At 35.8% G+C, this 72,089-nt stretch overlaps 2 protein-coding genes across 5 annotated transcripts; one reads left to right on the top strand and one right to left on the bottom strand.

The window, feature by feature from the left end:
• Positions 1-13,906: 13,906 nt before the first annotated feature.
• Positions 13,907-29,664, top strand: LOC18432727 (BTB/POZ domain-containing protein POB1). 2 transcript variants are annotated; one of them, XM_006842831.4, is made up of 6 exons: positions 13,907-14,185; positions 21,282-21,431; positions 22,327-22,448; positions 22,527-22,590; positions 23,138-23,417; positions 28,624-29,664. In XM_006842831.4, the coding sequence occupies exons 1-6, from the start codon at positions 13,915-13,917 to the stop codon at positions 29,444-29,446; spliced, it is 1,710 nt and encodes a 569-aa protein (XP_006842894.2). In that variant the 5' UTR covers positions 13,907-13,914; the 3' UTR covers positions 29,447-29,664. The 2 variants fall into 2 exon arrangements, with proteins under 2 accessions (XP_006842894.2, XP_020522005.1); XM_020666346.2 differs by having other exon boundaries at positions 22,330-22,448.
• A 15,037-nt stretch (positions 29,665-44,701) lies between these two features.
• LOC18432729 (LIM domain protein) lies at positions 44,702-52,891 on the bottom strand. 3 transcript variants are annotated; one of them, XM_088853668.1, is made up of 5 exons: positions 52,568-52,891; positions 50,719-51,483; positions 48,918-49,656; positions 48,550-48,741; positions 44,702-45,377 (listed from the first exon to the last, which is right to left on the bottom strand). In XM_088853668.1, the coding sequence occupies exons 2-5, from the start codon at positions 51,131-51,133 to the stop codon at positions 44,912-44,914; spliced, it is 1,812 nt and encodes a 603-aa protein (XP_088709794.1). In that variant the 5' UTR covers positions 51,134-51,483; positions 52,568-52,891; the 3' UTR covers positions 44,702-44,911. The 3 variants fall into 3 exon arrangements, with proteins under 3 accessions (XP_088709794.1, XP_088709788.1, XP_011622834.2); XM_088853662.1 differs by having other exon boundaries at positions 48,918-50,548; positions 52,568-52,889; XM_011624532.3 differs by having other exon boundaries at positions 48,918-51,483; positions 52,568-52,889.
• Between the last annotated feature and the right edge of the window lie 19,198 nt (positions 52,892-72,089).

Raw genomic sequence — 72,089 nt, forward strand, 5'->3', positions numbered from 1 at the left:
GGAGAAATAGGAGGATGTGATAGGGAGAGGAAATAGAAAGTAAAGATATTGTGATAGAGATTAGAGATTTTAAAATGATAGGATAGTAAGTAGAGATATTCTCTCTCTTTCTTAAAGTATATGCGTACTCTCCCTTAGCACACACCTACGTCTCTCTCTCTTCTCTTAAAGTTTGAAATATAGGAAGATAAGATAGGGAGAGGAAATAGTAAGTAGAGATATTGTGATATAGATTAGAGATTTTAAAATATTAGAATAGTAAGGAGATATTCTTTCTCTTCCTAAAGTATAAGCGTACTCGTTCTCTTAACACGCACCTCTCTCTCTCTTCTCTTAAAGTGAGAAAATATTAAATAGAGATATTATGATATAGATTAGAGATTTCAAAATATTAGGATAGTAAAGAGATATTCTCTCTCTTCCCTATAGTATATGCGTACTCTCTCTCTTAGCATGTACCTATCAATCTCTCTCTTCCCTTAAAGTGAAAAAATGGTAAATAGAAATATTGTGATATAAATTAGAGATTTCAAAATAGTAGGATAGTAAGGATATATTCTCTCTCTTCCCTAAAGTATATGCACCTATCTAAGTCTCTATCTTCTTTTAAAATTAGGATTAACTATTTTATTTAACAAAAAGGCTAGTTGTACTCTACGTGTTTCAAAAGACCTCTTCCCAAATATATCTAAAAAGACAAAACAAATGGCCCTTAAGGACCAAAATATTTATATGGATCATCACACTATAAAGAGTTAATTAAACTTTTTTTTTTTTTTCTTTTTTTTTTTCAAAAGGTTAGGATTGTTACATTGGTCCCCCCTTAAAGAAATTTAGTCCTCTAAATTTATGTACCTAATTACTGAAAAAAATGGGGATATTTTTCTTTGATTTCGTCTTCTTGTTCTCAAGTTGACTCTTCTTTCGAATGGTACTGCCACAATATATGGACTAAAAGAATCTCCTTGCTACGTAACACTTGCACCCTCCTATCCAGTATCAAAATTAGCTGCTCAATGAGGGATAGGTCCTTCTAGGTTTATATTTCAGGACATGGGATGGGTCGAGCTGATATTTTTATAATGAGGATACATGAAAGACATTATGGATGTTTGCCAATTCATGTGGTAAGGCAAATCTATAAACGACGCCTCCGATTCTCTCCAAGATTTCAAACGGTCCGATATAACAGGGGTTCAGTTTTCCTTTCTTGCCAAATCTCATGATGCCCTTTATTTATGAGACCTTTAGGAAAACCCGATCACCTTCTTCAAATTCAAGGTCTCTCCGTCGTTTATCGGCATAACTCTTTTGCTGATGTTGAGCTGTCCTGAGCCTTTCTTGAATTAATGCTATCTTATCTAAGGTTACTTGGACGATTTCTGGCCCCAAAAGCTTTCTTTCACCAACCTCGTCCCAACAGACGGGTGGCTTGTATTTCCTTCTATACATGGCTTCATATGGTGCCATCTGAATACTGGCTAGAAAGCTAATATTATAAGCAAGCTCAATCAGGGGTAAATGGTCATCCCATGTCTCTTCCCACATTTTTTACAAGGATCTAGTGGGCTTTGAAATGGCGTGGGCATTGGCCTTTTGTTCACTCCTTCAGATTGTTGTCGATTAGGTGGTGTGGGCCTATGCTGATTTCTCTGACTATTCCTCTTTTGGTAATCTTCGCAGTCTTTTTCAACAATTTGGGCTCTATCCACTATTCGGCATAAGTCTTTAGTTTTAAGACTGATATTCTGTTTCTGATGGTTGCTCTGAGACCCCCTTCAAATTTTTTTACCTCTGTTGCTTCGTTGTTGACCATATGTGGAGCGAACCTGGCCAATTCAGTATACTTGGCCTCATATTGTGCTATTGTCTTGCTTCCTTGAACTAATTCCAGAAATTCCATTTCTTTTTTGTCTCGAATAAAATCTAGAAAGTACTTTTTATTAAATGTCTCTAGAAATACCTCCCAAGTCAATGGTTTATTTTTCGTGGACCAATACTCCTTTTGTCATTCCCCACCAATGTTGTGTTTCACCTTCTAACATCAGGACATTCCATTACCTTGAATATTTTTTCCAATTGTATAATCTATCCCTCAGCTTCTAGTGGGTCTGCAACACCCTTAAAAGAAGGTCGGTTCAATTTATTAAATTGTTCGATATTATACCCATCATTTCTCGTAGCTGACTGTTTGGGTAGATTGTTGTTCTCCATCTGATGTTGCATTAGGGCAACCATATTTTCTAAGACTTTATGAATTCATTCCATATTAGCTTCAGCCATTCGAGATCTTGACCTCGTACCGATCTGTACATACAATAAATATAACTTAAAGTACATTCTTTTCAAATTTCCTAGGAATCTTAAACCCATTGCTCTGATACCATAATTGTCACACCACAAGTTTTAAAATACTAGAATCCTTGAGATGTGACAGTCGATTCTTAACAAAACAAATTCTTAAACTTCACCGTTTATTGCGCTAAAACAATTTTCCATTTCTACGAGTCTACAAAGTCTACTGATAACTACTATTAACATGAAGGTTTAGATATACATCTGTTGATAGAACAAAAATTTACAATGGTGAAGTTAAACAAAAGTTACAAAGGAGAATTTAGTTATGACATGACTGCATATTCTTCACAGGCTGGTCCTGCTGTGCATTTAACTATGAGACTACAATTACCCTGAAAAATATTTACCATAGTTTAGTGAGTTTGGCTACTCAGTAAGTGATCATCATGGTCCTAAAAATAATCATAGTTGGAAGATATCAATACTTTCGAAAAATGAGATCTATTAAAACAATGATGCGAGCAAAAGCATTTATGGATAACAATATCTCTTTCACAAATATACATTTAAACATAATCCAAATGATTGAAATGCATGTAAATATCTTAACAGAAATGCATAACTCAAAGGATTTCACAAAATACCCTACTGGCGTCCCAAGTAGGTGACATATCGACCCCATCAGCGTCCTGATGGATCCAAACAATCCCTGTAGGTCCAAACATACCTCACCGGCATACCAGATGAGTCCAAATAGTTTGTACTGAATAGGTCTAAACAATCCCTGCAAGTCCAAACATACCTCACCCGCGTCCCGGATGAGTCCAAATAGTCCCTACCGGCGTAACCGAATAGGTCCTAACAATCCTTGCAGGTCCGATCATACGTCATCGGTGTCCCAGATGAGTCCAAATAGTCCTTATCAGCATAACCGGATAGGTCTTAACGATTCCTGCAGGTTCACTTATGCTCGAATTATCTCTGAAATTCTTTAAACAACACAAAACAACGACATCATATATGCAAAGTATCATTGAAATCATTAATAGGACTTCACTTAAAGCAATTTAAACAATCACTTTCATTAAAATATTTGTAAGTAATCAGTCAAATATTTTGAAAATAATTTCTGAAAAATAGCAGTTCTGAAGGACATTCTTGAAATCTAACATGATAACAGTCTAATTATCAATAGTAGAACAATTTATGGGAATCCAAAATTAAATACGGAATTATCACAATTTATGGAATTATCAATTCGCAAATAATCATTTCATAGGCAATACTACAAGTGCAGAAATATCAGTTTTCAAATAACGAGAAAGTCATTTAGACCTGAATTTTACAATGTCTAAATATTCAAAACAGTACAAGGAAATCTCAAAATTTTACTAAAAGAGAAATTGTCACATTTATTTCTAATAAATTACAGTATTTAAAATTCTCAATAATAGACAGAAAAAATAAATTTATTTCTAAAAATTTACAGCATTTAGAACTCCTAACATTAGATAAAATATTACAATTTTAATAAAATGATTATTCATCGAGATAATGAAGTCGCTTACATGATAAGACACTTGCGTTACTTACGCATCAACCCGGAATTCCTGCTATAAAACCTTGAATACGGAGATAAGAAACATAAAGATCGAGATCGACCCAGTAGCTTCTCATACTGAACCTAAATAGAGTAGTTCTACTAAAAATATTTGGAGGACCCACTTTCCATTGAGATTACTATTTGCGTACATGCTGCAGTTTCTTCATGGAGGACCAATTTTATTTGCCATGAGGCAATGAAGAAGATGGCCAACCTTATTTATAAAAAAAAAATACAGCCATGGCATAAGAAGGTGAGGAGAGTACGATGAGGGACTTAATGGAACGATCAAGAGAGAGACTCTTATAAAATTTTAACACCTTTCATAAAGGTGTCTTAATTACATATACTGAAGTTTATTGGGTTGCCGGTGAGGAAGCATCTCCTTAAAACAACACTTTTGTAGAAGTTGGTGGAGCAAAGGTCTATATTGGCAAAATGGGTCCTACGTAAGGGTGTTGGAGATGCTACCCTCTTGTAAGATAAAACATAGTGCAAATGCAGTGTAGACCATAAGGTCTACACTATAAAAATAGACTTGTACCATATTCAAAAATATTAAAATATAAATAAATTGTTTTGAACTATTTTATTTAACAAAAAGGCTAATTGTCCTGCACGTGTTTCAAAAGACCTCTTCCCAAATATATCAGAAAAGATAAAACTAATGGTCTCTAAAGACCAAAATGTTCATATGGATCACCACACTATAAAGAGTTATTTAAACACTTTTTTTTTTTTTTTCAAAATTTTAGGATTGTTACATTCTTCCCCCTTTAAAGAAATTTAGTCCTCTAAATTTGTGTACTTGATTACTGAAAAAAATAGGGATATTTTTTCTCCGATTTTGTCTTCTCGTTCCCAAGTCGACTCCTTTCTCGAATGGTACTGCCACAATATACGGACTAAAGGAATCTCCTTGTTGCGCAACACTTACACCCTCCTATCCAATATCAAAATTAGCTGTTCAATGAGGGATGGATCATTCCTGATCGGTAAAGGTTTATATTTCAGGACATGGGATGGGTCCGGCTGATATTTTCGTAATGAGGACACATGGAAGACATTATTGATGTTTGCCAATTCGAGAGTGGTAAGGCAAGTCTATAAGCGACGCCTCCGACTCTCTCAAGGATTTCAAAAGGTCCGATGTAGCGGGGGTTCAACTTTTCTTTAACTTTAGCTTAATAATGTAGTATAGATAAACCATAAATTGGGTAAAAGAACTAGGGGATAAATTTACAAATAAATTGGGAACCTTGTTTGAACTTGGCGTCTCTAGATGGATCTCCTCTTTGTTGTCAGATAATGGCCTCCCTTGATGGGTCTCCTGTTTCTAGTACAAAATTAAGAATTATTATATCCGATGTTGCTTTCACATATAGAGAGAGAGAGAGAAAGTAGGATTTTGGGTTGGTGCAATGAAAAAAGAAGGAAAAAAATGGCCCTTTTCATGTGGACCTCAACCCAATTGTAAGGGTGGAGACAGGTGAGGTCGGGGCGGGTCCGAACCGACCGGACCTAATCAGACCCAAAGATTTAAATATCTCATAGTTAAATATATCGTAAATTGGGACCTAAAAATATAATGTGGGACCCAGACCCAGACTCGAACTCGAACCCGATTGCACCCATACCCTGGACTAGGATACTATTTGGGTCCAAGATTTGGACCCTAGCCCAACCCAACGGGACAAGTTTTGTGGACTTACACCCAGACTCAGGTCGAGTCCCACGTCAAGTCTATGTATAAGGCCGAAGCTTTAAACAATCAAAATAAGGTGCACCTTCACACAGTGACAAGAAATGTGGCTTCAATACTAGAAATCTTTGTGATAGCCTTAAAAAAAAAATTCATCTCTAATTATAAAATTCAAAGCTTCAAAAATAGTGTAGATCGAGCAAATATATGAAAACTTGAAAATCTTGAAAATTGATAGTACAAAAATGCATTATAAGATGACCTATTTCCAAAACATCAAATCCATTTTTTCTCATGTTCATGTATCTTGAGGTCGAGATGATCAATTTGAGGATTTTTGGGCATCAAAACAACCTCCTCTAGTGAAAAATTTGAGGTGCGCCTTAATTTGATTGTTTAGAGCTTCGCACTTGTTTAAACTTTTTCTTTAACTTAATATTATTGAAATTTTAATTTAAAGATAAGCACATTAATAATGAGCGTAAATTAAGAATCTTGACTTATAGCAAAATTTCAATAAAAATTTCACTAATAAGTTCCCTTAAATAAAGTGTATGCAAAAAACATAAGCAATGTGTTTCCTAAAAAGTAATATATCAAAACAATCTTATATCTCAAAATAATAAGCAGAGTTAAAAATCTTCTTCTTTTTTTTCATGTTAACCTAGAACTAGGAATTCAATTGTGACATTCAAATTTGCTTGAGCATTTTGTTGCTTTCTTTATGCATAGAGAAGTTTGACTCATTACATATTGTTAGTTTTTATTTTTTATAATTTAGTGGTATATATATAGCATTTTGCATGGACAATTATTTTACATATTTATGTTTTTGTGTTTTGTTTTAGTTAACTGCAATCCTATACTAATGGTCATTTTAATCTTGTTATCTTTGAACAACAGTCATAAACATTGGTTTACAATTTTTGTTATTTACTAACATAGTTCTTTCCTTAAGTATTGTTGTTGTTTTTTCATTATATGCTCCAAATAATCTACGATATATTTTGTATTGTGACAACAAAGTAAATATTATTGATGGATTTATTGAAAGTTTAGACAATAAATTGTCAAGTATTCCTATGTGACACTAGATAAGGCCATAAAATAATTGTTCAATGGCTTTAATGTATCTATACATGTCACACCCCAAGAATTTACAATACTATTATTCCTGAGATGTGACGGACAAAACATATATACATCTATTGATAGGACAAATTTACAGTGGCGAGGTCTTACATAGTAAGTAAAGAAAGCTAGCACAACAACAGTATCTTCCAAGGTTGATCTTGACTAGCACTCAAAATGAATCCGTAGTTATCCTGAAAAAATGTTTACCATAGTTTGATGAGTTTGGCTACTCAGTAAGTGATCATCATAATCCTAAAAATAATCATGATTGAAAGATATCAATATTTTCCAAAATGAGATCTATTAATAGAAATGCATCAACAATTTCACTTTCAATAATTGCATAATTAAGTATAATCCGAGTAATTGAAATGCTTATAATACTTTTAACGACAGTACATAATTCAAAGGATTTCACAAAATACCCTACTGGCGTCCCAAGTAGGTCACCTATATACCCCATCAGCGTCCTGATGGGTCCACTTAATCCCTATCGGCGTCCCAGATAGGTCCACTTAATCCCTGCAAGTCCACTTATACCTCACCGGCGTACCGGATGAGTCCACTTAATCCCTACCGGCGTCCCAGATAGGTCCACTTATACCTCACCGGCGAACCGGATGAGTCCACTTGCATACTTAAATTATTTCTAAATCTCTTTAAACATTCGAAAGCAGCAATATCATGTACTCAACATATCACTAAAATCATTAATATGAATTTCACTTAAACCATTAATAACAATCACTCTATATAACATTTCAAAAATAACCAATCAAATATCTTGGGCTCAAATTTAGAAAGGTAGCAGTTTGTAAAGGCATTCTAGCACAATTGCCAATTTAATATGTATAGAAAAACTCTTATAAAAATTCAAGAATACAGAATTATCACAATTTATGGAATATCAATTCACAAATAAACATTTCACAACAATACTATAATCAATTGCAAAAATGTCAATTTTTAAATAATACGGCAGTTATTTGCACATGAATTTTACAATGTCTAAATATTCAAAACAGTAGAAAGAAATATCACAATTTTACTAAAAGCAGAAATACCACATTTATTTCTAACAATAAACAAGAAAAATAAATAAATTTATTTTTCTAATCTACAGCATTCAAAATTTCTAACATAGATAAAATATCACAATTTTTATTAAAAAGATTATTTTTCATGATAATGAGGTCACGTGCGCATAAAATTTATCGCACCTAAAATTCATGATAATAAGCAGAAATAATTATTTCATTTTATTTTTAAAAAGAATGGATTATTTTTCGAGACAATGAGGTCACTTACACATAAAACTGATAAAATAAAGATCCTAGACGGAAATATCACTATTTATTAAAAATAGACTATTTTTCAGAAAGACGATGTCACTTACACACAAAACTTATAAAATAAAGATCTTGGACGGAAATATCACTATTTATTAAAAACAGACTATTTTTCAGGAAGACGATGTCACTTACCCACAATTATTTGAGAGGGAGCTTCCGATAAAAAAATTCGATTCGAGAGAGAAGTTCACTGTGTTTCGACCAGAGAGAGAGATCTCAAAATTTTGTTTTAGGGTGGGAGTGCTCACATCCCCTATGTAAATTCTTATAACGTATTATTATATTATTTTATTACGCTCTACCTCATACATGAGGTGTCGCGTTAAAAGTCTGCTTTTAACGTACGAAAACCACGTTCGCTAAAGGACGTTGCCAGCGGCAAGCAGGAAGCAAAAGCAAGCAAGCAAAACAGGCAAGCAAAAGTTAAACGAAGTAACAGTTTTTGAAAATAGTGATGGTCCCTAAGGACCATCATATTCAAACAAACCATCACCTATTTAAAAGCATCTTTTCTCCTTTTTCTTTTTTTTTATTTAATTTTTGGATTGTTACATTACAATAACTGCAAATCTTAATCCTGTATTATATCATCTTTATATATCTTATCTTCTCACTTTGTTTTTTTAGGCAAATTCGAAATATTCACGAATTTATAACTTATCTTATTTTTTGGCGATCCTCATTTTTTTACCTGATTTTTTCCTCCAACTTTTGACACAAAACCGATTTATTACTAATGTGTTGGTTTGTCGATATATAAATATTCCCCAACTTGCTAACTATGGTCCCAATATGGATTGTACCCAGGTTGATAAATTATTCTAGGTGTGTTTTACATAAGGATGTAGTTTGGCTGAGGCCCTAAACAATCAAATTAAGGACACCTTCAAATAGTGCCGAAATAAAATATTTCAGCATCATCAATCTTTCTATTGCCCTGACACAATTAAAAATTTCAAAATAATGTAGATCAAGCATATTTATAAACACTTGAAAATTGACAGTTTAGATAAATACATTACAAGATGCACCATTCCTAAGACTTGAAATCTTTTTTGTCTAATGTGCATAATCTTGAGGTCGAGATGACTGAATTTGGGGATTTTATAGCAATGAAACGGCCTCTTCTAGTAAATTTTTGATGCGTGCCTTAATTTGATAGCCTTACTCTTACATAAACTTTTTCCTTTAGATAAAGGAAAAGTGTTAAGTGAGTTGGCCGACTCGCACCACTTTTGTGCAGTCTCGTTGCAAAATATATCGCAAGGATGTATTTTCAGTCCACAATTTTAGAGTTCAATAATCTCAATCATGACAAGGATCTAAATTTGAATTTTTTTTTTAAAAAAAAAAATATAAATGTTATTTTTTGAAATTATTTTCTTCACCTTCTATTTTAACTTTTAGTGGATGTAATATTTTTTGACTTCTATCTTAGAGATGGATATTGAATAGACAACATACTACACGATAAATAGGTGAGTCAGGTGACTCACCAAAACTGTTTCCTTAGATCAATGTTCGCAAAATCGAACCGAAACGGTTAACCGGACATGAGCCCGGAAGTGGTTTAATTGGCCTAATCGGTAAATCGGCCGATTAAACCGTTTTAACTGGGCAAGTCCCGGACATTCAAAAAATTGTTGAAAAAATAAAAAAGATACAAAAAATATATATACTAAATTATGGTAAGCATATAAAGAATTATTAAAACAAAACACGTTCAAATGAAGTTGAAAATTAATGAAAAAAAATAGATTTTAACGAATTGATTTTTGAATTAAAGTGAGTATTAATGACAAAATCAATTTTTAATCTTTACCATAATACAACTAATATTAAAAAATACATTACAAACCAAATTCTTTATTTTTAGAAATTTATATACATTTTTTTGAAAAACATATTTAAATACCAGTCGATCACCAAAACGGCCTAAAATTGGAACCGTTTGGTTCCGATCTAACCGGGAGGTTAGCGGTTAGATTGCCCGATTTTTCTAACAATGCCTTAGATGCGGCGAAGCCCGCATATGTAGAAATGCGGTCTATTAATAAATTTATTTTTGAGATGGATTTTTGGACTTAATTTTTAAGGACATGCAATCTCTAACATGGAGATCATGAAAATGAAAAAAAATAAAAATAAATAAATTTTAAAAACTAAAAATAATAATTCTAGTAAAAAAACATTTAGACCGTTAATTTCCATTGTTTTTAGATAAAATATCTACTTGCATCCATCTTAAAAGATGGATGCTTTACACTTTCTGGATGGCATATGTAGAAATGAGGTTCAGCTTGTATGAAACAATTTTCCTTAGATAAATTCCCTATTGTAATGAAAAGGGACCGTACGGTAATAGGTGAGTCTGAGTCCACCAAAACGGTTTCATACAATGGTTTAAAAACCGGATCGATGACCCGGATCGGGCTTTTAAAAAACTGATCCGGATTGGAGAATCGGTTATCCGGATCGGAGAATCGACGATCCGGATCGGAATCGGGTGAATCGGTCAGAATAAAGCTTCAAAAAAATCCGAAAAAATTATTAAAATTCATTATAAATATTGTTTTTTAGGAATTCAATAAAAAATGAGGGTACTCCATTAAGAATTTTCATGTTTTTGAATGAATATGCGAATATTGATATGTTCTTCCCCTGCATGAACCGCCATTCAACATTTAATTTACATCACACAAAAGGATAAACATAGAATTATAATGGAATAAGTATATCAACATACATGGACTACAATAAAGCATAAAATTAGTAACATACGATCTAAATTAAGATGTAAAAAGTTTAAATTAACCTGACAGTTCAAAAAGAAAAATAATCACCATATGTAATGATAATATGTTGCGGTAGTTCATGTAGTCATATTCGTTGTTATTTGTTATTGCAAAAGGACAATAATATTTTCGTACATATCAATTACAAACATTTAGAATAATACAAAATGCAAGCTCCAAACATGGCTACAACTCAATTATCAAGAACATACATTTTTTGCATTAAAAAATTAATAATAAAAACAATTCTTCAAAGAGCCGGCTAACATCAGTCATTCCAACTAAAAAATCCATGAACAACAGATAAAAAAAATACAGTTTTGTATTGAAAATATAATAACATGCATTTTTTTGCATAAATAATCCATCAACATACAATTTTTTCAACAAAAACTTTAACAATAAAAATTTAAAATATGGTTTAATACCTCATGATAATTAAAACCTTGTCACGATTTTCACATCTTTTCGGAAAATCATCATTTTTCAAAAAATTCGATCATGGAAAAAAAAAAAAAAAATTTACAGCAAACTCAAACAATAAAATTTTAAAATTGGGTTTAAATGTTTAATACATCATGATAATCAAAACTTTATCACGATTTTCACATTTTTTCGAAAAATCATCATTTTTCAAAAAATTCGATCATGGATAAAAAGAAATAAAAAAAAAAAGTACAGCAAATTTTAAAAAAATTCGATCATAGATTAAAAAAAAAAATTAACAAATTTTCAAAAAGTTCGATCATGGATTAAAAAAAAAAAATCATAAATTTTCTAAAAATTCGATCATGGATTACAAAAAATTCGATCATGGATTACAAAAAATTCGCTCATGGATTACATAAAATTCGATCATGGATTACATAAAATTGGATCATGGATTACAAAAAAAAAAAAAAACATAAAAAAACAAAAAATTCGATCGTGGATTACAAGAACAGAAAAAAACAATTCGATCATGGATTACAAAAAATTCAATCATGGGTTACAAAAAAAAAAAAAACACAAAAAATTCGATCATGGATTACAAGTAAAAAAAACAAACATTTCGATCATGGATTACAAAAAAGTCGATCATGGATTACAGAAAATTCTATCATGGATTACAAAAAATCCGATCATGGATTACATAAAATTCGATCATGGATTACAAAAAAGTCGATCATGGATTACAGAAAATTCTATCATGGATTACAAAAAATTCGTTCATGGATTACATAAAATTCGATCATGCATTACAAAAAAAAAAAACAAAAAATTCGATCGTGGATTACAAAAAAAGAAAAAAACAATTACATCATGGATAACAAAAAATTCAATCATTGATTACAAAAAACTCTATCATGGGTTACATAAAAAACAAAAAACAAAAAATTCGATCATGGATTACAAAAAAAAACAAACATTTCGATCATGGATTACAAAACATTCGATCATGGATTACAAAAAATTCTATCATGGGTTACAAAAATAAAAAATAAAAAATAAAATTCGATCATGGATTACAAGAAAAAAAAACAAACATTTTGATCATGGATTACAAAAATTTCGATCATAGATTACAAAAAATTCTATCATAGGCTACACAAAAAAAAAAAAAAAAAAAAAAAAAAAAAGAAAAAATTTGTTCTTCACAGAGTCGTTTTACATAAGCGATTTTAACTCAAAAATTCACCTCCAAGTGAATAAATTACATCCAATTGACTATATTTTCTGATAAACAACAATATAAGGAATCAAAAACCTAAATTTTTAACACATTATTTCAAATATATCATGAAAACAAAATCAAAAGGCGGAAAAAAAAAAAAAAAAACAGCGGAATTTGGTTCCGCAGGCATCTCACTGTTCATATCAAATTTCTTGCTGTAATTGATCAGATTACGTAAAATTGAAAATTTTAAATCATACTAGACACAATAAAGATTAAAAACCCTAATTATTGAACTCATTTTGTTCAAAATATGCCGTGAAATAAATCAAATGGCGGAAAAAAAAAAAAACCCAAAGTTCTTACCTGTTTTTGTGAACCGAAGCCTTCAATCTCAAAAAACTCTGTTTTTCTCAACGATTATCACAAATTAGTAACAAAAGCTTTTGATTCACAGCTTTAAGATCAATATGCCTACAAATTTTGAAAGATTCATGCCCTATTTGGCATGAAATTTCAGAAATGGCGGAAACCCTAAACCCCGAATTTTTTTTGATCCAAAAACAACCAATTTTTCCACCATTTAATCCTTGAAAAATCTGAATAAAGCTGTTTACAGCCTGCAAAACAGATCACATGCCGAAAAAAACAAAAAAAATGATAAAAAAATGACAAATTTGAAAAAATCCGTGAAGAACACTGTGCAACCCGTATTCTTTACGGACTCGCCGATTCCGCACAGTGAATCGGCGAGTCACTGTGCGGAATCGTCCGGTTCTCTCTAGAACCGGACGATTCCCGGTTTTTGAACCGATCCGGTACCTTTTTAGTGAATTCCGAGTCGAACCGGGCGAGTCCGGTTCGACTTGGCGATTTTTTAAACGCTGGTTTCATAAGATAAATACCTTATGTTTGTAGTGACAAGGGAAAAATAATTGAGAATAATTTTTGTACACCCCGTATTTTGGTAGTCACACCAGGGAAGTAGGAATTTGATTGTTACATGGGGTGAAATCTGAAATAGTGGAGAGGTGCCAACAAAGCATTACCGAATAATGATGCACAACACAACGGATGCATGAACCCTTATAGCCAGTGCACCGCACTGACGTATCCATGCGTCCTTAAGAAACGGGTGCGGATTGGATAGTTACCTCATTTTGGTTCAGTGTTACAAATTTTAGAGAAGGCGATTTCAGACAGTTGTACAAATCGAGAGAGAGAAGGCGTGAAAGTAAGGGTTCGTTTCTTGCCCTTTTTCTATTTGGAGCTCTGCTTTGCCATCAACTTTTTAGGGTTCCCCTCTCCTCCTGTACTAAAATCTCCCCTTTTTCCTCCTCCTCTTGTTCAGTTTCATAGAGAAAGAGAGGGGGTGGATGAAGAAGGAAACAGGGGTAGATCTGTTCGAGCCTCCTCGAGGTGTAATGGATTCTGAGTATTCGGGAGGTGGGAGTGGGGCTGGGGGTTCGACGGCCAATTTTGCGTTTGCGTTCAATGATAGCAATTTCTCGGACCGCATTCTCAGGATAGAGATCATATCAGGGTTGATGGAGAGCAAATCTGAGGGCGAGGGTTGCAATAGCATCGCTGATTGGGCCAGGAATCGCAAGCGCCGCAGGGAAGAGATCAAGAGAGAGAACAACAATGGTAGGCGTTTTTGTCCCTCTCTCTCTCTGTCTCCAATTGATCGTTTCATTTTTTGTATTTCTTCATTTCCTTTAAATTATCTATAGCTATCCTGGAAAGTTTGATGGGTATACGATTCAGGAGAGGTACATGATGAACTGTTTTTCTTTCTTTCTCTTTTCTCCAGTTTCTTTTTCTCTTGGTTTATTCTTGTTGGTATGATGGATGGAAGGGAATTAAATATATTATCTGATATTTGTAAAGTTGGAAAAAGGCATGATGATCATCTCATATTTGTAAAGTTTTGTGGTTTTGGATTTGTATGCTATAAAGTAAGTTGGTTCTCATTTTTGCTTCTGTAAGGTGGAATATTTTATCAGTTTGAGGTGTTGGTCGCTTCCTTGTATTGGGTTTCTTCATACTACTGTTGAGAACAATGAGAATTATTGGGTTTAAATTTTTGGTACTCTGCATATGAACCTTTTGGCACACAACAATCACCAAATCTCTTGGGGGCCATCAGGCTTAGGAGTAATGCGCAACATACAAAAGGATAAGAATCCCAAAAAGTTTACTGTCCTTCCAAAAACTGCAGGTCAGCTGCGACCAATGGATCTCTGTACACACTGGACCAGAGTACAGAGAGAGATGTAACATGTATTCTCGAAAAATAGAAAGACATAACATTTATTCCAAGTCTCAGCTCCTATTTTGGGGCTGGCAAGTTACCTGTCCATTTTGAAACAACAAAATTATCGAGTTGTTATGGCTCCATAAATATATATCAAAAATATCGAACCTTTAAAAGAGACCCCAATTTCCTCATTTCTTATGTTTGTAGTATGTAGTACCTGCTATCAGAGAGGAATATCTGTTTCTCTTGATTGCTCTTGATTTCTCTTCAAGAAGGGGAGGCAATTGGGATTTATCTGTGGAACCACCTTGAAAAAGGTGATTATATTGTATTAAAAGTACGGAAAAAGATTACATAAGGTGTGAACCTCGTAAAGATTACATAAGGTGTGAACCTCGTACTACTGAAGTAAGGTGCACCTCAAAAATCCTCTAGAAGAGAGTGTTCCGATGTCGCATAACTCTCCAATTGGTCATCCCGACTTACTATGTATGAATATGAAAGAAAATGAATGTCAAGTCCTAAAAATAGTGCATCTTGTAACAAGTTTTGTGGACTGACTGTTTTCAAGATTGTCAAGTATGTATAGATTTGCTTGATTTGTACCATTTTTGGAATTTTAAATTTCATAACTACGGATGAAAATAGATTTTCAAGCTATCATGATATTTTCGACACTGAAACTACATCTCCAAGCAAAGTTTAGAGGTGTGCCTTACTTCTACAATATAAAGAAGGCACCATATATAAACCTCACCCTGAAGGTAAAAAGCATTATATGTGTATATTATCCAAGAATTCACCTTTCTGAGCTTTTTCCGAGTTTATGGAATATAGGTTTCTAAATGAGCTTATTTTTTATTTTTTTGAATGGTGCATCATTATCAAATTTGTTATTCAGTTATAAATTATGAAATGAGATTTCTATCCGTCCACCATTTTAAGATGGGAAGGATACTATAGTACTTGTTCAACGTCAAGAATGGATAGTTGGGGAGGTTCAGCTCTCTATTCGTTTTCCATCAAAACTTATAATAGACTTTGAGCTGTGAAAAGACACTCTTCAGCCATCTGTTGTTGATGTCAGATGGTCTCAGGAGCTGTTTGTATCCATGCAAGATATAATCAGGTACCATCATATACTTCCCTTTTAGGAATATTGGATAGAGTATAATTCAATCTACCTATAGTTCAAAAGTTTCTATCTCTAGATTTGAGTATAGTTCGTCATTGCAAAAGTTATCAATGGTTCAATTTTCTTTGTGAATCGTTTTATAGGAATGGATTCTTTGGAATTATGATGCTATGGGTGAGACAAGTACATCATTTCCTGATTGGAATTTTTGAAAAAGAATGTTGTATGATTAATATAAATTATTATAGAGGCCAGTTATGCAAGTAAATATGGTGTTAAGCATTGATACCATATTCAGAAGAATTGTTTAAGCTCTTCTAGTTCAATTATAAGTGATTTAATTTTCATACAAGAATCCTTGTTTTTTGAACTTTACAAGGAAATTAAATAGTTTATGGCATTGTTTTAAAATTCGGTTGAGTTGAAATCCGACTCGCCTGAGTAACTCTGCCTCAGCACCCTGCCGAGGAGAGTTCTGTGTACAAAATCGGGTATACAAGAAAAATATAAAAACTATAAATATATTTTACTGAATTGCTAAGAAATTATGTATCAATATTTTTATATATAATTTTGATGTTTTTGATGACGATTTACGAATTTTTCTTGTTATATTCTCTAATTTTTAAATTTTCCTTCGTATGGATTTGTATGAATTGTTTCAAGCTATATATCAATTTTTTTCATTCTCCATTTTCTATGAACATTTTTCCATCATGCAAAAGATAAATGATGCACATATACAATCAATTATTACTGATTTTTAAATATTTTTAAATTTTAAATGCACACATATTTTTGCAACTTTTTCCTCGGCTCGGGCAGGGGCCGAGTCCCAAATCCGAACCAAGTTTTTGCATAGTGATTTGTCAGAACTGTCGAGGAATTTCAATGAATAGTTGAATAAAAGCTGATGAAGAATAAATATTTGAGTGTGGAATTTTCTAGTATTGACCAAGTATATGCAGATTAATCTATGATTTGGTGAGGTCATATCCCTAAGAACTATCGAGGACATTGGTTCTGTTTCAAAGTTTCTTGTGATTGAGTATTGACCGAGTATATTTTTTGGTATATTTTGGAAGTCAGTTATTGGTGTGGTGCTACACTTCATGTGGATGCAATGATTGGTTCCCACAATATGAGGGTCGGATTTGTTCAATCTTTTGTACATCAAAACTACTTCAATGGGCAATCCTTTCTTCCTCCCTAAGGCTTTAACTCATCAAGGTTTAGGTCGTGGTATTACTATAGAACGTCCTTATTTAAAGCAGGTCCCACATGCTCATATGCACTTTGGGGCCTGACCTGGACCCTAAGGATTTGACAGTGGGCTTATTATAATGGACGTTATTGGCCCATAAGATGATACCATATCATCGCAAAACCATTTTGCTTTAGCTTTATTATTTATTGTTAGTGTGTGACTATATGATGTGATCTCTGTGGAGGTTTTAGCACCTTAGCATTGGTTCAGTGTTGCACACTCCTGTTTCTTTTGCTTGGTGAATATTTTGGGGTGGCAATCAGTGTCAGCTGGTGCTTGGAGAAAGATACACTGTTGCCTTGGGGATTGATTTTATTAAGATCTTTGATAAATTTTGTAAAATTAGGGCAGTCTAGATGGGACATAAGAATAGGAGGCCCAATCTGTTGGCTGGCAAATTGGTATACATGGCTATATACAAATGGCAATTTGGAACTCTTATAAGTCAATGTTGTGGGAACTTAGACATGCATTGCTAAAAAGATTTCAAAGACTTGGACTTATCCGTATTGAATCATTTTTAAATGAGCTTGTAATTTTTCTGTGGATGTATGCGCTCCACAAACTTTGCCATTGCCGGTCCCAAGCCGGTCATGTCAGTCCCAAGCTCAGATAAAGGAGGGTTATGTTAGGTAAGCAGCCCGTAAAACTTTGCCACATCTTTTCATGAATTTTGAACCAATTGGCAAAACAAGATTTGTGTAGCAGACTCCCAATAGTTTGGAGAAAGCTTGGATGATGATGATAATGATGATCATTTATGTACTCCACAAGCGGCTGATGAGGTTTTAGAGTGTATAAGTTATCTTGATGTTGTCTTATATGCACATCCAAATGGTCCCAAATTATGTAAGTAGAAATATGGGCACTTTAGAAGATTGGTATGGATATGTTGGGTATTTGAAAGGGGATTCTTTCTTCTATTCAATCATTATAAATTTTTAGTAACTTGATTTCTTTATTGGACTTTAGAAGTAGAAATGTGAAAGGAAGGAAAAAGGTAAAGGTGATCATTTGCATCCAGTTGTTCCCTTGGGGGCTCTCTTCATCATTGTCTATCATAGAGGAAAGTTGCTTTGCTTATCCCTGTATTTGCTAGGCTCAATTTTTTAAGTGGCCTTGCTCTTTGTGAGAAGCACCTACAAACTTTCTAGCGGTATAAATGAAATTCAAATCATCCAGCTACTGAATTGAGTCCGTTCAATGTCCTAGCTTTGAATTTATGGAGTGGACTAAAGTGTGGCTTGCATCACAAAAGACAACGCAAGTAAATTACAAAGAATATGTGGAAACTGTTGGAATTGTTATTGTTATTATTTTTTTTGGGGTGGGGGGGGCGTTGGGGGAGATTCAGGAAACTACAAACCACATAAGAAAGAGAAATATGGTGCATGTTGCATGTATTAAGGAGATGTTTCCTTGTCAGTTTTTTGTATCTTTGAGTTCAGATGAAGATTTTGGAAATGGAAAATTTTAAGATATGATAAATGATAGGCTACAAAAAAATATTACACCTCTTTTTTCCCCACTTAACATAAATAAATAATTATTCTAGTGCAACTTACAGAATAACTGTCATGCATCGTCATATGTTACCTGATATTTGATGTTTAATCGTTTCACCAGGTAATTTTGTCACATTCCATTTGGACACTATGAATGGATAAACTTTTAGTAACATATATTTGTGGCCACTAACAGTTTTGTAACATTGTGTCTATAGCACACATCAAGTATAAATTCTACGCACAGCAATATAGAGGTACTTCCATAAAAAAAAAGGTTTCTAGGGTGGACATGTGGTAGAGGAGAGAGGAGTTAGCGGAAAGGAAACCAAGCCTCTCTTCATTCCTGTTGTGCAACTTGGCATGACACGGGGACATGCTACCCTGACAGGCATGAATGAATAACGGAATACATTTTTTGTTTCTAATAGATAATGAATTTATGATTATTTTATTCTTTTTGTCTGGTCAAGCATTATTCTGATTGGAATTAATGGAGTTTTGAACTATGGACCTGGGTCAGAAGTTGCTAGGGCCCGAACCAGAGTCAGGCAAACCAACTCGGCCGCGTAAGAGTGAGACTCGGTCTTATCTGAAAATAAGAGAAAATTTATCAAGATGCCTATTAGAGATGAAGTATTTAAGATTTTACCAACTTGCAACTATTCCAACTCAAAACCATGTTTTTTTCAATGGGTATTTTGAAATTGAATCAAAAGATATGGGTAAGGTGTTGAATTGTCAATCTCTCGTAGGTAATTTGATAAATTTCCTCAAATAAATGAACAAAAACCTTGGAAACAGGCTGCTATCTCCAATCATGCTCGGTGAGTTTTAACTAACTTAGCATTAGAGATTTGGAGTTTTACTTGAGTTACTAACTGCTGTTCTTCATGCGACAATTGTAGCTTGACTGATAAATTGTATCCCAGCTGAGGCTTTTTTGCCAGTTGCACTAGATTTTAATAATTCAAAAATATCAGTACTGCATGAATCATTTGTTGCCATTACCAGCACGATTAATTTTTTTTCTATATGGCACATGATAATATTCACGGTTGAAATATCAGCCTAGGCTTGGGCTTGGGACTCGGCCCCTGCCTGAGCCTAGTAACTCAGGTCCGAGTAGACTCACCTGAGTACTGAAGAGGCATGAAAATGCCTTTAAAAATATACGCAAAACCACAAAACAACTGAAAAGTAGGGGAAATAAAATTTGCGAAGAGGGAGCGCGAGAGTGAGAAAGAGCATTTCCGTAGGGAGAGGGAAGGGGGACTTTGCTTGGTAGAGAGAGAGAGGGAGAGAAAGATTCATGCCTTCTTCGTCCAATAATTCTGATATGGCTTCCTCCTAATTCATACAAAAACTCTTAGAATACTAGATTGATCCAGAAATTAGGGCTTCGAGATAGAGGGATTCAAAAAATTACGGTTTGATGGAGAAAGAGATTCAAGATGTTTGTGAAACTAAGATTGAGAAATAGGGTAAGAGAGAGTAGGTTTATGAATAGAGAAGAGTGAGAAAGAAGGTTAAGCGGAGCTCTGAAGAAAGTGACAGAAGGTTCAAGCAATTAGGATTGAGATAGGAGAGAGAGAGAGGGAGAGATAAAAAGGGGATTTCCGTCCTTTTTTTCTTTTCTCTCTGTAGCAGTACTAGGTTGAGTACTTTCCGGACTAGCTCGAGGATTATAGTACCCGGGTGAGTCTACTGTAATTGAGTGGGTCCGTAGAGTACTTGCCATGTCCCATGTATCCGAGTATGTAGACAACCTGCCAAGGCTGAGTAACTCAGTTCAGTCTTTTAACACTGATCATTTTTATATTTTTACTTTCACATACATCATTTTCCATCTAACCTATATTCATCAGCACTGGCAGCCATAGTAACATCTCAAGAATGATGAATGAGCTTTTCATTATACTGTCTGCACAGTACCAACACATGTACTTAGGATTCTGTTTTCATGCCTTAGCATCTGTTCTATCCGCAGATCTCTGTCCTGTCTGCCGATCTGTTCTATGTATCCATGTTAGTTGCAGGCTTGCAGTTCCAAACAGGATCCAAAGCAGAGACCTTCCAGCCGGAGTTGAATCTGACAACTACCATTCCAGCTGTCATGTTTGTTTCCTATGTATGATAAATTAAAGTTAACATCTCTAAATGGGATACAAACCTGTGTGCATCCAACTTGAGTTAAATCAGACAACTGCTGATCAAGGCTTTCATGTTTGCTTTGTTTGCCACAATGTATTTGTTCATGTCAGTGTTAAAACTTGGCAAGTCCCACTGCGTCTCACGCAAGTTATTCGAAACTGGCACCTTGTCAGTTACTGATAATCCAAACTTTGTCTACCTGAATCTGACCTGAGTTTGTGAAGTCTGTAGCAAGTATGCCCATGTCTTCAAAAATCCAGCCAATATTCTTCGAAATAATATGGTTTTTTAAAGATGGGACATGGCAAGCTGACTTGGACTGGGCCCAACTTCACTCTATATGCCTCTGCTTGTAATTTTTGAAACCCTGGTGGAACCGCTCTATGCTGATGGTTCCTGCTCTGTTTTTTTTGTTATTCCAGTGTCGGAACTTACTGTATGCCACGGGGATCAGATATTGAACACTAATCAGCCAAACATTGAGGATGGGGTGACATATGAAAACCAGGATGAGGAAGATTTTGCAATGGTGGAATCACCTTCAGGTTTTGCAATGCTTACGAGCCCCAATGGTATAGTATCTTGCAACTTTAATAATAGGATCACATGTACACATTTCTAATCATCTGCACATTCTAATATATCCAACGTGAATTGAAGTTATTATGCAAAAGTGAGGAGCCTGTAACCATGAATACATTTTATTGTCTTACACAATCTTTGGTATAAATGTATTGCCTTGAGCATAATACCTGAAGAACTTTTAATCAATTCTGAAATTTTGGAAGGTTATGAGATTTTAACTATCTTGAAATAAATTTATGAAAATTACATAACCGTTTAGTTTTGAAGAAGATTTTGCAATGGTGGAATCACCTTCAGGTTTTGCAATGCTTACGAGCCCCAATGGTATTAGTACCTTGCAACTTTAATAATAGGATCACATGTACACATTTCTAATCATCTGCACATTTCTATTATATCCAATGTGGATTGAAGTCATTATGCAAACCTGAGGAGCCTGTAACCATGAATACATTTTATTGTTTTACTCAATCTTTGGTATAAATGTATTGCCTTGAGCATAATACCTGAAGAATCTTTTAATAAATTCTGAAATTTTGGAAGGTCACGAGATTTTAATTATCTAGGAAGAAATTTATGAAAATTGCATTACTGTTAAGATTTGAACAGGTTCAGATGTTATCATTCAAAAATGAAGAGTGTCTATAAATGACGATTTTTAAAAATTTAAATGAGTTTGATCTAGAATTAGTGGCTCTAGCACAAAATATAAAGGGTTTCCACAAAAATCCTGATTTTTTTGGAAGTTTGTGGTTTTTATTATTTTTAAAGAAAATGCTTCATAGCATAAGATGTGAGTTATACATTCACTTATGGCAGTATGCTGCTTTCTTTCTTTTTTTAACTGTTACTGGTAGTCTAGCTTACCTTTTTACCTTGTAGAAGATGAGGCGGCACACAGCAGTGATTCGTCTTCGAGCATGGATTGTTCGACCGTTCTAAGAGTTACAAAGATACACATCAGCTCTGCTATTTTAGCTGCAAAAAGCCCTTTCTTTTATAAGGTGAGATACATACATGTTCCCAACTGGTTTATGTACCTTTTTTACTAGAATTGCTCAACACTTGACATTTTTTTGAAGCTCTTTTCAAATGGCATGCGAGAATCAGAGCAGAGAGATGTGACATTACGTATCAATGCATCTGGTGAGTTAATATTATTTGCAAATGAATGACCAAATCACCTGTGCCCTTGTATTGTCAAAAAAAGTAGGCTTCTTTTCCTATTCTATAAATGAGTATTTTGTACATTGTGACCCAGATGATTAACTTTTTTGCATCTCAATTTCTTCATCTATTATTTTGGACCATATCCTTATGATTAACTTGTTCTCAGCTGATAGTTTACGTTTATATGGCATTGTATGTTACAAAAAGCACATGGGCCAATATGGCCATATTCGGAATTTAAAAAGAGTAAGTACTTCCATCTAATCCATACTTATTCATAAAGCAGAGGAATAGAATAGTGACTGAAATTTTGAATTGAGTCCTAATTTGGGTTCTATATTTCAGGGGTTTCATTTTTTTTGGGCCTTTTGCATATCTGGTGAACTAAAATTTAAAAACTGCTTTTATAATAGAAGCCAATTGTTATATTCTCGTTCTTCATGGGTCTTCCATTGAAATGTATGTGGAAAAAGTCATATAAAAGAAAGGAACACTGACCCTGATATACTGTATTTTTTAACAGAGGAGGCTGCCCTCATGGAGCTACTTAATTTTATGTACAGTGGGACACTGTCAACTACTACTGCTCCAGCATTGCTAGATGTACTGATGGCTGCTGACAAGTTTGAGGTTGCTTCATGCATGCGCCACTGCAGCCGGTTGTTGCGTAATCTCCCAATGACACCAGAATCTGCTCTTCTCTATCTTGAGCTTCCTTCCAGTGTTTTGATGGCAGAAGCAGTTCAACCTCTTACAGATGCAGCTAAGCAGTACCTCGCCAAACGTTACAAGGACTTGACTAAGTAAGCTTTCTTTCTTACTTGAAACGGCTATTAATTGGTTGTGGTTGTTATCACACTATTTATTAGGATTATAGTTTGCTTTTGACATGGAATTGGACCATGTGTCCACACATGTATATGGGGAAGGGTAGATTTTCCGGACTACTTTTTGGAAATGCATATCTTAAGGCTAATACATGGAATATCATATGCCAGCTGTGTACTTAAAAGTAATAACTCATTACGTTATGTAAGCTCTAGTGGTCTCAATTAGTAATTAATTGGCCCGGCCAATATTTATCATATGGCTGAATGTTAAATACCTGCACTGGAAATTAACCTATTCTTGGCTTATTCACATAGCACTGATTATTAGTCTATCATTTCTCAAGTAATTCCTTCAGTTTGATAATCTTGAAATGGCCTTGCATCATTAGTGTATGTTGTATTAAAACACTTTAAATCTCATTAGTTTTCGGCCTGGTTGGCATTTGGGTATATGGATCTGATCTTAAAAAGAACCTACTTCATAAAAGATTATGAAACGTCCAAATAGGAAATGGATCTTTGTAACATGGTGCAGAACATTGAGCCTTCTGTTGGTTTTGTCGAACCGTGACTCCTTGAACATTATGTAGCAAATGCCAGTGAACACATTCCTTCCATTGGGACAAGCCTCAATTCTTGCTGGTGTGGCTGGCATTGGTAAGAGGGAAACGGCAAGTGGCATGGCTACTAGTCAGTGGAAGGGAGAACACAGCTATTAGCAATGGTGTCTCAGTTAGAAATTTGTAGAGAGGAGCTTCGGCATGGAATCGATATTGAGCGGGTAGGAGACGTTCACTTTGTTAGGTGTGTTTTTGCAAGGAGCAAGTAGGAATTCATGGGACAGATTGTGCACATGAGGTTCTGGGTAAGGATTGCGCATCTTCTGTGATGTGTCCCTAGATCAAGTCGATAGCCTTTGGCTCTTTCTGTGATATTTTGAGATGGCCTCCTAAATGAAAACCAACGTGGCTAAATCAAAAGTTACTGCAGTGGTTGTTCCTCACGATCAATTGTAAGCTTTTGCAAATACTCTAGGTTTCAGGGTAGAATTGTATTCCTCCCAAATATTTAGGATTGCCTCGGTGCATAGGAAACCTTGCAAAGCCCTCTAGCACCCAATATCAAAAAATTCCATAGGCGGCTTGCCTTTAGGAAAGCTCGATTTCTCTCTGTTGGAGAGGAGTCACTCTAATCAAAGCTACCTTGTCCAACATTCCCATCTATTTTTGTCTTTGTTTCTTATGCCGGCATCCATCATTAAAGACTCAGAAAAGTTGATGAAAGCTTGCTTTGGTCTGGGGGAGAGTCTAAGAAGAAGAAGATTTTCTTATCTTGGGAAAAGGCTTATTAAATTCAAAGCAATAGAGGAGAGAAGGTCCTTTTCTGGCTGGATACCTGGGTTGGTCATCAACCTCTAAAAGATCAATAGCACAACTTTTTTAACATAGCAAATTACCCCAATACCCCTGTAGCTCAATGTTTTCAATATTCAATCGTAGGTACCACCTGGAAAATGCCACTGTAGCTTAATGTTTTCCAAATTCAGACATAAATACCACCTGGAATCGAGCGTTGCATGGTTATGAGATCCTTGACCTCTTGAATACTCATAGCACTCTTCACAATTTCTCTGTTACCAATAGTGGCAGTGATAGGGTGGTCGAAAGACTCACGTGCGGCTCTGTTTCTTTTTTGAAACCACTAATGTTTGTATTGAGTAAGGAGTTGCACAAGTCACAAAAAATAGGCTTCCCACAACTGAGCTCTAATACAAAAACCACCCAGGAGGTTGCGAGGGGCAAAAAATGCTATAAAAGCAAGTAGGTACAAAAGAACAAAGGACCATAGAAAACAAGAAGAAAAGGTTCCCTAATCTACCACACGAGATGCTCCTTCCTTAGCAAGTGTGTCGGCTGTGTGGTTCGCCTCACGCCAAGTATGAACCCATGAGATGTGTATATGCCTGCATATATCGAAGATTTTGATAAAAAACATCTGCTAAACTCTAAGGGGGGTAGCTTCGCCTGAGGCCCAAATGATGATATTTTTGGAGTCTCCTTCCTCGATTAGGACTGTGCTCCAAAGTGGATTGAAGTTCTTGAGACCTTCCAAGAGAGTGAGAGTTTCCGCCATAGTGGAATCAGCTCGGCGATTTCTGTTTCTTCAGATTTCTATAGCTTTCTATTCCTTCGTTCAAGAAAGCCCTTTGTATTGTTTCTTCCAACCCTACCGTCTGTAATAAAGCGTGGTTGACCCCTCAGCTATTTCAAAGTCCAAGATTCACTTGGTTTGTTATTTCTCAACATAATTTAATGATCAATCATTTGATGAGAAGAGGTTTCAGCTTTGCAAATGGTTGCTTCCTCTGTGAAGAAGCTGAAGAAACCCACAACCATCTATTCCCACATCGTTGCTATTTTATCTTGATTTGGCTTAGGCTTCTGCAATATCTCAATTGGTTATAGGTCAAGATTTCAATTGATTATGGGTCACCGAAAAGTCCATAAAAAAGCTATTCATAGACTTCTATTCACCTCCCTACATGTAGATGGGCCTATTTTTGTGGACAGTTTCGATTCTTACTACACTTTTGGGCTATTTGGGAAGAACAAAACTGCAGAATTTTTCATAGCAATAATATAACAGCTTAGGCCACTGCTGAATATGCAAGAGTTCTCATTTTCTCATGGGCAAGGAACTTCAAAGCGTTTAAATCTCTCTCAATGGCAAATTTTAGATGCAATTGGGCCTACATTCTCACCCTCAAACCCTTACAGAAGTCTAGATCCACCTCTTGGATACGCCAAGCCTAGCTGTTATCAAACATAACATTGAGGGATGCTCCCTTGATAACCACCTGGCTATTGTGGTTATGGGGGGTATTTTACAAGATTCACAAGGGGACACTAACAACTTTCATTGGGTATTATGGCTTTGGGGATTCATCTTGGGCAGAAGCAAATGCCATTCTCTAAGGGACGAAAAGAGTCAACGATGGTTACTGGAATCTTCCACTAAAGGTGGCAATTCTGCATCAGTATCTGAGTTGGCAATTCGGTCAACGAATCTTCATGGAACCTGATTCCTTAAAAGTTAGGAAACTTGCTTCCACCTTTATGGTATCTTGATCCGACTTTTTTGGACTCCAGATTCCACAACATCAAATATACTGTGGTTCATAATTGCACAAAACTGTGATTCAATGAACACAGAGTGTCTCTTCCAATTTTTAAGAATATTGATCGCAGTTATTTAGAATCCAGTCTTGGCAAAATCTCATAATTCAAGTATGTATATCAAAAACAAAATCCCATTTTCAAGTATATATGAGATAATATTTGTATGTTTTGTAAACGCGAATACCGATTCCTTTGTGGAATAGTGAAACATTCTGTTACTTCATTTTTTAACTAATTTATGATCAGTGTCTAAAAACTGTCTAGGTGTTTATGAATTCTACATAATATGATTCCTAATTGATGATCAGTGTCTAAAAACTCTCTGGGTGTTTATAAATTCTACACAATATGATTCTTAAATTCAAATTTAATATCTTGTTATTAAAGTTTCATTATTAATAATCAAGTACTTTTCTTTATTCAATCTAGAACCTTAGTAAATCAAAAATCTATTTTTTAGGGCACTCAACCTTTGATTCAATATCTATAGGGAACCATGATTGAGGCTACTCAATATATGAATATTAATACAAAGGCAACCCTTGTGCAAGATTTTAGGACCATCGAGTACCTTGATTTCAATACCCAGGGAAACCTTGCATAAGCGTACTCAATACATCGGTTCAAATACCAAGGAATTCTTGGTTAATGTTACTCTTGAACTTCGAACCTTTTGCCCTATGAAACTCGTTTCTTGATGATTTCCGATGTGGTTTCAATTAGTTGGGTATGCGATTCAGAAAAGGTAGGAATCTTGATTTCAATTGGGTTTGTGTGCGATTCCCAAAAAATATGAATATTGATTCCTGCGATATGCATTGTACTTACGGCGCTTCCTACCATAGGAGTCTTTAGCTGCTCACAATTATGTGCTTCCGATTCCTAAAACACGTTGAAATCTCTTGTACTTCCAACAACTATGGATTCAATTCATCCCAGGGAGAACATCTTTACATCAAACCTTTTTCCCTATGAAACTTGTTTCTTGATGATTTCCGATACGGTTCCATTTAGTTGGGTATACGATTCAGAAAAGGTAGGAACCTTGATTTCAATTGGGTTGATGTGCGATTCCCAAAAAAATATGATTATTGATTCCTGCGATATGCATTGTACGAAAGGCGCTTCCTACCATAGGAGTCTTTGGCTGCTCACAACTGTGCTTCCGATTCCTAAAACACTTTGAAATCTCTTGTGCTTCCAAAAATGTTTCCTTATGGGCCTCAGGGAAGTCTTCTGGTCCCTTGCAAAATTCTCCCATTTTCTTCATATATTTCACTTGTGAAGGCTTCTTCAAGTCGACTTCCATCATAGTTGGCAGGAGGCCAATACAGCAGCTGTTGCTTTAGCTAAAGGAGGGGCAGTCTTGAGATACGTAAACTGCCTAATTGTTCTGTCATCCTTCTGACCCTACCATTCATTTTCTATAATGTTCTCTCTCCTTTTGCTTAGTCTTTTTTACTCTATTTTTCTCCCAACATTTCTCTCCCTTCTTTCTCTTCCATCTCTACTTACCTTTTCCCTTTTTCCTAACTCGTCTATTTTCTTCCATCTCCTACTTACCTTTTCATCGCTTTTATCTCCCCAATCTTGTCCATCTCTATCGCTTTCTTACAGTTCTCTGTTTCTTCCCATCCTCTCCACTTCTCTTTCCACCCTTCATTTCCCCTCTAGCTTGTTTTGTTGATTTCCTTTCCAGCCCTCTCTACTCTCCTTTTCTCATACCTTTTCCCCTCCTCACCTTTCCTTTTTTCTCTCTACCTCTCTTGCAAGGTTTTTAAGTTCCTGTTTATGTAATGCCCCCACCTTTTGTCTGTACAAGGCCTCTCTGTTTTCTTTTCATTTTTGGTTTGTCAGTGTTTTTACAACTTTGTAAAGCACCCGACCTTTGTGCTGACTCATCCATCTCTCATCTGACACTTTCATAAACATATCATACATGTTATCGTTTTTTTTAACAAGAAGGAAACACTTGGAATAATGAGATGTTGTATGTCCAGGTTCCAGGAGGAGGTGATGGCCCTCCCTCTACCCGGTATCGAAGCAGTGCTATCGAGCGACGAGCTGCAAGTAGCAAATGAAGATGCTGTGTATGACTTTGTCCTTAAGTGGGCACGCGTGCAGTATCCCAGGCTCGAGGAGCGGCGCGAGGTCCTTGGCACACGCCTCGGCCGCCTCATCCGCTTCCCCAACATGTCAAGCCGCAAGCTGAAGAAGGTGCTAGCTTGCAACGACTTCGACCATGACCTAGCCACCAAGCTTGTGATGGACGCCCTTTTCTTCAAGGCAGAGACTCCTCACAGGCAGCGGGCCCTCATGGCTGAGGAGTCCGCCAACCGGCGCTTCGCTGAGCGTGCCTACAAGTACCGCCCCGTGAAGGTAGTCGAGTTCGATTCCCCCCACACACAATGCATTGTCTTCCTCGACCTGAAGCGCGAGGAATGCGCTGCACTCTTTCCCACCGGCCGTGTCTACTCTCAGGCCTTCCATCTTGGGGGCCAAGGCTTCTTCCTCTCTGCCCATTGCAACATGGACCAACAGAGCTCATTCCACTGTTTCGGCCTCTTTTTGGGAATGCAAGAGAAGGGCTCTGTCAGCTTCGCTGTAGACTATGAGTTTGCGGCAAGGTCAAAGCCTACGGCTTGGGAGTTTGTGAGCAAGTACAAGGGCAATTACACCTTTACTGGGGGGAAGGCAGTCGGATACCGCAACCTCTTTCAGATGCCATGGACTTCATTCATGGCAGAGGACAGCCACTATTTTGTGAATGGTGTGCTTCACCTGAGGGCTGAGCTCACCATCAAGCCGCAGGCACTGTGTTGAGTGCGGTGGCCTTTTCTCTGTGATGTTTATTTTCTTTTTGTAATTGCCTTTTGCCTTTGGGGCCTGGGCTGGCTTTAGTTTAGCCCATGGAGGGGAGTTTTAAAAAGGTGTGCTAATGCGCTTGTTGTTGGGTGCTACGCTCATCGGGAACTTGCTTGACGCACTTGTCCATTATTGTAGTTTGAATGCAGCTGCTGAAAAAAAAAGTTGAAGGTGCATTGGATGATCCCAAGGCATGTGGCTCTTACGTACTTGGATTGAAGCAAGGAAACATTTATCTTCAACCCAACTGCATGTGGTTGTTTTATTACTGGTATTTTAAGGTAGGTTAAGCTGGCTGGATGGTGTTTCCATGGTAATCAATCCATCCCAATAAATTCCTTCTGCCCTTATGTTTAAATTAAACTAGTGATATGCTCGTGTTAATTATAAAAATAATTATTTATTTTGAAATGATAATTTAAAAGGACGTTCGATGATTATAGAGAAAGAGAGTTTCTATCTTAACATAATTATTGAGAGAAGGTGGATTACTTTGTAGGTCTCATTTGATAGGAATAATTGAGAAATAATATAGTGAACTAATTTAAGATATTCTATTTATTTATGTTTGGAATTAAAGCTCAAATGCTTCTTTATTTATTATATGTTTTTTCTTTTTTTCTTTTTTCAATCATATCATTCATTAAATTAGTTATATATATATATATTATACTTATAAGTGAGTATTATTTTGGAAAATATGAGGTTTCTTTAAGGTTGCAACCCTAAACAATCCAATTAAGGCGCATCTCCAAATTTTATCATAACATGTAATTTTGTTGTAAAAAATATTAAGGATTATCTTAAAATCTATTTTCATATCTAATTAGAAAATTTTAAACCCCAAAAATGGTTAAAATCAAGGAGATCTATAAACAAATGAAAATCTTGAAAATGGATGGCTTAGATAATGTGCAGCAAGATGCATTATTTTTTAGACTCAAATTTTTTTTTCTTTTTTTTTTTTTTCTGTTCATACATTTAGATGTCAAGATGATTAAATAAAGGGTTTTTCAACATTAAAACAACATTTTCAATAGATTTTTGAGGTGCATATGTAATCAAAAGCTTTTTTTTTTATATTCATACATCTAGATGTCAAGATGTTTAAATAGAGGGTTTTTCAACATTAAAACAACCTTTTCGATAGAGTTTTTGAGGTGCATATGTAATTCTACATTTTAATGTTGCAACCTTATATAAACTTTTCTCTTTAATTATAATAATACATATACTATTTACTTCTAGGTAAATATAATAATATAAAAATATATTATATAATTCTTATAATAAAGTCATAATAATTAGATATCCATTGCAATCAAAACTGATCATACGTTGGTACTATTTTTTTTTTTTCTTTCATGGTACATTCTTTTCTTCTTTTTTTTCCAATTTAGTTTTGGATTTTGAAAAATATAGATAGAAAATGAAAGAAACAAAAAAAGAAAACACAATGAATAAAGAAATTGAAGGATTAGTTTTTTTTTCTTGGTACTAATTATAGTAATACTACAATTTTAATTATTTTATTATACTTCCATAACTTGAGTTTTGAGGTACTTATTTCTTCAAAAAATAATGTCAATCATGTTATTACTTCTATAATTTTTCATTTATAGTTAATTATTATTCAAGTTTTTCTATTTTAAGTATTTACAATTACATAATCAACTATTAAATAAATTTTACTTATGCAGAAAATATAATTTTATATGTAAGTAGTAAAAGAAAAATAGACAAGGAATTATCTTTTATTTTTTTGCATTTGCCATTATAAGTACTAACTTTTCCCTAGGCAATATTACATTATTAACCTATATAATTAGCATTTCTGGTTTATTTTATATTTTTTATTTAACATTTTCAAGTTCATATGTTGTGTCCAACTCCAAAATTCTTTCTAAATATATTATGTACTTCTAATTATATAGTTTTCTAGAAAATTATAAAAATAAAAATACAAAAACATGTCTCATAAACTTCAAAAAACAATTAGAATTTTATTTATAACTTATATTTACAGTTAATTATTAATTGTCTCTCCTGAGAGAGAGAGAGAGAGAGAGAGAGAGAGAGAGAGATATTAAAAAAGTAGGTCGCATTTAATGATATTGAAATAGGGTAGGAATGCATGAAAATAGAGAGAAAAAATCTAAAAAATAGGTAAGCATATAAGATAGAGAGAGTACCTCGAAATATGGAGAAGAATTTAAGAAAGAAATCTAAAATCAATTTAAAAAGTAGGGATGCAGTTAAGAAAGAGTGAGAAAAAAAGTACATCGAAATTTGGATACCTTGAAAATTAAATGACCAAAATGCCCCTATGAATTTTTGGGGCATTATCGTAATTTTTATCATGAGGTTTTTTTTTTTTTTTTTTTTTATTAACATGTGCGCCCTATTAGATGTCTGTATGTCCCAAATTTCGCTACAAATTAATTTTTACAACAAAACAAAACACTCTGAGCTGTTGGATCAAGATCTAACGCTCAAGAGCTTGCTCTCTGAAATCGGACCGTTGAGAGCAAGGGTCATGTATACTTTATATGTGGGTGGTGTCATATGTAAAGTTTTCTATTCAGTTAATTATGGGTGTGGTTCCTTTAAGGTTGCGACCGTAAAACAATCCAATTAAGGCCCACTTCCAAATTTTATCATGTAATTTGGCTGTAAAAAATTATTAGGATCACCCGAAAATCTATTTTCAAATGTAATTATGAAATTTTAAACTCCAAAAATGGTTAAAATCAAGTAGATCTATAAACATATGAAAATCCTGGACGGTCTAGATAATGTGTTGTAAGATGCACTATTTTTGAGACTCAAAATATTCTTTTTTTTCATATTCGAGATGTCAAGATGATCAATTATAGGGTTTTTCAACATTAAAACAACCTTTTTCAATGGATTTTTTATGTGCATTTTTAATTCTACATTTTAAGGTTGCAGCCTTATATAAACTTTTTCCATTAATTATATTATGTATTTATAAGTAAATATTATTCTAGAAAAATAGAATTTATAAATATATCTCAAAAACTTCAAAATATGATAACAATTCCATTTATAACTTGCATTTACAATTGAAATTTGTCTCTCTCTATGGTGGAAAATAGAGAAACATTTCATAGAGAGAAAGATCTGAAAAATAAAAACTATTAATAATATTAAAAAAGAGTAAGAATACATGAAAATAAGGAGAAATATATAATTAGAGAGAGCATATTAAGATGTCATAAAAATGGGGAGAAACATCTCGGGAGAGAAAGCATATTAAAAAAGAAATCCAAAATTAATCTAAAATAACATTTTAAAGATTAAATTTAACTTTTGATTACATGTTTTTATGGATCATACTCCACATTTTTGTAAAAATGTAAACATAATATTTTGAGAATATAATGATTAATAATAATATACAAAACTCCCACAAACTTGAAATGACAATACTAATTTGATGCAAACGTTTAAAGCCTTACACATACTATCAATATTAAAAAATACATATATTGTCAAACAATTATCATGATTTTTCAATTTAATAATGGAAACACACAAAATAAGAAGGAAGCCATAAAATATCCAAATAAATAAAGTTTCCTCATAATATAAATTAAATATTAAATGAAATATATGGGAATATAAAATATTCTATAAATAATAGAATCTTATAAAACACATGTAATGTGAGTATATGTAAGTGCCCTATAAATGACACAAAAAATAATATAGAAAAATAACTTTTTTTATCCAAAATCTAATCATCCAATAAATAAAAATAACAAATCGAACTACATTAATGGTTAAATTTGTAGAGTTCATGAACTTGGTGAGATTTTGGGTTCTTCCTCAACAATTAAAGGATATCAAAACATTCACAAGAATGCAAGCATCGATTTTACAACGTTTGATATGACGACTGTAAATTATTATTTAAAAAAAAAACTGAAAACTAATAATAATAGTGTTAATAGAATAAATACAATAAAAATAAATAAATGAAATAAAAATAAATGAAATAAAATAAAATACATAATGAAATATTTAGAATGATAATTCATGGTGACAAAATGCACCATAAGGACCATTTTTTCTCTTACATAAAATTACCCCTCAATTTAAATATGGACCCACGTTTTTTGTATATTTGATTTAATAATTCAAAGCTACTGTTTTTTCAAAAATTTTGATGCTAGTCCATTTCCTTAATGTGCAACTTTGGTCCATCAGCTCTTTTACCATAATTGAATGTAAAGGTTCTAAAACTTTTATTCTTGCGAGCGTATTGGGCATGGTGAGGCTGTCGTGCCTCCATAACATGTTGCATTAATTGTCATATTGTGTCGTGGCATTACCAAATGTTTCAGTTTAACATTTTAAATGATGTGGCATGCTTTGCATCATACATGGATGCTTTATAAAAAAGTTTTCTTTTGATCTAAGGAGTGTCAGTGAAAAGTCTTTTTTTGGTACCGTACTTTCTCTCTATCATTTTGATCCTCTCTCTCTAAGTTATCATTTTGTTTTCACTATATTCTCTCTCTTTAACCTCTTTCTTCTATCTAGTATATTCTCTCTCTACAATTGTTCCTTCTACCTACCCATTATCCCCTGTCATAGCTGAAATGTTCAGGTTCTCCATTGAGAACATCGTAAATCACCAGCCTCCTCTATCTATTCAAAATTTCTTGAGACAACCTAAATATCTCTCATATGCGATAGACAGTTGAAAACCTCATGTGCTACAACCCATGCTATTCTTTCGAATCCAAAACTTTACTTCCTCCCAAGATCTTATCCATAGTGCTCTCACCGCTCTTCTCTCTCTAGCCGAATTTTATCGAAGTTCCCTCTCAAATATTATAGGTAAGTGATCGCATTTTTCTGAAAAATAGTCAGTTTTTAATAAATAGTGATATTTCTGTCCTGCATATTCATTTTATAAGCTGTGTATAAGTGACCTCATTGTTTTGAAAAATAATCTTTTTAGTAAAATTGTGATATTTTATCTATTGTTAAGAATTTTAAATACTGTAAATTATTAGAAATAAATTTATAATTTTCCTGTCTATTGTTCAGAATTTTAAATACTGTAAATTATTAAAAAAAAGGTGATATTTCCGCTTTTAGTAAAATTATGAGATTTCCTTCTACTGTTTTTTAATATCTAGACATTGTAAAATTCATATGCAAATGTCTGCCTCATTATTTGAAAAACTGATATTTTTGTACTTGATTGTAGTATTGCCTATGAAATGATTGTTTACAAATTGGCAATTCCATAAATTGTGATAATTCCGTATTTAATTTTGGATTCTCATAAAAGTTCGTCTATTGATATTAGACTGTTATCGTGTTAGATTTCAAGAATGTCCTTCAAAACTACTACCTCTCAGAAATTATTGCACAAAATGTTTAACTGGCTACTTACAGATATTTCAATGAAAGTGATTGTTATTAAATTGCTTTAAGTGAATTCATGTTAATGATTTCAATGATGCTTTGGATATATGATATTGTTGCTTTCTGATGTTTAAAGAGTTTCAGAGATAATTTGAGTGTAAGTGGACCTGCAGAGATCGTTAAGACCTATTTGGTTATGCCGGTAGGCACTATTTGGACTCATTCGAGACGCCGGTGAGGTATAATCAGACCTGCAATGATTGTTAGGACCTATCTGGTTACGCCGGTAGGGACTACTTGGACTCATCCGGGATGCCGGTGAGGTATGTTTGGACCTACAGGGATTGTTTAGATGTATCCGGTAGGAGCTATTTGGACTCATCCGGTACTCCGGTGAGGTACGTTTGAACCTGCAGGGGTTGTTTGGACCCATCAGGACGCTGATGGGGTATATAGATGACCTACTTGGGACGTCAGTAGGGTATTTTGTGAAATCCTTTGAATTATGCATCTCTGTTAAAATGTTTATATGCATTTCCTTCATTTGGATTATGTTTAACTGTAGATTTGTGAAAAGTGAAATTGTTATTCATAAATGTTTTTGTTCGCAATGCTCTTCCTCATGTTGTTTTTTTTTTAATCTACATTCTTTAGAAAATATTTATATCTTCCAATCATGATTATTTTACGACCATGATGATCACTTACTGAGTAGCCAAAACTCACCAAACTATGGTAAATATTTTTCAAGGTAATTGCAGTCTCATAGTTAAATGCACATCAGGACTAGCTTGTGAAGAAGATGCAGTCATGTCATAACTAAATTCTCTTTTGTAACTATTGTTTAACTTCACCACTGTAAATTTTTTTTTTCTATCAACAGATATATACCTAGCCTTCATGTTAATACCAGTTGTGAGCAAACTTTGTACAAATTTTAATTAATAGAAAATTTTGTTTTGTTACAATATATATTAATAAGAATTTGAATTTTTCCTAGTATAAGAATAGTCTATTGCACCTCAGGAATGTTAGAAATCTTGGGGTGTGACATTTGATCACCCGAATTACCGTCATAGTTGTCCGAAAAAGCTCCCAAAGTCTAGCCATGGCAAAAGGCCCCACATGGAGGGATGGTTTTGTCATTTGTTAAAAAGTGCTTAGGGGCAGTTTGATCATTTGGTCCAATTTTGGGATGATTATTTTAATTCATTAATTTTATATTTTTTGAGAATTTGGATACTTTTAAGCATTCCACCCCTGTTTAGTGGTTGCTCTATATAAGGAAACCCATGTCACTTGTAAAAAAAAAGATTGGTTGGTTGATTGAAAGTTGGAAATTAGAAAGTTGGTCTAATTTTTGAAGCATTCGAAGTATTTTGCTTACTTGTGTTTTCTTTGCTTTTGAGTTTGAGACCAATGAGAGAGGAGAGAGAAACATTTTCCTAGAGAGAGAAATACCCTTAGATCACCATACACCAAAGCTCATTTCCTACTCCACCTACGCCCATCCCATACACCACACTCAACCCAAACTCAAACCTTCTCTCTCACGTGCTTCAAACAGGACTAATGAAGGTACACCTAGGAAAACACGTACCATAAGTCCACTCTCTCTCCTCTCCTCCTTCTCTCACCTCACTTCCTCTCTCGTCTAGGGCAAGCCTTACTCCTTCTCTGCTTCCTCCCATGCCTTGATGCGTACTCGTCCTCCTGCACTTTGACACGCACCCGTCTTCCCGCACCTTGACGAGCACCCATCCTCCTGAACCTTGATGCACACTCGTTTTCCCGTGCCTTGACACACACCGGCCTTATCGCGCCTTGACGCGCACCTGTCCTCCCATGCCTTGACGCGCACTGGTCCTCCTGTGCTTTGACGCGCACCCGTCCTCCCGCGCCTTGACGCGCTCTCGCTTTCCCGCGCTTTGACGCACACTTGTCTTCCCATGCCTTCACACGTACCCATCCTCCCTCGCCTTGACGTGCACCCGTCCTCCTATGCCTTGACTCGCACCCATCGTCCCGCGCCTTGACGTTCACCCGTCCTCCCCCGCCTTCACACGCATCTATCCACCCGTTCTTTGATGCGCACCCGTCCAGCAGCGCTTAGCCATGCACCTTTCGCTTTTCCTTTGTTAATCGTCTTTCTCATCGCTTGAAACACTCAATCTGGGGGGTTAAAGGATAGTATTTTAGAAGCTTGATTCTGGGGTTACTGTTGTGACTACCTTCTCGTATAATAAATTAAGGTCGTAAGAGACATTGTTTCTCTGGTACCCTTTTACTTGAGTTGTAGTCATCTTGAGTTTTCTCTAGTCGTCTTGAGTTAGTCTCTTGAGTTAGTCATCTTGAGTTAGTCTCTTGAGTTGTAGTCATCTTGAGTTAGTTTTCTCTAGTCATCTTGAGTTAGTCTCTAGAATTTTGATTCTCTCGCTGTCTCAAGTAGTGAGGACTTTTTTCCCTTCCTCGTCTTAAATCATACAAGAACTATTCACTCATCAAACCTATTGAAAGAGGAACATTTTTACCCGAATTCCCATAGTAGTTTATAAGAAAGAGTTGAGATGAATTACTATTATTTGAAAGGGATCTGCGATAACCGCATTGGCAGATAGTCGGAAGGCTTTCGTGAAATGATCTAAGAGGGCGCTTTTGCCTGGTCTTTTCCCACGATCCCAACCGCGGTGAGGTAGGTACTTTAATCGATCTCTTCATTGTTCTTTAAAATCCTCTCACAAAGTTGGACTTGCCTATCCGCACACAAGTGACACCACGAGAGACGTGCGAGCGAGACACGCATGGGGCCACACGGTTGTCCGAGAGGGGGAATGCGAACCAAGGCACCCCGACCAACCATACCTCAACCTTACCTACCTAAACCATACATCTAAACCTTGGATCCTAATCTTGACCCACCAAGACCAAGACCCCCTTCTCTCTCATGTACATGCAAAGGGACCGATGAAGGTGCACCTAGGCTCAAGCCCATTCTAGGTCCACTCTCTCTCCTCTCTCTTTCTTTCTTTCTCCTCTTTTTTTTCTCTCTCCTCTCTCTTTCTCTTTATCTACCCTCTCTCTCTCTCCTACTCGGATCCAGGGCCGGTCCGAGCCCCCAGCTTCCCACTCTCTCTTTCTCTTTCTCTCTTTTCTTCTCTCTCACATCCAAACTCTTGGACCTGCACCTAGGGCGGGCCTAGCTACTTTCTCTATCTCTCTCTCTCTCTCCCCCTTACTCTCTCTCTTTCCCTCTCGCCAAGTAACATACATGCGCCTTAGGCGGGTCCGCCCCACTCTCTTTTTCTCTTTTTCTCTTTTACTCTTCCGGTCTCTCTCCCTTCTGCTCCTATCCTTAGTCCAACTACCCTCTCATCCTACTCACCCCCATCTGCCCCATCTGCCCCATCTGCCTTAGTCATCTCCATCCGCCCTATCCATCTTAATTGTCTGACACTTCCATCGGCCATATACGCCCTATACTTCCATTTTCCCTATTCGCCCTACTTATCTCCATCCGCCCTATCCACCCTATACTTCCATCCGTCCTCCGTCCTATCCACCCTACTCACCCTATTTTCCCTATCCACCCTATACCTCTGTCTGCCCTTCTATCAGATTATACCTCTATTCACCTTATACTTACATCCGCTCGATCCACACCTCTCTCACTATACACTCTATCCTCCCCTTTGTGAGTCTGGACCCACGCCATAGAAAGGTCCATCATTCCTTGACCCATATTCATCACATTTTCTCTCACCATAATGTAGAAATGAAAAGCAATTCACGAAAACAAGAAAGAATAAACAAATACAAAAGAAAGAGACAACCAACTACAATGCAAAGATATACGTGGTTCGGCAACGTTTCTACGTCCACGGGAGCTTAGAGCTTCTTTATTAGCAATGAAAATAAGGTTACAATACGCTTTCTTCTTCATGCCTCTCTGTTTTTATCTAATTACAAAGAGATTTACGTTTTCCCTTTAACTCTTAACGCTAGATGAACCCCCAATCGCAACAATATATATCGAGTCTCAGATAGATGGTATAAATTATCGAAATACCCTTGTACGGATATATATCAAGTCCCAAATATATCGAATCTCATGTACAGATATATCCGAATTTTTCCTTAGGGGCTGCTGCCCCCAAACCCCTGCAAGGGCTGAGTCTATCAAGTCAACCTGTCAAGACGACTCCTACAGGCCTTCAGCCCTTCCGAGTCATTTTTTTACTCCACCTTGGCAAATCTATTTCCTCAAAATATAAGATATCAATCCTCAACACATAAACACTCTCTTATCTTTTTAAATCATATCTTAACCTCTCATTCACTTTATTTTATTTTTACTGCATCATTCGTCTATCTCTCTTTACTTGTTACTTATTTCACTTCTTGAGCACTTGACTCGAGGGTGTTTTGAAATAGTGCCCTAGGGAGGGTTTTACCTCTCGGTTTGCTACTCCAACTATCATCTCATATAGTGAAGTCGGGTCATCAGAGACGTTGATCCTCTTACACTCCACCACTCGGATTGGGGTCATCTTGAATCAGCTCTCTTTAAAGTTCTTACTCTTTTGCCACTCTAACCACCGAGTCACACAGTGCTTGGGTTGTGAGAGGCCTTCATCTCTCTCTCTCTTTCTCTCACCTTCTTCTAACCCTTGATTACTCTTAGGGGGCTCTTTGGTTTAGTTACATAGTTATAGGCTTAGTCTTGTAACTCCATTTTCCAAATCCTTTGGATACCAAGGCTTCGAGCTTAGGGCTTTTCTTTGTCTCCGGTAGTACCTCTTTGGAGAGGTTACACTAGGAGGCTGCCCAATTTTCTTTGAGCCATATCTGCATTTTTTTTTTCTTTTTCTTCTTCTTCTTACCTCTAAGCCAAGTTTTTATTAACTTAGTCTTGTTGTCTTATTTCTTCTCTCTCTTACCACTCTATCCCCTAAAACTAGAGCCCTTAACCTATAAAATACATCAAAGAGGAGAACATTATATTAGGATTTCATTAGCAATTTTTCAATGAGATTTGAGGTAAGGTGTTAAGTTTAGAGAGGGCCGAATTCAAACCGCGCTACTGGACATTCGGAGGGCTTTTGTTCATTGATCTAAGAAGGCAATAGCCCGGGCTTATCCCATGAACTCAAACTATGGTGAGGTAGGTGTTCAAGTCCATATGTTCATCGCTTTAAAATCCTCTCATAGTTGGATATACCTATTCACACGAGCCGAACACGCGCTCCTGAGAATCAAGGCGGTTGTTCGAGAGGCAGTCGATCGAACCTGGGTCCCCAAGGGAGCCCAAGTGAGGTAGATCCGGGCCCAACCAATGAGCTCTGACTTAGACTTAGACATGGGTGTGGACATGCCAAGATCTGGGCTAGACAAGGTGTGTGCCCTGACACGTACCTGAAGGAGAAAAGGGGTCGGAACCGAGTGAAAACCCAAACCTGGACTTGGGTTAAATCAGGCGTGAGCCCTAACTTAGACCTGAAAAGGAAATGGATTCAAATTGAGTGCAGGCCCGAATTTAGACCTAGGTTAAGCTGGGCGTCAGCCCTAACTCAGACCTAGGGGTGGTTCTAAGTTTGAACCATGGTATGAACCCTGACCTAGACCTAGATTCAAACTGCTATATCCAAATCTAAACACAACAGTGCAACACAAAATGATTTGAAGTAAATTTAAACTAGACTTTGGGTAGGCCATAAGATCAACAATATTCCAGCTATCGAAAGCTAAAATTTGTCTAGGATGAATTGGGTCCCCACATAGGTCTTAGCCACCTATTAAAGGGATTAACCAAGTCATACTATATGTGGGGTTGCTTTGAGGCAGAGAATTATGGAAGAGCGCTCACAGTTAAAGCTACACAACTTCAACCATCCCTGCTCTCAAGGCTTAGTGTCTCTCACAACGTTTGTGCCAATTTTAGGGGTTTTTGAAAGATTTGAAATAGTTTTCTTGGGTTTCCCTTATCCGATGTGCGTAAATGAAGTGGAAGAACACATATATAAGTGTGAGGAGAAAGTGTGACAATCAAGCAAGACACACGATCAAAGGAAAGTAAGCACTAGATACAATCCATGCCAAGTAGGGTGTGCCTCGAATCGAGGGTGACTCGATGAAAAGCACAATCAGAGTGAGGGGATAGGTGACCCCCAACAAGGTTTATAGTCAAGATTGTGAGCAAAAGGAAGAATCCATGCCACGTGGGGTGCACCCCGAGTTGATGGTGACTCAATCAAAGGCATAGTTATTGGAGGGTGTAAACCCTTGAAAGTTTTCTTTTTTTTTTGTTTTTCTTTTTTACCCTCATTTTTTTTTGAATGAACAGAGAGAGAAGTGGGAAATGCTGAATTAAAGCAAATATATGAAATGAGATTTTTTTTATTTTCATTATTTTTTTACAATGTATTTTTTATCTTTTGTTTGTTTGTTTCTTTCTTTCTTTTGACAAAGAGGATGAGGCCTTAAAGATGACTAAAGATTACTTTTCTTTTTTTTAGTGAAGATTCCCTTATTTTTGGGGGGAAAATGAAGTGGCCTTAAAAATAAAAAATGATAATTATTTCTTTTATGAAAAAAAAGGGAAAATATCTTCATAGATCCTATTTTTAAGTTTCATTTCTCCGTAAACCCAAGGTTTGAGAACATATTTAGCTGCATAAAGATTCTATTTATTATATCTTCAAACCCCCTAGACCAACTTTATCTTATTTTTTAGCCCAAACAAAATTTAGAAAGACATCATTTTTAAACCCCTCTCTCCACATTTTTCTCTCTCTTTCCAATCTCTCAAACCTCTCTCTCTTCCTCCCCCGTGTCTTCTCCTTGTTCCCCGACTTTCTCTCTACCCCCGTGAGAGAAGCACATGAAGATAAAAAAAATAGAGAAAACTAGTGTTTTTTAGAGAGGCCTTTTTCAAATTTGTTTGGGTTAAAAAGTTAAGATAAAAATGAGTAGACTTAGTTTAGGGAGTTAGAAGATATAAAAGATGAAATCTCTATGTTGTAAGATAAGTTTGGAAAGTTTGTGTCTACAGAAAAATGAAAGAAAATTGGGTCTACAAAGATATTTTCCCAAAAAGAAATTGAAATGAACAGAAAATTCTACTGTAAAAGAAAAAGAAACCAAGTTTTTTTTCAAATTTTCCTTAAAACAATAGCTTAGAAAAAAAATGCTGGAGAATTGGAACACAAATGGTGAATAATTATTTAGAAAATCCTTTCTCTTTTTTTTTTTTCTGGAAACAAGAACACCGTTAAAAGTATTTTTTCTCTCAAGAAATTGATGTTTTTCCTTTTTTTTTACAAGCAAAACGGCTTAAAAAAAAAAGAAAAAAAAAAGAGAAAAGCTAGACTATGAGCAAGGCTCAAACAAAGCAATGAACTTTTTATTTTGGATCCTTCTTTTTTTTTATGATTTTACCCTAGAAAAGTATAAACAAGTGGACCAAAAGGTCAATTTCTAAGACAAATCAGACAAATCAATTTTTTTTTCTTTTAGCAAGCAAAAAGTGAAACTCTCACATGATGAAATGAAAAATATATCAAATGAAAAAAGGTCACCATACAGAAAAAAACAAAAAAACGAAAAGGTGAGGCATAAGATAGAGAATGCTAAACTGAGCCTAGATAACAGTAAAACAGTTGCAGCATAAAATAAGAAATGCAAAATCATAGGATAGAAATAGAAGGAATTTTTTGCTTCCCTTATTTTCAATCAATGAAATTGAGAATCTAAATACAAAATAAGCCCAAGAAATTTTGAATTGCCAGAAAAAAAAAAAGAAAACGCCCCTGAAATATGGATTCAAGATGCCCTCTTTTTTTTTAAAAAAAAAAAAAGCTGAAAATAAAATGGCCATGGATATGCAATTTTATTATTATTATCTGGTGTAAATATCATCTCGAGGGCCCTAGATGGATGCTAAATTATTTATGGTCAAATCTAAAAGAGTTTTTGATGGAGAGACCCTCTCTAATCTGAGCTCCAAACTAGTTAAATATGAAAATCAATAGAGAAAGTTGGGATCAATCAAATTACAATCTAAAGAAGAGCAGCTTGATCTTGGAGGGATGCGTTTCTTCCTCAAATTGTTGGCAACGCCAGTTGATTTTCTACACCAAAAACACTTCTAAAATTAATGTAGATAGACTTAAAGATAAACTGGTAAAAAAAAAAAAAAAAAGAAACAAAAATAACTTACTTACTTGGGCCAATTGGCCCGGGACGTCTAAAACCCAGAATTGGAGCCCGTATTAGGACCGCAGGTTATTTACGCCATCGTCTTCTCTTTTCACAAAGGAATACGGCTAAAATTTGACTAAAAAATGTTTAATTTTGATATTGGTTATCTCAATTTTCAATCATGTCAAAACTTATAGACGATACAATTCATGCCATTTGGGGTCATTTTCTTGTTGTCTAGAATTTTTGGAAGACACAAATAGTGTGAAATTTCTTATGAACAAAATTTTTCAAGCCAAATCTTTCAAACAGTAGATCGGATTCAGGAGATTGTTGAACCGTCTGAAAGATCTTGATCTCCTACTTAATTTAGAATCAAAATTGGCCCAATTGGGACAAAATTTGAGGGGTCTAGAATGCTAATATTTTTATGTGTTGATTCTATGTCTCAAGGTGTCAGATTAGTATTCGAGTTAAATCTTTTATGTTGATTAGGCTCAAGGCTATCAGATTAGTATTCGAGTTAAGCCTTTTATGTTTATTAGGCTCAAGGCTATCTAGGATGACAATATAGAGTGTTGGGTAATCCTAAAATTTGGGTTTGAAGTCTACAAATATAATTAGGTCTACTAGTCTGATGTGATCCCTAGGGTTTACTAAACTGTTTTGGTCCCTAGGGCTCAGAATTTAGGAAAATTTGTCGATTCCAAAACTGGATTAAACAATGAACTGCTTTTTCTTGAAAAAACAAAAACAAAAGGAAAAAATAGGTCTTTGGCATCCCCCGCACCCCGGCCCAAACAAAAAATGATGTAGTGGAGTGAAATTGACTTTCAACGCAATTGCAAGACATTGGGGCTACTTGAGGGAGAAACTATTTGGTCAACTGCATGCTTGTCATATGGCACTAAAGTTTGGAGTTTAGAGGTTATATCACCGATTTCAAACCGTAGGTCATTTTCCTGATGGTGTAAACATCCATCTAATACCCCTTGGAGTGAGATCCAATTTATGTTAAGAGGGGTAGAGAATTCATAGCGAAAATTTGAGGCTCATGGCCCCTAGCAAAAGTTCTTTGCTATGTTTCTTTTAAACTTAAAATCATAGCCAAATTTTGAGGCTCAAATTCTTTTTTTTTTTATTTAAATCAATAATTTATTGAGAATGAGTTGTTACATCTAAACCAAACTGCATTTTATGGTTGAGGGTGCTTCATTATTGTAAAGGACGCGTTTAGCATGTGGCCAGCCCGCATATTGTAAAAATGCAGACTTAGCAATAAATATATTTTTAAATATAATTTTATTCTAATTTTTAAAGTATATATAATCTGCAACATGGAAATCATGAATATGAAATAAATAAATAAATTTTGAAAATTAGAAATAATATTTATATTAAAAAAACATTTGCCGTTAGTTACAATTGTGTTTAAATAGACCACCTATTTGAGCTTTATACCTCTGGACCACATATTGTAGAAGTACGGTCCAGCTCGTGTGAAATTGTTTCCTTTGACTATATGAAATTGTGTCACTAAATATTAGTCCAAAGGATTTTGAATAATGGAGCATGTTTTATGGGAACGGATGATCTTTGTAAGCCAATCAATTTCCCTGAACAGGTGATGCATCTCTTATTAACACTTCGACGTTTAATAAGATACGAAGCTTGGTCGATTTCCCAAGGATTAAAAGAACAATGAAAAAAGAAAAGCATTATCCTTACAGCCAGGGAGTAATTTCTTAGCGTTGTATTTCTTCTTTTTTTCCTGTTCTTTTCCACTAAATAAATATTGGAGGGCACAAAAACTAACGGACACTAGTTCAGTGGGTCAGAAAACAAGGCCTTGGAAACTGACCCACCACCGCAATCAGTTCTACACCTCTTTTTGGTCTCTGCCATTGGCGTTTCGTAAACCACCTCAGCCACTTCCCCATGCCCTTTCCGCTGGCAACTTCCCATTCTGCTGGGAATTTTTGCCGGAATCTGAGTCCTTCGTGGTGCCCACACTCGCCCAAGGTTGGGAGCCCAACTTGTGAGCTGGGCCAATCTACGTGCTTTTTCCCGCCTCTCTCGTGCTTCCTCTTTAAGGCGGTGCTCTTCGGCTTCCACTTCATCATTAGCAGCATCACCTCTGTGTTGGTGGTGGTCATTGCCGAACAAGCATGGCTCGCTCAAATTCTGAGCTTGTTCAATGATGATAGGAGAATCTAATGCGTCCACCGCAGAAAATTCCATCTGGTTGTATATCTCGTGTACCAAGTCTTGAAGAGAATCTGCATATCTGCACAAATCCAAACTTATAACTAAAAACAACAAACAAAAACAAAATGACGCTCAACTAAATTGATTAAAAAGTTCAGGTGAGAAGACTTTGAGGCACATACACCAAAAGCTTGTGATTAATTCCCCATGGAAGGCATATAATGTAGAATCCTCTTTTATTTGCTAATCAAAGCATCAGTCAGCAGATCACCGTGACATGTTTACAGTTTACAAATCGTGACTAAATAAATACCTGTGGATATTTAATTACAACTAACGAACTACTGGAGGACCCAAAATCTAAACTCTTGAAACTGGTAAAGCATCTCACCAGAGATTATTAACATCCATGGATAGACAAAATAGTGTCAAACAATAGTAGTTGCCCAGGGATAAACAAGCTTAGTGCCACCATATCAACTGGCTACAAAACCTGCTCACCATGTCTATGCCACATTGGTTACAAGTTAGTTTTTCAAATTAAACAAGAGAACAAAAGCCATCACAAATTGGAAAAACTCTTGGCTGGCTCTTTCTTTGATGGGAAATTAGAATGGACAGCTCGTGATTTGAGCCACTGCAATACATGAATACCCCCATCTCAGTTATATCTCCTACTTTATCTCACTTGGCTTCAAGTATGCTGCAATATCTATGAACGAACGCACATAGCATACAAGGAATAAAATCCAACATGCCATGATGTTTAATGACGCCCCAAGGGATAGTTATAGTGATAATATATCCAAATTATAGTTATCAAGACCAGATCATACCAGCTGGGTCGACTGGTGAGCTAGTCAATCCCCCTAGAGAAAACCAAGTTTAGTTACAAATATGGTCAAAACTAATGTTTGATTGACTTACACCAGTTAGATGAGCCGATTATGACTAGCTAATTTTTCTTTATTTATTTAAAAGTTCAATAGGTTTAACCGACGTCACACCGATTTTGATTGGACTAGACCGCCCACCAATTTAGTGACCGGTGCATCCTGATAACACTAATCCTGATCATATGAGGAAGACCAAAGGACTTTTAACTTAAATTGAATCCTCACATAGACCAGCATACTTACCAAGGAAAATAAACTGGCCAAAAAGAACTATATTTTGACATGATTATGAAGTGCATAATACAGTACAAGGAAGATAAGAGACTTTTTGATGTGGTACCCCCCTTGATAAAACTCAAATCCATTTATCTATGCCGATGGGAGGCCAAATAGTACTGGCTATGCATAAATGTATTCAACTCTTTGCAGAAACGTACAATAGTAAAAGACCACAACACCAGTATATTTTCACATGGACCTGGTCATCACCGTTTTGCTTTTCTTTGCTCCTAGTAAAACTCGGGGACTACCTTTCCATGTCTCTAGCTCCATCAACTCAGCCTTCTTTTCCAAGCTTACTTCAGATTCACCTCTGCATGAGCAGTATTACAGTCTCTCATACCCATGAAACCATTAAAGGATTAAGGTTTCGCATCTCTGGAGTTGGAGTCTATAAAGTTTTACTCTTCCAACCACCAATTTGGACATTATCTAGTTAATGGCCAAACGTTTGTTAGTTGAAAGTTGAATTTTTTCTAGTCCTAGTTATGCTTTACAATGGTGGTCCAGGAGAGTGTTACTGATTAGGTGCCTGTTGACCAAATACTTTTTATATTCTCTATATGCGAAATGGTTGGAGCAATCCTAATTTCTTTTGCTTTTCTCCGCAAGAATCACTTGATGGTTTTATACATCTCATGTTCAGATTGTCTGGCCTATAACGCTACTTTAGCAACAAGTCCTTCATTCTCACCTCAGGACCCCAGGCCCATTTCATCATAAGTTGGTGATAGCAACCATTCATTATCTCACTCTTTCCTAAAAAGATCCTCCACTCAGTTCCATATTAACAATATGATGTCAATTTGGAAGGAAATAACATTACTTGAAGGCATTCCAAAATGCTGTTGAGGAACATTGAAAGCGGTTCAAAATCCAAGGGAGAAAGATAGATTTCCCATATACTTTTATATTCTTTTTCTTTTTGGTAGTTACAGCACTTGGGTTTGAACTTGGTCCATAGTGTTGCAATTGTCAGCACCTTAACCAATCAAGCTCAAGCATAAAAAATTTCCTACTTCATGGTCTTTGACTAGAGAATCAGCTTTCAATTGCAGGAGTTGTCACCTGAAACGTATTATTGTATCCCCTCTGTTCATTCCAGAGGAGCATAGAACAAAGTCTGCATGTGCTCCTCCCACAGAGTCTGCTGATGACCATGCAGCACTCGTAAAATTTAATCAAAGAGCTAGGAGTCTTGAACCAATTATGTCATGCAACAGCAATTCAGAAGTAGCTATTTCCTGAGCTCAGTGAAATCCCTATGCACTCACCATTAGCGTATGAGACATAATAGAGACATACAGCTTGATCATGGAAAAAGAATTGAGCCAACTTTAGATCAATTAGTCATGTTGTTATCATCAATGAAGGATAAGATTTCATTCTGTAAACAGTTTCATGCTCAACAGGGACAATTCAGATAAGGTATTCAAACTGAATCAATTATTGAAGCTTTAGATGCAATCAATCAGAAGGCACTGATGAGCCAAGCCATAGTTCAAAATTTCGGCCAGCCTTCTGCATAGGTAGGTGTCGCAGCCTCCTAGAGGGCCAGAGCACCCCGCCTAGACATAGGCAGGCTACCCAGGGCAGCCTGTCCACCCTTTCTGAAGGGCAGAAATAGCCTTGGGGAAGGGGTATTAGAAATTCACAGGCATGCACAACCCACCACCCAAAGCAATGTCAAGTTATCAATTTTCAAGTCAAGACCCAAAGCAATGTCAAGTTATCAATTTTCAAGTCAAGTGGACCGGCAAAATGTACACAGCTAAAGCATGATGAAAGGATGTCCACCCTTTCTGAAGGGCAGAAATAGCCTTAGGGAAGGGGTATTAGAAATTTACAGGCATGCACAACCCACCACCCAAAAGCAATGTCAAGTTATCAATTTTCAAGTCAAGTGGACTGATAAAATGTACACAGCTAAAGCATGATGAAAGGATGTGATTGTCTTGTAGAATAGCAGCATGATATTGTTTGCCATTTTCATTTGGTACATTAACATTTTTTAATCATCACAGCTACACATTAGTTATTCAGTGACTGCTAATTGGATATTTGAAAAGAATGTACCTGGATTTAATGACCCTTTCTGCAAACTGAACAAGGTCTTCACCAACAAAGATCTCTCCTTGCAGATTAAATTGAATGTTTTCTAACAGGCAGCAAATATCTTTCACCATCTCATCTTTTTCGTTGGCCTCAATGTCTCCACATATCTTTGACCTAAGTATCTCCATTCGAATTAAGACCTGCAATTCATGTCTTACAATAATTAAGGAAACAACTTGAATTCACCTCTCAAATGACTCAATTTGGTAGTGGAGGCATGTGACTCTGACCATTCAGTGAAACTCTAATGTCATTGAAGATAGGATTACATACTAATTTGTTAAAAAATTAAAAATTTGAATTAAAAATAAAATAAAATAAAAGGATACTCTTGAACTTTATTCTCCAAAGTGTAATGAGCAGAAGTGTTAGAATAAGCAGCACTGGAAGAAGAAGGGCAGTTTTTGTATTTCACTTCCAACTCTTCTGGTGTTCTTAATAGTAATTGGCCCAAATGGGAGGCAGAATTTGCATTAAAAGCTTCCCCAAATTTTTTAGAGGGTAGTTGTCCTTCATGTTTTGCCAGCAACCAATTGATCGACAGTTCAACAAGGCACCCTGCTAAGAACCCCAAGTCTACCTCCGGATCAGAGATACCCTGTGCCATCTTCTCAGAAACAGACTTAAAGAAAGTTTCGGGATCTTCAGAATTCAAGATATCCGATCCATCATCTTGACACTGACTTAAAGAGGTACAATCTGCCACTGATTCTGAAGATGGCAAGGACTGTGTACTCATAACTGTAACCTCCTTATCTTCATCAACATCATCTTTTTGTGAATTTCGCAGATCCATTATGCTGGCACTTTCACAGAAAACAGATGATTTCTCAATCTGTTTTGTCCAGCAGTTTAGAAACCTCAACTTTTTTGAGAGTTTGCAGCCATTCATCATGTAGAAATCTTTTAAACTAAGAGGAGTATCTGTTTCAGGTTGCTCGCCACAAAAGTGTTTGAGGACTGATTTATAGAAGGAATCCCATGTTAGGTTAGTAAGTGTACTCGACAACTTAAGTTTTCTCTCCCCTCTTTCTGCATGTCTTCTGTCCCTTCTTTCTGCAACATCTTCTGCAGTACATAAGGGAACATAAATAGAAGCCTCAAATTGACAATCAGTAACTAAATTTTGTTGGTTTGAATTAGCACTCATTCCACATTCAAGATAGGCATTTTCCTGAAGATGATTAGAACCAGCATCAATAATACTGAGAATTGCTGAGTGAGCTGTAAAGGGATCTAAAACACCCATATGAGAACAACCATTCTTATCTGTTACAGAAACCAGAGCCTGGTAGTATTTTCTCGTTAAAAAAGCTAGAAAAAGCTGCCAAGCAGGTTTCCCAGCCATAAACTCACTCTCTTTTGACCGGAGCTTCTCAAGAACCCTGTCTGCAACAAAACCACAAGGATCACATGCTTCAACATTATTTCTCTCTCTAGATTTCCCTGCAAACCCACGAAGCAGAAAGACGGCTAATACCACTCTCTCAACATTAACCGATAGATCCTTACTAAAAACTCTGTGAACATGGATCTTCACACTATCTGTATCCAATTTTTTCAAGCTTTGCTTGCGATCACTGGAAACCAGACATCTCTTTATCCCCAATGGATCAGTTCTATTTAAGCATGGCTCCATGTTGATCAACTCAAGATCACAATACCGGCAAGATAATGGCTTTCCATTGACATCACTGATCTCCAATGTCAACTCTGCACTGCCCTTGTTCTGGCCAACAATTTCCATGGAGAAAGCAATGGTAGGCCATATAAGACCAAATGGGACAATCTGTGATCCACAAAGAATCACATCTGTAGAGTTGACACCCCATCCAAAACCCTTGATTTCCTCGTCTAACAGACCCAATTGATTGCCAAACCTTTCCTCTGCTCCACTCACATCTACCCAACAAAGATGAATGCCTCTGGACTCAAATGCTTCTCTCACAGAGCCGAAAACCTGACAAAAAGATTTGGAAAAGCAACATCTATCTACAAAACCATCTTTGATCTCCATGCCCATGAACTTGGATAACATTTCATGAGACCACAGAATTGGAGAGAAAAGAACTATGAGAAAATGTTTATTGGGATTGAGAGATACATGGAGATGATTAGAGAGCTGTGTACCATTGTCTTGAGCATCCCACCAATAGTCATGGACTATCTGCTGCAATGCACGTGCAAGTAACTCAGCAGTTGCAAAGGGAGAAGAGCCACTCTGCTGTCGATGGCATGGAATCTTCAGTGATTCGAGGGTACGAAAAAGGGTGCTTTGCGTTTTGGGTGGGAAGTCAAAGTGAGATAAAAGGAGGGATTTGGAGAGTAGTTGGTGAATGTGAGAGGAAGATAATAGGGGGGAGAGAGAGGAGTAGAAGAGCTTGAAAGCAGAGAGGGAAGAGGAGAGAGAAGGGTTTGCAAGGCATTTCTGAATTGAGGCCTTGATGAGAGAAATGTAGAGATGGGGGTTTGGGCATTGGTGGAGAGGTTGCAGATCTATTAAAAATACCACCCTTTGAGGTTGTGTGATGTCTACTCCAACCATTTTGTGTCAAGAGAGAGAGAGAGCCGACTGTGTGTTCAGCAGCAGAGAGGCATGTTTTGGTTGCAAGAAATCATAGATGAGAGAGAGAGAAAGAAAGAAAGAAAGAAGGCGGGGTTCGAAATATTGGGATCGAGATTTCCCACCCTTCTCGTCTTTGCATAAAGATTGTTGAATTACTGGAATACCCCTGCTCTGGATTTGCTTTTATGGCTTTCTAAGGTGACATTTGATAACTTTCACTACAGTCTCACTTGGAAGCACCCCTGCTGCTGACTTTCCTTAATTCTGGGATGCAAGTGAAAATTGGTAGCACTGCACTGTTTGATAAACTGTGGTGCTGGTAATATCACCTGTATGGCAATGGAAAAGCTGAAAACTACCTATAATACTGTTAACTCTGTATTTCATTGATATGATGTGCAAAATGCACTTTTTTAATACCATTTTGTAATTAAATAAGGTTCGCTCCATTCATCCAATATAATACTGTAAATAGATTCAAGGAATACTTTATTGTTCTTGAAGATTTCATAAAAGTGTGAATCCCCTCTGATGCTACCAATATTTACATAAATAAGAAACAAAATCGATTTTCTTAATATCAAAATTTCACTCAATGCACAGGCAGCCTTGAAGAGCAAACATGTGCCAGTTATTTAAGAAATAGATATTTAAAAATTTCAAAGCTAACCATTCCACTTTGCCACCACACCAGTACATTACAGAAGATAAGTTTGTCTCCTTTGAAATAGAAGCACGAAAGCAATCCCTTGAACATAGAGATAATGTGTGAGAGAGAGAAAGAGATGACAATCTTATGGCACGTGCATGTATGAATACACTGACGATCGTGCAGAACCATAGACAAAAGCAAACAATTCCAATAAAGCAATACATAATGAATTGCAATTCACTGTCAAAAGGAAGCATGTGCTTCCAGCAAGAGGAAGATCAATAGCATGGCAAATGTGGGTAATGTACAGATTTCTGAGGACAAAGCAATTGACAGTAAGAAATAATCAAGGCATTTGCTTATTTCATGGAACTAGAAATTTGAGAAAGCCCAACCCTCATTGTGATGGAAAGGGATAAGAGGTCTTCACCCTAATTTTTTATTGAAAGCAATCCAAAAATGCCGAACCTTAAACCCCCAAATCAACTGAAGATACAGAAAATTGTAACCATAGGAAATAGAATGAGAAAATCGTCAGTATCTACAGTGCAGAATGATTAAAGCCATTCTCTTCCACACACATGGAAATAAAATAACATAAAATAAAAAACTTAGATACATAACCAATAAACCTCCTAAAAAAAAGGATACACAATTTAATCATCCATGAGACAAAGGCAAAATAGCCCACCAATAAACCATTACAAAATCATTCATGAAGATAAAATTTAACTTGAGAAAAAAAGCGAGATTCAACTCACTTGGCTGTTGCCTTCTTTGAGCAACAAAAGCCTGACCTCTCTGTGTGCTGGAAAATCAAATGCAAAGCTCTCTCTTTCTCTGTGGTAGGTCAGCAGCAGGTGCAGGTAAAAAAATATCTCTCAAAGGGAAAGCAGAGCACCTCGCTAGGGTTTTTCACGGGTGTCTAGAGAGAGAGACGAATGTGTTCAGGAGGAGCACAGAGACATGTTTTGGGTTGCAAGAAATAGCGGATCAGAAAGAAGGCGGGGTTCGAAAATATTGGGATCCAAATTTCCCCCCATCTCGTCTTTTGCATAAGATCGTTGAATTACCGGAACACCCCTGCTTTTTGTGCTGACTTTGTTTTTTTAGGTAAATTGTATGCCGTAAAGAGATGATGCAAGTAGTCTATCTAAACCAGCGTTTTAAAAAACGCCGAGTCGAACCGGATCGGATCTGGTTCGACTCGAAAATCGCGAAAAAGGACCGGATCGGTTAAAAAATCGAAAATCGTCCGGTTCTAGAGAGAACCGGACGATTCCACACAGTGACTCGCCGATTCACTATGCGGAATCGGCGAGTCCGTGAAGAACACGGGTTGCACAGTGTTCTTCACGGGATTCTTTGAAATTTGTCATTTTTTTATCATTTTTTTTGTTTTTTTTGGCATGTGATTTGATTAGCAGGCTGTAAACAGCTTTATTCAACTTTTTCAAGGATTAAATGGTGAAAAATTTGTTGTTTTTGGATCACGAAAAATTTGGTGTTTAGGGTTTCCGCCTGTTCTGAAAGTTTCATGCCAAATAGGGCATGAATCTTTCAAAATTTGTAGGCATTTTGATCTTAAAGCTGTGAATCAAAACCTTTTGTTACTAATTTGTGATAATCGTTGAAAAAAACTGAGTTTTTTGGAGATTGAAGGCTTCGGTTCACAAAATCAGGTAAGAAGTTTGGGTTTTTTTTTTTTTCCGCCATTTGATTTATTTCACGGCATATTTTGAACATAATGAGTTCAATAATTAGGGTTTTTAATCTTTATTGTGTCTAGTATGATTTAAAATTTTCAATTTTACGTAATCTGGTCAATTACAGCAAGAAATTTGAGATGAACACTGAGATGTCTGCGGAACCAAAATTCCGTTGTTTTTTTTTTTTTTTTTCCGCCTTTTGATTTTGTTTTCATGATATATTAGAAATAATATGTTAAAAATTTAGGGTTTTGATTCCTTATATTGTTGTTTATCAGAAAATATACTCAATTGGATGTAATTTATTCACTTAGAGGTGAATTTTTGAGTTAAAATCGCTTATGTAAAACGACTCTGTGAAGAACAGAATTTTTTTTTTTTTTTTTTTTTTTTTTGTAACCCATGATAGAATTTTTTGTAATCCATGATCGAATTTTTTGTAATCCATGATCGAAATGTTTGTTTTTTTTTTCTAGTAATCCATGATCGAATTTTTATTTTTTATTTTTTATTTTTGTAACCCATGATAGAATTTTTTGTAATCCATGATCGAATGTTTTGTAATCCATGATCGAAATGTTTGTTTTTTTTTGTAATCCATGATCGAATTTTTTGTTTTTTGTTTTTTATGTAACCAATGATAGAGTTTTTTGTAATCCATGATTGAATTTTTTGTTATCCATGATGTAATCGTTTTATTCTTTTTTTGTAATCCACGATCGAATTTTTTGTTTCTTTTTGTTTTTTTTTTTTGTAATCCATGATCGAATTTTTTGTAATCCATGATAGAATTTTCTGTAATCCATGATCGACTTTTTTGTAATCCATGATCGAAATGTTTGTTTTTTTTACTTGTAATCCATGATCGAATTTTTTGTTTTTTTTTTTTTTCGTAACCCATGATTGAATTTTTTGTAATCCATGATCGAATTGTTTTTTTCTGTTCTCGTAATCCACAATCGAATTTTTTGTTTTTTTATGTTTTTTTTTTTTTGTAATCCATGATCGAATTTTATGTAATCCATGATCGAATTATATGTAATCCATGATCGAATTTTTTGTAATCCATGATCAAATTTTTTGTAATCCATGATTGAATTTTTTGTAATCCATGATCGAATTTTTTGTAATCCATGATCGAATTTTTTGTAATCCATGATTGAATTTTTTGAAAATTTGTGATTTTTTTTTTTAATCCATGATCGAATTTTTTTTTGTAATCCATGATCGAATTTTTAGAAAATTTGTGATTTTTTTTTTTAATCCATGATCGAACTTTTTGAAAATTTGTTAATTTTTTTTTTTAATCCATGATCGAATTTTTTGAAAATTTGTTGTACTTTTTTTTTTTATTTCTTTTTATCCATGATCGAATTTTTTGAAAAATGATGATTTTCCGAAAAGATGTGAAAATCGTGATAAAGTTTTGATTATCATGATGTATTAAACCCAATTTTTAATTTTTATTGTTTGAGTTTGCTGTAATTTTTTTTTTTTTTTTTCCATGATCGAATTTTTTGAAAAATGATGATTTTCCGAAAAGATGTGAAAATCGTGACAAGGTTTTAAATATCATGAGGTATTAAACCATATTTTAAATTTTTATTGTTAAAGTTTTTGTTGAAAAAATTGTATGTTGATGGATTATTTATGCAAAAAAATGCATCTTATTATATTTTTAATACAAAACTGTATTTTTTTTATCTGTTGTTCATGGATTTTTTAGTTGGAATGACTGATGTTAGCCGGCTCTTTGAAGAATTGTTTTTATTATTAATTTTTTAATGCAAAAAATGTATGTTCTTGATAATTGAGTTGTAGCCATGTTTGGAGCTTGCATTTTGTATTATTCTAAATGTTTGTAATTGATATGTACGAAAATATTATTGTCAAAAAAGGTATTTTGCAATAACAAATAACAGTGCATATGACTACATGAACTACCGCAACATATTATCACTACACATGATGATTATGTTTCTTTTTGAACTGTCAGGTTAATTTAAACTTTTTACATCTTAAAACAGTTGAATCATGTCAAGATCTACAGAAGACCATGCATGGCAACATGGGGTCAGACTTGATCCCAACAAGAAAGACAAAATTATTTGTAATTACTGTCAAAGAGTGATAAGTAGTGGGGTACATAGGTTCAAGCAACACTTGGCAGGGGTTAAGGGAGAAGTTTCTGCATGCGCTAGTGTCCTTAGTAATGTAAAAAAACAGATGGTGGCAATTCTTAATGCTAGCAAAGGTAAAAAAATTGCCAAACATAGGATGAATGAGGAGATAGCTAGTTTATATACATCATCAAGCAGGAATGATACAGAAGAGCAATATAATTATGACCTAGAAGAGCAATATAATAATGAGCTGGACATGGCCACAAGATTGAGTTTACATGAACAATACCAGAGGGAACGTGGGTTTAGAATGCCCGGTGGGTCTAGCTCAGACATGGATGGTGGGCCTAGCTCCGATATGCATGGTGGGCCTAGTTCAGATATGCATGGCGGGCCCAGCTCGAGCATGTATGGCGGGCCCAGCTCAAATATGTATGGAGGGGTTGGTGGCAATATGTATCAAGGAGAATCAGTTGTTGAAGAAATTGTTTCTAAGTTACCTAGGAGTGCCAGTATTGCAGGTCATGGTCGTAAAGACCCATTTCTCTCAAAGCCTAAGTCACAACAGATGACCCTAAAAGGCATGGTTAAAGGTACAAGAAACATGTTAGGGAGATATGTTGGTAAATGGTTCTACGATAAAGGGATTCCCTTTGATGCAGCCAATAGCCCATATTTTCCACCTATGATTAGTGCAATCCAAAGAGTCGAGCCCGGGGTAAAACCCCCGACGGCATATGAGCTCAGTGAGCCAATATTAGATGAAGAGGTAGAGGAAGTTAAAAAGTGGATTGAAGAATATAAACAGAGTTGGCCAAGGACAGGAATTACTCTCATGAGTGATGGTTAGTTGAATAAAGTTAGCAAAAAGGAGTTTTTAAACTTCTTGGCCTATTCCCCAAAAGGTACAGCTTTTTTGTGTAGCAAAGACGTATCAGGGACGAAGAAGGATGCAAACTTCTACGTACGACTATATGATCAGATAGTGGAGGAGGTGGGAGATAAGCATGTAGTCCAGTTTATTACGGACAATGCGCGTGCATGTGTTTCTGCGGGCAGCAAGTTGATGGATAAGAGGAAGCATCTAGTATGGACCCCGTGTGCTGCACACAGCATCGATCTTATGTTAGAGGAAATCGGTGAGATCAAAATTGTGAAGGAGACTCTAGATGAAGCAAGGTTGGTGTCGAGATTTATATACAACCACTCTAAAATATTATTTCTGTTTAGAGAACACTCTAAGAAAAAAGAGATAATCAGGCCTGCCATAACCCGCTTTGCGACCGATTACTTAGCTGTGGACTCCATTCGACAATCTGAAGGTGCATTAAAGAGATTGTTTACTTGTGAAGAGTGGTTAAATGACCGCCTCTCGAAGTCCAGTACCGGTATAAAAGTGGACAACATAATCTCAAATAGGCTGTTCTGGTCTCGATGTTCCAGTGTTGTAGAGGCCACTGCCCCTTTGGTCACGGTGTTAAGAATGGTGGATGCTGACAAGAAAGCTACCATGGGTATCCTTTATGAAGGTATTGAGAGGGCGAAATCAGCTATTGGGGAGAAGTGTAATTTTGCTAGCAAAGTGATCGAGATTATAGAAAAGAGGTGGAACACCAAATTTGGACGTTCAATTCATTATGCTGATAATTATATCATTACAATGTTTCAGTTTAAATCATTTTTTTATGAAATTGTAAATGACATTTTTCTACCTATATATTTTTTAGGTTACTACTTCAACCCAAAATTTTTCTATTTGACACCTGAACAACCCCACAAGATTATGGAAGGGGTCAGATACATTATTGTAAGGTTGGAGAGAAGCCATCGAAACCAAGTAGCAGCAATACAAGAGGTATTATTTAATGTTTGGGTAAGAACTTCATTGAGTTGTTATATTTGTGAGGAATAATGCACTAAAACGTAATATATTTGTTTTAGCTTGCTATGTATAGGGATGCTATAGGATCCTTCGAAACTAGACTTGCCAGAAATTCTCGAACTATGATGGATCCAGGTTATCCCCTCGCTAATATTTTGTTTATTCATATATTTAATCTTATGAATTGTTCTTGCCCTTACAATGCTTTTTACATTTTAATCCAGCTGAATGGTGGGAGATATATGGTACTGATGCACCTCACCTAAAGAGGATAGCAATCAAGGTGCTCTCCCAGACATGTTCTGCTACTGGCTGTGAGCGCAACTGTAGTACGTTCCAATGGTTGCACACTACTAGAAGGAATCGACTCGCTTCTAAGAAGCTTCATAAACTAGTCTACGTTCATTATAATTTAAACCTCAGAGAGCGACAAATAAGAAGGAAGCTTGAAGACTATGGGCCGATAGACTTAGACACAATATTTGTCACAGACACAGCAGACTAATGGGTAGTAGAAGAGGAGGAGCCAGTGTTACACAAGAGAGCGTTCTTTGAGGCTATCGGTGATGAAGATATTGAAGAAAGTGATGAGCAGCATGAAAGAGGAAGCAACCAGCCAATATCCACAATATGTCGGTGATATTACACCTAATGAGGGAGAGTGGGAAGGGGGTCTAAGAGAAAATGAGAGAGATAATGATTCTGAGGCCACCCTATCCCAGCCATATTATTCACATATCGAGTCCCAACAGCAACAGTGTAGGGATGAGCACGACAGTGCAGGTGAGCATGAAGGATGGACAAGCTTCAGGGATTTTGGATTGGGAACACAACAAAACACTAACACTCAGGGATTTGGGAATAGTCAGACGCCCGCTAATATCGATGATTCGTTTTTAGATCGAATCAATGAATTGTCAAACGAATTCAATCAATGGCACCAGCGTGACCAAGAAGAACAACAACGTCGTCTATCATTTTATTTTTAGATCGTATGTTACTAATTTTATGCTTTATTGTAGTCCATGTATATTGATATACTTATTCCATGATAATTCTATGTTTATCCTTTTGTGTGATGTAAATTAAATGCTAAATGGCGGTTCATGCAGGGAAAGAACATATCAATATTCGCATATTCATTCAAAAACATGAAAATTCTTAATGGAGTACCCTCATTTCTTATTGAATTCCTAAAAAATAATATTTATAATGAATTTTAATAATTTTTTCGGATTTTTTTGAAGCTTTATTCTGACCGATTCACCCGATTTCCGATCCGGATCGCTGATTCGCAGATCCGGATCGGTTTTTTGGGAGCCCGATCTGGGTCACCGATCCGTTTTTTAAACCATTGATCTAAACACAATGGAATTTTCTTTTTAGAATTATTATTTTTAGTTTTAAAAATGAGTAATGATCTTAATAGACCTTCCCATACGTAAATAAATAGGATTTCAAAGGATCACCATTAATTTTGACACAGATCTCTAGAAAAATTATCAATAAACCTATTCACCTAAGTCGTACACCCATGTCATAACTTTTTTAGAAAACTGTGTCAAAATTTAATAATGATTATTTGAGGTCCTACTCACATGTGTGTGGGAGGGTCTCATAGTGTCATTTACTCTTTTAAAATTTACTTATTTTTTCATATTTATATTCTCCATGTTAGAGATTACATGTCTTTAAATATTAAGTCCAAACATCAATCTCAAAAATAAATTTATTAATAGGCCATCATTGCTACATATGCAGGCTTGGCCGCATAGACACTGGGTCCTTGTTTTTATGCTCCCAAATAGAGCCTTTTAAAGTAGTCAACAGCCCTAATGGCTCGTTTGGTTCGTGTTAAAATAATTTTTAAAACATAGTTTTACATGAGAAAATTCTCTCATGCTATCAAATGTGATAATATTTTCATTCCAATTGGTCGTAGTATATCTTTTCACGCCAATTGACAACTAATTGATGTAAAAATATTTTCACACTTAACCGCAAGAGAGAATTGTTTCATGTAAAAATGTTTTCTCACACTAACCAAATGTGTAATAAATGATCTTTTCATTAGCAGATTAGGGAAAAAGTTTGTATAAGGTTGTAATCTTATACTATTGAAATAAGTTGCACCTCAAAAATTCAATAAAAAAAATATTCTTCGTTGGAGAACATTCCAATTGATCATATTGACTTTAGAATGCATAAATATAATTTCAACATTTTTAGGTGTTTATAGAGTTGCTAGAGTTACACTGTTTTTGAAGTTTTAAATTTTATAATTAGAGATGAACATAGATTTTCAAGCATAATAAAGTTTCCCACAATAGGACTACGTCTGCTGACAAAATTAAAAAATGTGTGTTACTTGTATAGTATAAGCTGGGCACCTTATAAAAACTTCACCCTCATATTAGATCTCTGGCCTTTTTGCTTGAGGAGATTTATCAAAGTATTTCTAAAGGGATCTTTGGTTGGTGCACCAAAAACTTTCCAAAAAGGAAAAATTAGCAAACTTTGTTAATACAATTAAAAAGTACTTGACTAATAAATTTCATATGTTTGGTAATGATAACTTGATTTAAATAATATATATATATATATATATATATATATATATATATATATATATATATATATATATATATATATATATGATAATATTTTATAATTAAATATAAAATATAATACAATATATATTATATGATAAATAATTATGTAATTTACCATAATATATTAATATATATTATATTAAAGAGTAATTATCCTATAAGACCCTCTCACACTCATGTGTGTAAGACCCTAAAAGATCACCATTAAATTTGGCACAAATCTCTAGAAACGTGATGACATGAGTATGGGACTTGACTTTTCTAGAGATCTGTACCAAATTTAATGGTGATCCTTTGGGGTTTTACACACATGGGTGTGGGAGGGGTAGTGATCCTATGAGACCCTCCCACACCCATGTGTGTAGGATAAAAAATGATTATCATTAAATTTGGTAAAGATCTCTAGAAAAGTTATGACATGAGTGTGAGAGTTGACGTTTCTAAAATCTGTGTCAAATTTAATAGTGGTCCTTTGGTGTCCTACACACATGGTTGTGGGAGGGTCTCATATGATCGTTATTCTTTAATACCCACACCCATGTATGTAGGACCTCAATGGATCACCATTAAATTTGGCACAGATCCCTAGAAAAGTTATGACATGGGTGTGGGATTTGACTTTTCTAAAGATTTGTGCCAAATTTAATATTATATAATGAAATTGAAATTATTGGATTATATTTTATACTTATTTTGCTATACAAATAAGAACAAATTTAAAATGTCTTATAATATCATCTAATTTTAAAAATTTATTTACAACTATAATAAAAATAATAAATTATATAAGTTATAATGTAAATAAAGTAACAAATAAAATACAATATTTGGTTATCAATGTATAATTATTAGTTATAGTATTATAGTAAAAATGATTAAACATTATTAGAAAATGCTTCCATATCATACGATTAAAAATAAAAATAAAACCCCCAATAAATTCTAATGTTATGGTTATCCAAAAAAATGAAATAAAGATATCAAAATTCAAAAAATAAAAAAAAATGCCTATCGACAACATGTACAATAGTTACAAAAAAATAAAAATAAAAATACACATGGCAATAAAATCTACCGAAAAAACCATTTTACTAATAAATAGCAAAAACTTTAATATGACAGTTTCCTAGTTTGGAACTCTAATTAATTCATTTAATTAAAAAAATATGTAGATGAGGCTCATTGAACACGACACACTAATTTGGAAACATGATATGCTAAGATTTATAAATTAATTGACACACTCATTAATATTATTAAATTAATTGACATGCTCATTAATTTATTTTATAATATGATTAAAAAAAGAAATCCTCTTATGAATTTTAATATTATGACACTAAAAAAATTCAAAAAAAAAAAATCACCTTGAAAATTGGAAAATAAAAATAAAAAAATTCAAAAAATAAAAAACTAGCATGTTCATTCCCCTAAGTTGCCCCACTCCGTTTTTTGTTGTAAAAAAAGAAAAAAAATTGAAAAAGTGGCATACATTAAAAAAACAAGCTAGCGAGAGAAAACTATTTTGTAGCATATCTCCAATTTAATTCAAATTAATGGGTAAATTTGATATTTTGAGGCTCGAAATAAGAGACGTCATTCAATAATTCTCCCAAATTGAAATTGTCCCGCATCTAACAATGAGCGGATAAAATGACCATATAAAAGCCAAGAGCTTTAACACATGAAACGATTGGTGTGTGACGTGGGCACATGGAAGTGGAGGGTACCAATGGTGCGTGACATGTGCACAGAGATGTGACTTGTGCACAAGGATGGATATAGGGAAGGAGGGGGTGCCAATGGCATGCTAAGAGATGTGCCGTGTGCACAAGAATGGATATAGGAAAGGAGGGTACCAATGGTTTGTGACCCTTGTACAAAGGGGAAGTACAGATATGTGAAGTGTGCACAAGATTGGATTATGGATCGCTTTAGACGATTTTCGATCTGGATTGATGCTTTAGACGATTTTCGATCCGGATTGACGACTTTTCAAACACTGATAAGAATGCATCTTTGAGGGACAGAGAGCATCTTCATGGTAGCTTAGAAGCATCTTTTTTCTTGAGATGTCAAGGTTTTAATTGTAAAAGGAGGGTACCAATGGTTTGTGACCTTTGTACAAAGGGGAAGTACAGATATGTGAAGTGTGCACAATAGGAGGGTACCAATGGTTTGTGACCTTTGTACAAAGGGGAAGTACAGATATGTGAAGTGTGCACAATATTGGATTATGAATCGCTTTAGACGATTTTCGATCCGGATTGAATGCATCTTTGAGGGACAGAGAGCATCTTCATGGTAGCTTAGAAGCATCTTTTTTCTTGAGATGTCAAGGTTTTAATTGTAAAAGGAGGGTACCAATGGTTTGTGACGTTTGTACAAAGGGGAAGTACAGATATGTGAAGTGTGCACAATATTGGATTATGAATCGCTTTAGACGATTTTCGATCTGGATTGACGACTTTTCAAACACTGATAAAAATGCATCTTTGAGGGACAGAGGGCATCTTCATGGTAGCTTAGAAGCATCTTTTTTCTTGAGATGTCAAGGTTTTAATTGTAAAAATATTTTCTTCTCAAAAGATATTTATTGTATATTATAGTATGTACTGTATTCTATAGTTGTTACTTTATATCATAGTATGAATAGTTCTTGTCATAAATAGACTAGAGCGGTTCCTTCATGCTATAGCATGAACAATACTTGACATAAACAGTTTTTATTATAAATTAATGTTGAAAAATCCGATTTTTATGGATCCCCATATATTTCGAGATCCGGATCGCTTTAAATGATTTCTATTCTGAATCGACGATTTTTCAAACACTGATAAGAATGCATCTTTCAGGGACAGATGACGTCTTCAAGGTAGCTTAAAAACATCTTTTTTCTTGAGATGTCAAGGTTTTAATGGTAAAAGTATTTTATTCTCAAAATATATTTATTGTATATTGTAGTATGTACAGTTGCTTTATACAATAGTTTTTACTTTATATCATAGTATGAACAATTCTTGTCATAAATAGACTATAGTGGTTACTACATGCTATAGCATGAACAATACTTGAATAAAGAGATTATACTGATTACTTTAGGCCATAGCATGAATAGTACCTGACAAAAAAGGGGACTTTAATCTTCTCATCCATCTCTTCCTTAATAACTGTCCGAGTCTATAGTTTTTGTTGGATAAGTGGGTTCCATATATCCATTATCAACCAAAAATCGACTTCTTCTAAATTATTTTGTTAAAATTTGTTTTTCATAAGCTCTTCCTTCCATAGTTCTTTCAATAGAAGGGAGCTCATTAGTATTGGTGATGACATATTTCCATCTAAAGATCCAGGTAATTTATTTCTGGATGACAAAATATAATCTCTCCAAGGTACTAGTATAGTTGCTTGAAGAAATATGTTCATTCAGCTGTGGTGGCATTTCATCTAAGTTTATTCCAAAGTTTTCCCACCAACCAGTAAACTGGGCGAATTGATTAAAATTATCAGAAAAGATAATCCACCATGTGTGACCAAACCTCTGCTTATTATGTAAAGAATATTTTCCAAGACATCTAAATAATCATAGTAAGAGTAATTATTGAATCCTTTGTAATTTGTTGGTGTCGGTTCTGAGAAGTTTTTATTATAAAAATGGCTCATTCCAAAATCTTTAAAAGTAATATTTTGTGTATAACTATTTGGGAGTGTATATTTTCTATTTTATCAACATGATTATTTTTAATGAAACAACTTTTAGAGTCGATCAGAATTCTTTTGTAAAAATGCCAACCTTTACTGACTGTTTTAAAGGACGTGTCAAAATATTTAATTATAATTTGCTAGACCATTAAACTAAAGTTTATTCCTAATTCTTCTAAAGATATAATAGTAGGGACATAAATCTTTTCATAGGGGTAGAGACCTTACTGGATTCGCTAGATTTTATAGGATTCCTTCCTATAGGGCTAAATCAAATATTGTTGTTGATTCTCTAATATGTTATAGAGGCCATTCTTTTCCTGCAAATATTCTTGAGTCCGAAAGTCAGGTAGGGATTAGAGTCTCTTTTTATAAATTTTATATAAAATTCAAAGATTGATAGAATTGCTTGCCATCTATCAAAAATTTGTTTTGAAGCTAGATTTTTAATATCCTTTTCTAGGACTCCTTTAGCAGATTTACAATCTAATCTAAGAAAAAACTTCTGATTTAAAATGACACCTTGAAATTTTAATACGGATTTTATAACGGCCAAGATTTTATTTTTCTTTTTATTGTGGAGTAGTTTTGTTGGGTTGCATTCCTGACTCTTGTACCTAACTAATTCTTCTTTATTAATGATTTTTTTTATTTTAATATACCACCATACCCCACCTCAGAGACAACTGTTTCAAATACTTTTGGGGTGGATGAATCTAAGATAACTAGGAAGGGTAGTATTTTATTGGGAAAATATCTCCCTACCCCTTATTTTTGGTACCCATTTCTCAAGAGACCCAAAGATTTAGAATATTTATTACAAAAAACATAGGATCTTTATCTTTTCTATCCTCCAACCCCTTGGACCCCTTTGACCATGTATTTTTTTATCTAAATAAATGGTGTAATGATACCCTCTTAACCAACCATTTTCAAAACATTGTCTCTCTCTCTCTTTGTTTCTCTCTCAAAACTCCATAACACTGCCTCTCTCTCTCTCTCAAAACACCGTCTCTCTCTCTCTCTCTAAACTCTCTTTCTATCTTTTAGATACCCAAAATATTGTCTATCTCTCTCTCTCTCTCACAATACTGTGTCTCTCAAAACTCTATCTCTCTCTCTGAAAGACCCAAACTGAGGTCAATTGCAGAGACAACATCCATATAACACTCCACAAACGAGAGAGAGAGAGAGAGAGAGAGAGAGAGAGAGAGAGAGAGAGAGAGAGAGAGAGACTCAATCCTTAGGATTAGCAGTGACAACATCCATATGATATCCCACAAATGAGAGTACCATGTCTGGTTCAATCTCTGGGTACTCAACATTCACATTCCCCCTCCCCTCTACATATCTCATATGCCTCACAAAGCGAAGGGCCACCATTCTCAGTAGAGAGGAGAGTGTAAGGACCACAATTTTCACCCAGTCTAGAGACGCGCATGACGATGGAGGGTGAAACAGAGTCCTAGCACTATTTGGAGCACCACCGCGCATGTATAAGAGCTTAGTGCCGTCTGTGACCCATTGCTGTGTGATGACCCAGATTTTTCCCTGCCAGTTAGTATGCATGGCGAGATAAGGAGGGAGGAGGGATAGAAGAGCGCGTGGCAATAGTAAGCGCACAACAGTGGCCAGCGCTGATTGTGTTATGCGCAGCGCCGACTGTGAAGAGTAAAGAAGTACAAGTGCCAGCTATGTTGTGCGCAACGCCTGCTGTGAAGAGAAAAGTACTAGTGTCGGTTGTGTTGTGCTCAGCACCAGCTGTGAAGAGTGAAGAAGTACTAGCGCCGGTTGTGTTGTGCACAACACCAGCTGTGTCGTGCGCAGCGCCGGCTGTGTTGTGCGCAGCACCGGCTGTAAAGAGTAAAGAAGTATCAACGCCAGCTATGTTGTGTGCAGCACAGGCTATGAAGATGAGAGAGATGGACCAGTGTTGGCTGTGTAGCACCGGTTGTGTCTTTGACATGCATATGTTGATAGTACCACTTGTTGAGTACATGATGTTTGAGTGCCACTTGTCCAGATTTTGAAGTCTTTTGGCGCCACTTGGACAACCACCCCACCCTCATGAGTACTTAAGCCTCCTCTCTCACCCAATTCACTCACTCTTCCCTCATCTCTTCTCTCTCTCTAAGGCAAAGGTTCGAAGAAGTGACTATTGGAGGGCAGCCATTGTTGGGTGGGTGAGAGCTATGAAAGGAAGATTGGAAAAGGAACCACTGTTGTTTAGGTAAGTGGATGCATCACCATTGCATTATAGTCATAAGGATGCATGAGTTTTATGCTTGTGATATGAGTAATGAATGTGTGAGTGATGTAGAAATTCCTTATGCCTTGTTCACTGAAATTTGGGTTTTTGATTCTATAATGGAAGTGGATGCTGAGAATGGATGTATGATTCTTAAATTATGGAATAAATACATATTATGTGTGTATATTGTGAGAGGATGGTTGTTATCATGTACTTTACCATGGAATGAAGGTTATGGAATGTGTTCTTGAAACATGTCATATGCTACTGTGAAATTCAAGAAATATGTATGTTCTTAAAAGAGACTTTTGAATAGCCAAACGAGGTCCAATTGACCTCAAATCACTACCATTGGAAATATATGCGAGTCTAGTAAAATGTTCGTTTTTGCCCACTACCGAAATTCTTTATGAAAATTAAGTTATGTTTCAAATTAAGAGGGTATATCACTGTTGACTGTTTTCCTGGATTTTTCATTAATACTACTCTGGTCACTGATTTTAACTAACCAAACGAAGTTCATTTTTAGTTAAACTATAGCCATTTGAAAGATGTTTGAATGGGCTAAAATTTGCATGAAGAAACTATTTTGAAATTCTTCTTAGATTGAAAGCTATACTACTATGGGTAATGTTCATAAAATTCAGAACTATCACCTTGTTTGGCACAAATCTTTAAACTACCAAATGAGATTCAAATGCTTTAAAACTAGTTTTTTTTAGAAATATATACATCTTGGCTTAAACTTTTATTTTGAAACCGTTACAAGTTGATCCACGGTTTGGGAGTTATAGTGACATGAAGCAGGGTATGCCGCTGTCCCCTGTGCACTGCAGGGTGCAGCTAGTAAACCCTCACCTCTTTGAACCTTTAAGAGGTCAAACGGGGTCCAATTGTCTTCAAAATACCCCCATTTGAAATATAGATGTATTTAGTACACAATTTGTTTTGGAACCATTTCAAACTCTAAACGTTTCAAAGGTTACGACCCTAATGATATGCTCACGTCATTGCCCTTGATGGTAAGAAATTGAGAGGTAAGGCTTATTTGAAATAATGTTACTGTTATTACATGTTAAAATGTGATGTACCACTACCAAAATGTGATATTTCTGCTATTCATGATGAGATACTGATATCGTAATAATGTGATACCGTGCTACTTATCTGTTATGTAAATGGGTACCTACTGTGTGAATGATGGTTCCTTGCTGCTTATGTGTTATGTGAATGGATACCTACTGTGTGAATGTGATACCGTGCTGCATATGTGATATGTAAATGGGTACCTACTGTGTGAATGATGGTACCGTACTGCTTATGTAATGTGGGAATGGGCACCTACTATGTGAATGATGGTACTGACGACTAAGATCTTTCCCTAAGTCCCCATGAAAGGACGGGAGTTAGGATGTGAATAGTTGGGAGGGTTGCACCTCGCAGATCTATATGGCCACTACGCATTGGGTCACCCAATGATAGTGTAACACTCTCTCGTCAGAAGGGCATAAGGAGAGGGTCGTGTCTTGCAAGGCCACTGCCTATTGAAAACCCCAAAGAGCGTTGGGGATGTGTATGCGTGTATGAGGGCATTACAAAGTGGGGCACCCACTTGTCATTGTTCTCCCTCTTGAATGAGGGTAGAGGTTTCAAGCAACATGATTGGCTTAGCCTGAGCAATGAGAATTTTACTTCGGGAGTAGGCCTTACTAGTTCTGTAACTATGATTTGTTGTCTTTATTGCTTTGCTTTCAGTAAGGTGATTGTCACTTATGCCTTGTATACTGAACTGTCTTTACTAATTGGAATGCAATGGTGTAGATTTGCTTACTGAGCTTTTAGCTCATTTCATCTAATTTACATAGCTGTAGAGTGAAGAGAGTGTTGGCATATGTGCTAAAGGTGGGTGGCCATTTGGGGGTTTGAAGTTTGAAGTTGAGAAGTTGGGAAAGCCGTCATTCGAAGACTTTCATAGTATATTTTGGTGGTCTAAGCAATATGATGTATATTTTATTTAAGGAATTGTAAAAACTTTTTTATATTGAATGATTGAGATAGCTGTACTTTTGATTTGATATTTGTCTGTTGAATGGAGTTATTCTAGTTTTCTTTCATGGTTTGCTCTTGATTCCATGTTCTTATGCGTTGAGCCACTCTCACATGAGTGACATTCGCGACTTCCGGTCGTGATCCCGCACTTTATCGCCCTCCAGCAGGGGTCAGGGGGTGAGGTCGTGACAGTATGGTATCAGAGCAGCCAGGATAGGATTCTTGGCTAAGGGAGTCTTAGAAGTGTCTGTAAGATAGTTCTTTGATAGGCTAGTAACTGGATGTTTATGTTTTAGGTTGGAGATTCTGAGGACTCGTACCAAAATGCGAGTTCAAGTTATGGGAACACCGAGGCCTTCGGTGAACTCGTCAGAGCTTTGGAGGCCATGACACAAACGATGAGAGAAGCTATGCCAGCCCCGTCTACCCCCGTCTCTGATATGAATGATAGTAATCTGATGGAAAGGTTTAAGAGGCTGGCACCTTCAAACCTTGTAGAGCATGGGGGAGTAGAGAAGGCTGAGAGATGGAGAAGGCAGATAGAAAGATCTTTGAAGTTCTAAATTGCACCAACGAGTAGAAAGTTAGGCTGGGTACCTTTATGCTCGAAGGAGAAGGCGAGCATTGATGGAGCTCAGTAAAACAGTTGCTGGAAGGGTCAGATGTTGTGACTACTTGGGAGAATTTTTTAAAAGTCTTTTATGAGAAATATTTCCTCGACTCTGTAAAGGAAAGGAAAGAGGTAGAATTCATAGAGCTGCAACAGGGGAATATGTCCATTGAGCAATTTGCATCAAAGTTTGCTAAACTCTCCAGGTATACACAACATATAATCAGTTCTGAGGCGTGAAAGGCTAGTAAATTTGAGAGGGGCCTTCGACTCGATATAAGGAGCAGGATTATCGCAGCAAACCTCAAGAGCTTCTCCCCCTTGTGGACCTAGCCCTAAAGATGGAGAGAGATGATGACAAATTTCGGGCAGGAAGAGATGGAAGGTTGGGTGCCGCCCAGTCTGAGAGTTTTAAGAAGAAGGCACGACTACCTCCAAGGAAAGAGTTGAAGGGGAGACGCAATCAATGTGGTGTCAGGATCTTGAGGGTTGTTCCATGTGATTTGAGAGGCAACTGACGCCCTGTCTGCCCTCACTATGGTTTGGTAAATCATATGGCGGTTGAGTGCGTTAGGAAGACCAGGACCTGCTATCGGTACGGCAAATTGGGCCACCTAGTGAAAGACTGTCCCGTCAAGGGATTAGAGAATCTACCAAGGGCTCAAGGGCGGGTGTTCACCCTGACCGAGCAAGAGGCTATGGTGTTGACCTCTGTGATTCGAGGTACTCTTTCTGTATGTGGAATTTAACCAAAAATTTTAATTGATTATGGATCTTCCCATTCATTTGTTGCAACACACTTTGCATGTCAACTGAATGTTAAGCCTGTACAACTTGATTGGACCTTGGTAGTATGTACGCCTATGGGAGAATCAATAAAATTGATATAATGTATAAACAGTGTGGGGTTGTGATTGAAGGGCATTTGTTACCCATAGATTTGATACTCTTAAATATTCTAGACTTTGATATTATTTTGGGTATGGATTGGTTGTCTACCCATTATGCTTACAGTGAACTGTTTTGATAAGATTGTAACTTTTAGATGCTTGGGTCAACCTAGACTATATTTTAAGGGAATTAAGGATGTTTCTCCCTTATACATCATCTCGGCCCTTCGGGCCTCTCGCCTGTTGGCCAGAAGATGTGAGGGATACTTGGCTTATGTAGTAGAAAACAGAATGTTCAATCTAAGTTAGAAGAGATACCGGTGGTGAGTGAATATCCAGAGGTCTTCCTTGAAGAGTTAACTTCTCTGCCCCCACTTAGGGAGGTTGAATTTGAAATAGAGGTCTCCAATTTCTAAAGCCCCATATAGGATGGCCCTAGCTGAGTTAAAAGAATTGAAGGAGCAATTACAGAAATTATTGGATAAGGGGTTCATCCGACCCAGTGTGTCACCATGGGGCGCACTGGTTTTATTTGTGAAAAAGAAAGATGGGTCTTTGAGGGTATGCATTGACTATAAACAGTTGAATTAGGTCACAGTGAAGAATAAATACCTGTTGCCCAGAATTGATGATTTATTTCATCAACTGCAAGGGACCCAAGTATTTTCTAAGACTGCCAATTGTGTGTTAAGGAATATGATATCTCTAAGACTGCGTTCAGGACTAGTTATGGCCACTACGAGTTCTTAGTTATACCTTTTGGATTAGCGAACGCACCGGTTGTGTTTATGGATCTGATGAACAAAGTCTTTAGACCCTATTTGGATAACTTTGTAGTAGTCTTTATAGATGATATCTTGGTGTTTTCCAAGAATCAGACAAATCTTGAGCAACATTTAAGAGTGGTCCTCTAGACCCAAAGGATGGAGAAATTGTATGCTAAGCTCAATAAGAGTGAGTTTTGGCTCTCAAGCGTGGCGTTCCTCTGGCACATTATTTCCAAAGAAGGGATTGCTGTTGATCCTTGTAAGATTGAGGTTGTACTTAAGTGGGAGAGACCAACGAATGTATCTGAAGTTCGAAGTTTCTTAGGACTGAGGGGGTATTACAGCTGTTTTTTAGAGTGGTTCTCAAATATATCACTTCCCCTAACTAGCCTAACCCAAAAGGAAGTCAAGTTTGTATGGTCCAATAACTGCGAGAGAAGATTTTAAGAACTAAAGAAGAGACTAACTACCGCCCCAGTACTGACCTTGCCAGTGGGGAATGAAGATTTTGTGGTTTTTACTGATGCCTCGCATAAAGGGCTTGGGTGTGTACTGATGCAAAGGGGAAAGGTTATAGCCTATGCCCCCAGGCAGTTAAAGTCGTACGAGCAGAACTATCCCACTCATGATTTGGAATTGGCAGCTGTGGTTTTTGCCCTAAAACTTTGAAGACATTATTTATATGAAACTCAATTTAAAGTGTTCACCAATCATAAGAGCCTCAAGTACTTGTTTTCCCAGAAAAAATTGAATATAAGACAAAGAAGATGCATGGATTTGCTCAATGATTATGATTGGACCGTCAACTACCACCCGGGTAAGATCAATGTTGTGGCAGATGCTTTAAGTAGGAAGCCTGTGGTGTTAATGGCTTACATGATGGTCCGAGAGATGAAGCTACTAGAAGATATAGTAGAATGGCACCCAACTCTACCCCTTGATGATGGGAAAGGGATAATTTCATGTATAAGAATAGAGGCCTATCTTTCAGCAAATCTGAGTAGCGCAAAAGGAGAATCCTCAGTTCATGAAAATTTTCGAGGAAATATATTCAGAGGGTAAGGAGGATTTTTTTTTGGGCAATGATGATATGATAAGTTTTAAAGGTCAGGTTGTATCTTTGACAATGAGAAGGTAAAAAGGGCTATTTTAGAAGAAGCACACCACTCCCTTTATACAATACATCTAGGGAACACGAAAATGTATCAGGATCTAAAAAAAGTCTTTTGGTTGAATAACATGAAGAGAGAAGTAGCACAATTTGTTTCCAAGTGCTTGACTTGTCAGCAAGTGAAGGCTAAACATCAGAAACTTGCTGGATAGTTACAGCCCTTACCAAACAGATTTGTAAGAGAGGCTCTGAGGAGCATTGTCGACATATCTCACTACCAAAAAGAATACTATGGAGGTTACATTGTACTCCTTAGCCTATAGAGCAGAGGCGGTTTTTCCATTGAAGTTCAATTACCATCCCATAGTGTTGCAATACATTATAGGTTGTATAAGGTTGAAAAAAATCCAATTACGACATGATGAGCTGGATGCACTGAATGAGAAAGTCTTTTAGCTCAGCAAAATCTTGAAGTCTATCAAGCACGAAGGAGCTGAGCATTTGACAAAAAAGTCAAAATGTGTTATTCTAAGCAAGGAGATCTAGTTTAACTGCCTAGCATCTAATCGAAGCATAT

Source organism: Amborella trichopoda, chromosome 1 (assembly GCF_054954075.1).
Source record: "Amborella trichopoda isolate Santa Cruz 75 chromosome 1, AtrichopodaSantaCruz75HAP2 v2.0, whole genome shotgun sequence".
Lineage (NCBI taxonomy): Eukaryota > Viridiplantae > Streptophyta > Magnoliopsida > Amborellales > Amborellaceae > Amborella > Amborella trichopoda.

Bases quoted from the DNA above. Each gene is read 5' to 3' on its own strand.
- LOC18432727 (XM_006842831.4), top strand. From the start codon at position 13,915: ATGAAGAAGGAAACAGGGGTAGATCTGTTCGAGCCTCCTCGAGGTGTA. The intron at 22,591-23,137 runs GTGAGTTAATAT...ATTTTTTAACAG, and splicing joins ATTACGTATCAATGCATCTG to AGGAGGCTGCCCTCATGGAG. The intron at 23,418-28,623 runs GTAAGCTTTCTT...TTGTATGTCCAG, and splicing joins CGTTACAAGGACTTGACTAA to GTTCCAGGAGGAGGTGATGG.
- LOC18432729 (XM_011624532.3), bottom strand. From the start codon at position 51,133: ATGGTTGGAGTAGACATCACACAACCTCAAAGGGTGGTATTTTTAATA. The intron at 48,742-48,917 runs GTATCCTTTTAT...AATTATTGTAAG, and splicing joins TTGGAGAATAAAGTTCAAGA to ACATGAATTGCAGGTCTTAA. The intron at 45,378-48,549 runs GTACATTCTTTT...GGATTTGTGCAG, and splicing joins GAAAGGGTCATTAAATCCAG to ATATGCAGATTCTCTTCAAG.